This window comes from Pelobates fuscus, chromosome 8 (assembly GCF_036172605.1).
Source record: "Pelobates fuscus isolate aPelFus1 chromosome 8, aPelFus1.pri, whole genome shotgun sequence".
Lineage (NCBI taxonomy): Eukaryota > Metazoa > Chordata > Amphibia > Anura > Pelobatidae > Pelobates > Pelobates fuscus.
Genome location: NC_086324.1, coordinates 175463509 through 175526897, shown reverse-complemented (window position 1 = coordinate 175526897; position 63389 = coordinate 175463509). Strand labels below are relative to the sequence as shown.

The window sequence follows — 63389 nt, the reverse complement described above, 5'->3', positions numbered from 1 at the left end:
GCAGAGGAGGAGAGAGCTGACAGGAGCTGCAGGAAAGGTAAGTACAGCTCTGCCAGCCCCCCTCTCCCCCCAGTCTGTATTATGGCAATGCAAATTGCCATAATACAGACTCTGACTCGAGTATAAGCCGAGTTGGGGTTTTTCAGCCCAAAAAATGGGCTGAAAAACTCGGCTTATACTCGAGTATATACGGTACCTTGTTACGCAGGTCTTTTGACAGTTCTTTTCTTCTCCCCATGGCATCCATGTGAGAGCTAACAAACCCATTGACTATTCACAGACACTAATTGCAATTTAAAAAGCCACAGGTGTGGGAAATTGAATTGCCATTTTAACCTGTGTGTGGCACCTTGTGTGTCTGTAACAAGGCAGAACATTCAAGGCGATGTACATTTTTGGTCCATTTGGGTAATTTCTGTTATCATTCTGATTTTAAAAGGAGACAAACAACTGTGATAACAAGTGACTTCACATGATCACTATCCTTCAATAAAAGACATTTTATGGATCAGTCATATTTTCAAAATCAATGCCAACATTTCACAATTTCTACCAGGGTATGTAACTTTTGAGCACAACTGTATTAGCCAACTTAATAGTATTTATTGCTTATCGGATGTAATTAATAGCCAACTTAATAGTTTTTTTTTTAATTATAGTAATTATTAGCCAACTGTTAAGTTGGCTAATAATTACATCTGGTCAGCCATAAATACTATTAAAAGGGCCAATAATGACATCCAATAAGTCTCTTAAAGGGACACTATAGTCACCCAGACCATTTCAGCTCAATGAAGTGGTCTGGGTGCAATGTCCCTCAGGTTTTAACCCTTCAGATGCAAACATAGCAGTTTCATAGCAACTGCTATGTTTACATTTAGGGTTAAGCCAGCCTCTAGTGGCTCTCTTCCTGGCAGCCACTAGAGGCACATCTGCGACGCTGGAGGCATATTATGCCTCCATCGCACAGAGCGTCCATAGGAAAGCATTGAGAAATGCTTTCCTATTGACAGCTTGAATGCGCTTTCGGATCCTGTGACGTCGGAAGGCTCCGCTGACGTCAGCGGGGGAGGAGAGGTCACCAGAGCCGAGGGAGCCCGGCGCTGGATTAAGGTAAGTGGCTGAAGGGGTTTAACCCCTTCAGCGCCACGGGAGGGGGATCCTGAGGGTGCAGAGTGCAAATATCCAGTTGACCGGCAGGAGAGAAGTGCACAGCACTCCTCTCCTGCCTGTCATTTCCTGTAGCGTGGCCGAGCGCCAGTACCTCCACTGTCTCCACAGCCCAGTGCGGCGCAGAAGGAGAGGGCGCGCGAGGGAACTGATCAAGTTCCGCATCTCCTGTATGTATAGCTCCCTCGCGCGCCCTGTAGAGGTCCTGGGAGCTGAAATGTGACGTCATATTCCAGCTCCCAGGACCTCTACAGGAAATGCAGATCTGGAACGGATCTCCCTCCTCGGAGCAGTGCAGCAGCCCAGTGGACCCCAGAAGGTAGGGATTGTGTGTGTGTTTATTTAGGAATTTCGTTACTTTATTTCTGTGTGTCCCCCAATCCCTCTCATGATGATCGTTTGTTGTTTTCTGTATGGAGATGTTTCACTTAACAGCCACTGTTGATCCATCCATTCTTGCAAATGAAAGGGGACTTCTACTGATACTGGATGGAAGGAATTTGGTGAATGTGATGAAGTCGGGGAGACTGAGTTTTTTTGTTCATAGAGTTGTGTTTTTTATAGGCCTTTTACTCTTTTTCTTTAATTAAGATCCAAAGGTTTTGTGTTTTTTTTTATTTTTTATGTCAGGTTAAATTTTATTCTTAAGAGATGGGAAGTCAGAGAAGGACTTTTTGGAGAGGTGTTGAGTCCTGGGAGCAGCAATGCACAGCTGTAAAAGCAAACACAGTCCCAAAATTGGAGAAATATACATGGGTAATGAGCAATGGGATTAAGGCATCAGAAGAGAAGTACGAAGAGCATGAGACAGTAGTGTGGTCAACAATTCCGAAGGTCCAGCACAGATTCGGGCAGGCAGTAAAAATCGGACATCAAACCCAAACTTCAGCAAACCATAAACACTATAGTCGTGAATAGTAAGAGTGCAGCAGGATAAATAATGGTTACTTTGTAACAATGGAGTACTTGGCACATTATACTCTATAAATATTTTATATAGCAATGGATATGACCCCTATGTTATGTATGCAGTGTTGAGTACTAATGCTTGGATTTACATCAGCCCAGTAAATGCACATGTTCTGTTTCTTGTAGTGGCGTTGATAGTGTGTCATAAAAGAAGCAGAGTGACACTGCGTTTGATAAACATCGGTTTAGTTTATTGCTAAATGGATTGGGAATGAAAGAAAAACGGTTACCTTTTTTTTGCTATTAACAGAAAATAAAAGTTTACTTGTAATAATGGCTATTTAAGTATCATTTTTAATGTATAGATTTAAGCAACTGCAATATAAGGTACTTAACGATTTAACTGCAGTGCAAGAAATTTAACACATATATAAATATTGTGTGAACAATGAAACACATACATTTTTTTTTTTCTAAATGTCTTTATGACAGAAACTGAATAAAGTTTCCTAATTATAAACAGTATTTCGTTCACAGCCAGCTGTGTGTTGCATCTTACTGCATTTGTTACCTAGTGGTCTCCTTAACCAAATGTATATAATTACTATAACATAAATATTCTTTACATTCAACACACAAAAGATTGCCTGTACAAGAGATCAAAGACTCTCATAGGGTAGCTGTACATACTTTATGACATGCACTATGTGGAATAGTGTATAGTCTGCTTTGCATGATGTGTATGGAGGCTGCTGTGCACACTTTGCAATGTCATTCAGTGTATGCATGTGAATGTAGGATATATACAGTATATAGAATACTGTATTCTTTGCATGTTGTCAGCTGTACACACTTTGTTAGAGACACAGGGTGGGTGTAAGACACTAAAGGGGGTGTAACACACACAGGGATAACACATTCAAGAGGGGATACTAAAGGGAGTAAGAAAATAAAAAATAAAAAAGGAGTTACGAGGCACACAGGTGCAGATACATTTTTTTTTTAGGGGGTGAGGGGGAGAAGGGGAGGGCAAAATGCATATTCGCCTGTGTAGCCAAAAATCCTTGCACCGGCCCTGGGCACTATAGTGTCAGGAAAACGGGTTTGTTTTCCTGACACTATAGTGATCCTTTAAAGTGACACTCTGGGCACCGACATAAGTGGTTTGGGTCTCATATATTTATGCTGTGTTTTTCTTGTTTAAAATGTTTAGTTTTGCTGAAAGGGATCCTGTCAGACTCCCCTCACCATGTGCGCCATTATGTCCTCACAGAGGTGGGTGCTAATTATATAACACCCACCTCATGTCCCCAGTCTTCTTTGATTTCCCCTGTTTGGGGACACGTTCCCAAACATGGAAACCTTCTGTGTGACAAGAACACACACTGGGTTCGTTGCCAGCTAGCCTGTGTCAATCAGTTCTTTGGCATACAGTCTACCCAGAGGGAGAAAGTCCTAATTTTAAAATGATTTGCCGCCGCCACCCTTCCCCCCCCCTCCCCACCCAATCTATACATTTGCTAGCAAATCTCCTAACACAATGTATAAATAAAATTCAATGTTCTTATAAAATTTGTGCCTGGCACGACAGATACTATTTGTGGCAGAACCGCTGTTGTTAGTACATTTCCCCTCTGTGTGTGTTGCCCTTTGTGTAAGCATATTGTGCCTGCTCCCCGTTCGGGAGTGCTTCCACAAAGTGAACCCATTCACCTCCCGAACGGGGACCACCCCAATGGCCCATTTAGAAAGCTTGTTAGAACGTTCGCACCCTGACAGTGCTAAAACCGCAAGGGAAGCCTTGGCGCATGTCCTCCCCTGGGTGGCCGCCCTTTCGTATAGATGAACGCCATCCAGGGGGAGCATTCGTGAATTGCTTGCCTCTTTGTTCGGTTCCCGAACAAGGACCTCCCCGAGCCCCATCGGAATGTTCACACCAATCAATTAGAATGATAACACTCACAACATAAGTGTGAAACTGAAAGTGAAGTAATGAATGAGTGCTTCCCTGGGTGGCCGCCATTCGTGTAGACGAACATCAACCAGGTGGAGCATTCGTGTCCTGAATGGAGATGCTTCCCTTGCCTGGTTTCACACAGGGACCCCGCGAACGGAGGTTGTTTGAGCCAGGTACTGTTGTGGGGGTCGCTGAGGTTGGTGTGGGCACCGTTTTGGGGCACGGGCTAGTTTGGCGGGCTTTCTGTGTCTGGGAGACAAAGAGGCGGAAGCCTTTTCCCGCGCTTTGACTCCCAGGTACAGAGGCTCCTGGGATGAAGTGACAGGCCCTTTACACCTGGCAGTCAGCATAGAGAGAGCCACCTCCATCTTAGCTCCCTGTCAATCATTGTTATAAGCTCCGCCCTTTACACCTGGCAGCAGGGCCGGACTGGGGATACAAAGCAGCCCTGGAAAAAAATGTATGCCAGCCCCATAAGTCATTGTACCATGTAGAGTGTGAGAGTGTGTGTGTGTGTGTATATATATATATATATATATATATATATATATATATATATATATATATATACACACACACAGCTATATATATTCTACGTTTATAAATTAGTAACTGGAACAGGATAGTGGAGTGCAGGGAAATGTTGGTGTGTGAATGCAGATAAGAAGGGGTTGAATTGCCAGCCAGGTGTGAAATGTTATGAGCCACCTCAAATGCTTGTGCACAGTATTTGTTTTTTTAAATGGTTATATTTTTATTTTTTTTATTCGGGTATAAACACACACAACTTCAGTTTGTATGTATGCTGGGGTATATTTGTATGGATACAGGTGCACATATATGGAGCAGGTCAATGTGTTTGAATGTAGGGACATGTGTGTGGAGAGTCAGTGTGTGAATGCAGGGACGTGTCTGGATGTTTGATGTGCTTAAAGGTGCGTAGGTGTGTAGTAGGTCAAGGTGTTTTTGTGAATGCAGGGGTGTTTGTGTATGGTTTGCACTGTCTGGGTGAATGAAGTGGTGAATTTGTATCCCTTATTGTCTGTAGTCCATTCCCATCTCCAATAGCTAGTAGCCCATTACTGCCCCATAGCTTGTAGTCCATTTTTCTCCCCTATTTCTCATAGGTAGAAGCCCAGTCTCTGCTCTCTGTAGTTAGTTGCCTATCCCCCCATATTTAATAGCCTATGTTTCTCCTCTCCCCCATAGATAGTACCCAAACCCCCCTATAGTAGAAACACGCACTTCATCTCTCCCATTGATAGTACTACATTCTCCTCTTGGCCTTGATTTTTCTCCTCACCCAATTCTCCCCCCCATAGATAACACTCAAGTCCCATTCCCCCCTAGAGAGTACCCCAATCCTCCCCCATAGATAGTACCTCAATTCCCCTCCTCAGAGATAGTATCCCAATCCCTCTCCCCAATCTCTCTCCCTATATATAGAGTACCCCAATCCCTCTCCCCATATACAGTACCCCAATCTTTCTCCCCATATACAGTACCCCAATCTTTCTCCCCATATACAGCACCCCAATCTTTCTCCCTATATACAGTACCCCAATATTTCTCCCGATATACAGTACCCCAATCTTTCTCCCTATATACAGTACCCCAATCCCTCTCCCTATATACAGTACCCCAATCCCTCTCCCTATATATACAGTACCCCAATCTCTCCCTATATATATATATATACACAGTACCCCAATCTTTCTCCCTATATACAGTACCCCAATCCCTCTCCCCATATACAGTACCCCAATATTTCTCCCTATATACAGTACCCCAATCCCTCTCCCCATATACAGTGCCCCAATCCCTCTCCCCATATACAGTACCCCAATCCCTCTCCCTATATATACAGTACCCTCTCCCTATATATACAGTACCACAATCTCTCTCCCTATATATACAGTACCACAATCTCTCTCCCTATATATACAGTACCACAATCTCTCTCCCTATATATACAGTACCCCAATCTTTCTCCCTATATACAGTACCCCAAACCCTCTCCCCAACCCTCCTATCATAGTTGGTACCCCAATCACACTATAATAGATCAAACCCTAATCCCTCTCCCCATAAATGGTACCCCAATCTCCTCTAAACCCACTCCTTTAGAGAGTTACAGATTCTAATGATTTCCCCCACTCCAGCCCTGTCCCAGTCATTGATAATGAGGACCTTACCTGTACCTCATGTAGAACTTCATAAAATCAGCGTGCTGCCTGTACTGCTTATCATAGCAGCTCCGCGCGGCTTGTGCTGCCCTTTCACTCGTGACGTCACTTCCCCCGGAACGAGCCGCACGGACCTGCTCTGATCAGTATAACAGGCAGCACGAGTGCAAGTCTGTGCAGCTGCGTTCCAACCCCCGACAGAGGCTCTGCTCATAGCGCCTCTGTCGGTTTTATTACAGGCAAGACCAATTTTTCAATGAGCTGTGTCGGCCGCTCATGGTGCATTGTGCGGCCGCACTGCTCTCCCCACACAATCCTAAGGCTGGCCGTGACTGCATGCCGGCCCCAGGTGCCGCGGCCCACCGGGAAATTTCCCGGTATCCCGGTGGGCCAGTCCGGCCCTGCCTGGCAGTCAGTATAGAGTGGGCCACCTCCATCTTAGCTCCCTGTCAATCATTGTTATAAGCTCCGCCCTTTACACCTGGCAGTCAGTATAGAGAGAGCCACCTCCATCTTAGCTCCCTGTCAATCATTGTTATAAGCTCCGCCCTTTACACCTGGCAGTCAGTATAGAGAGAGCCATCTCCACCTTAGCTCCCTGTCAATCATTGTTATAAGCTCCGCCCTTCACACCTGGCAGTCAGTATAGAGAGAGCCACCTTCATCTTAGCTCCCTGTCAATCATTGTTATAAGCTCCACCCTTTACACCTGGCAGTCAGTATAGAGAGAGCCACCTCCATCTTAGCTCCCTGTCAATCATTGTTATAAGCTCCGCCCTTTACACCTGGCAGTCAGTATAGAGTGGGCCACCTCCATCTTAGCTCCCTGTCAATCATTGTTATAAGCTCCGCCCTTTACACCTGGCAGTCAGTATAGAGAGAGCCCCCTCCATCTTAGCTCCCTGTCAATCATTGTTATAAGCTCCGCCCTTTACACCTGGAAGTCAATATAGAGAGAGCCATCTCCACCTTAGCTCCCTGTCAATCATTGTTATAAGCTCCGCCCTTCACACCTGGCAGTCAGTATAGAGAGAGCCACCTCCATCTTAGCTCCCTGTCAATCATTGTTATAAGCTCCGCCCTTTACACCTGGCAGTCAGTATAGAGAGAGCCACCTCCATCTTAGCTCCCTGTCAGTCATTGTTATAAGCTCCGCCCTTTACACCTGGCAGTCAGTATAGAGAGAGCCGCCTCCATCTTGGCTCCCTGTCAATCATTGTTATAAGCTCCGCCCTTTACACCTGGCAGTCAGTATAGAGAGAGCCACCTCCATCTTAGCTCCCTGTCAGTCATTGTTATAAGCTCCGCCCTTTACACCTGGCAGTCAGTATAGAGAGAGCCACCTCCATCTTAGCTCCCTGTCAGTCATTGTTATAAGCTCCGCCCTTTACACCTGGCAGTCAGTATAGAGAGAGCCACCTCCATCTTAGCTCCCTGTCAATCATTGTTATAAGCTCCGCCCTTTACACCTGGCAGTCAGTATAGAGAGAGCCGCCTCCATCTTGGCTCCCTGTCAATCATTGTTATAAGCTCCGCCCTTTACACCTGGCAGTCAGTATAGAGAGAGCCACCTCCATCTTAGCTCCCTGTCAGTCATTGTTATAAGCTCCGCCCTTTACACCTGGCAGTCAGTATAGAGAGAGCCACCTCCATCTTAGCTCCCTGTCAGTCATTGTTATAAGCTCCGCCCTTTACACCTGGCAGTCAGTATAGAGAGAGCCACCTCCATCTTGGCTCCCTGTCAATCATTGTTATAAGCTCCGCCCTTTACACCTGGCAGTCAGTATAGAGAGAGCCACCTCCATCTTAGCTCCCTGTCAGTCATTGTTATAAGCTCCGCCCTTTACACCTGGCAGTCAGTATAGAGAGAGCCGCCTCCATCTTAGCTCCCTGCCAATCATTGTTATAAGCTCCGCCCTTTACACCTGGCAGTCAGTATAGAGAGAGCCACCTCCATCTTAGCTCCCTGTCAATCATTGTTATAAGCTCCGCCCTTTACACCTGGCAGTCAGTATAGAGAGAGCCACCTCCATCTTAGCTCCCTGTCAGTCATTGTTATAAGCTTCGCCCTTTACACCTGGCAGTCAGTATAGAGAGAGCCACCTCCATCTTGGCTCCCTGTCAATCATTGTTATAAGCTCCGCCCTTTACACCTGGCAGTCAGTATAGAGAGAGCCACCTCCATCTTAGCTCCCTGTCAGTCATTGTTATAAGCTCCGCCCTTTACACCTGGCAGTCAGTATAGAGAGAGCCGCCTCCATCTTAGCTCCCTGCCAATCATTGTTATAAGCTCCGCCCTTTACACCTGGCAGTCAGTATAGAGAGAGCCACCTCCATCTTAGCTCCCTGTCAATCATTGTTATAAGCTCCGCCCTTTACACCTGGCAGTCAGTATAGAGAGAGCCACCTCCATCTTAGCTCCCTGTCAGTCATTGTTATAAGCTTCGCCCTTTACACCTGGCAGTCAGTATAGAGAGAGCCACCTCCATCTTAGCTCCCTGTCAGTCATTGTTATAAGCTCCGCCCTTTACACCTGGCAGTCAGTATAGAGAGAGCCACCTCCATCTTAGCTCCCTGTCAGTCATTGTTATAAGCTTCGCCCTTTACACCTGGCAGTCAGTATAGAGAGAGCCACCTCCATCTTAGCTCCCTGTCAGTCATTGTTATAAGCTCCGCCCTTTACACCTGGCAGTCAGTATATAGAGAGCCACCTCCATCTTAGCTCCCTGTCAGTCATTGTTATAAGCTCCGCCCTTTACACCTAGCAGTCAGTATAGAGACAGCCACCTCCATCTTAGCTCCCTGTCAATCATTGTTATAAGCTCCGCCCTTTACACCTAGCAGTCAGTATAGAGAGAGCATACAGAGTAGTGAAGAAATTAACAAAAACGTTTCTATTTCTCCTCCTTATTTGCATGGTGTGCAAATACGCCTGTCAGTCAGTGTTGCCATTTGATTATTAGGGTAGGATAACCGGGTATATAAGAATAAACTTCTATAAAGATGGAGAGAGAAATCACACAGGCACGTCTCTTACTTCTGAAGCCCGCGCCCAATATTTTATTAATAAACCAAGGCACGTTAAAGAGAGAAGGGAGGCTTGTGATTTCCTCAGAAATTTCAATATGCATCAATTAAAAAAAGGAGAGGCGGTGTATGTTAATATAAAGATATATGACAAGTAATTGCAGAGTTTCTTTAACAGTAAGTTTTAGATACTGTCCCTTTAAGAGCTTAGTAACAGTAACCACGAGTGGGCGTGGTTAGTGGAACCAGGAAGTGAATCCAGAAAGCTGCAGGTTGCTGGCTCTGCCTGAGGATCAGACATGGAGAACAGGGGGCTCTCTGCAGGGGCCAGTGGGTCCCACTGGGAAGGTGAGATTGGGGGGCACTAATTAACCCCTTCATGGCTCTCACTGAGACAGGCATACAGTGTGAACACTCACTGACACACACACACACACACACACACACACATACACACACGCACAATAATACATTCTGTACACACACACACACACACACACATTATAATACATTCTGTGTATAAACACACACACACTCTGTAATAAGAAATTCAGTGTGTATCCAATGTGCTCACACACACACACACAGACACACACACACACACTCTGTAATAAGAAATTCAGTGTGTATCCAATGTGCTCACACACACACACACACACACACTATATGAGGGCCAAGGTTTACCCATTGTATGTGTATATACATACATTACAATACATTCTTTGTACACACTATCGGTCCCATCCTCCGTGTGTGATTTGTGTTGCTAGCCCAGTCGTGATGTATTGCCGGTCTCGGATCTGTCTGTTATTCCTTCTTATAGATGAGGACGATGATGATGAAGAAGAGGAAGATGTGCTTCCAGTTCCCCCACCTCAAACAGAAACCAGTTCTGGCTGGAGGAATTTGTCAGCTTTCTGGTAAATATGTCGCAAAATGTCACTGCAGGCTGTCTCTCACTGTCTGGACGTGTCAGTGGCTGTCACACACTGTCTGGATGTGTCAGCGGCTGTCTCTCACTGTCTGGACGTGTCAGCGGCTGTCTCTCACTGTCTGGACGTGTCAGCGGCTGTCTCTCACTGTCTGGACGTGTCAGCGGCTGTCTCTCACTGTCTGGACGTGTCAGCGGCTGTCTCTCACTGTCTGGACGTGTCAGCGGCTGTCTCACACTGTCTGGATGTGTCAGCGGCTGTCTCACACTGTCTGGATGTGTCAGCGGCTGTCTCTCACTGTCTGGACGTGTCAGCGGCTGTCTCTCACTGTCTGGACGTGTCAGCGGCTGTCTCACTGTCTGGACGTGTCAGCGGCTGTCTCACACTGTCTGGACGTGTCAGAGGCTGTCTCTCACTGTCTGGATGTGTCAGCGGCTGTCTCACACTGTCTGGATGTGTCAGCGGCTGTCTCACACTGTCTGGATGTGTCAGCGGCTGTCTCACTGTCTGGATGTGTCAGCGGCTGTCTCACTGTCTGGACGTGTCAGCGGCTGTCTCTCACTGTCTGGACGTGTCAGCAGCTGTCTCTCACTGTCTGGACGTGTCAGCGGCTGTCTCTCACTGTCTGGACGTGTCAGCGGCTGTCTCACACTGTCTGGACGTGTCAGAGGCTGTCTCTCACTGTCTGGACGTGTCAGCGGCTGTCTCTCACTGTCTGGACGTGTCAGCGGCTGTCTCTCACTGTCTGGACGTGTCAGCGGCTGTCTCACACTGTCTGGATGTGTCAGCGGCTGTCTCACACTGTCTGGATGTGTCAGCGGCTGTCTCACACTGTCTGGATGTGTCAGCGGCTGTCTCACACTGTCTGGATGTGTCAGCGGCTGTCTCACACTGTCTGGATGTGTCAGCGGCTGTCTCACTGTCTGGATGTGTCAGCGGCTGTCTCTCACTGTCTGGACGTGTCAGCGGCTGTCTCTCACTGTCTGGACGTGTCAGCGGCTGTCTCTCACTGTCTGGACGTGTCAGCGGCTGTCTCTCACTGTCTGGACGTGTCAGCGGCTGTCTCTCACTGTCTGGACGTGTCAGCGGCTGTCTCTCACTGTCTGGACGTGTCAGCGGCTGTCTCTCACTGTCTGGACGTGTCAGCGGCTGTCTCTCACTGTCTGGACGTGTCAGCGGCTGTCTCACACTGTCTGGACGTGTCAGCGGCTGTCTCACACTGTCTGGACGTGTCAGAGGCTGTCTCTCACTGTCTGGACGTGTCAGCGGCTGTCTCTCACTGTCTGGACGTGTCAGCGGCTGTCTCACACTGTCTGGACGTGTCAGAGGCTGTCTCTCACTGTCTGGACGTGTCAGCGGCTGTCTCACACTGTCTGGATGTGTCAGCGGCTGTCTCACACTGTCTGGATGTGTCAGCGGCTGTCTCACACTGTCTGGATGTGTCAGCGGCTGTCTCACACTGTCTGGATGTGTCAGCGGCTGTCTCACACTGTCTGGATGTGTCAGCGGCTGTCTCACTGTCTGGATGTGTCAGCGGCTGTCTCACTGTCTGGACGTGTCAGCGGCTGTCTCTCACTGTCTGGACGTGTCAGCAGCTGTCTCTCACTGTCTGGACGTGTCAGCGGCTGTCTCTCACTGTCTGGACGTGTCAGCGGCTGTCTCACACTGTCTGGACGTGTCAGAGGCTGTCTCTCACTGTCTGGACGTGTCAGCGGCTGTCTCACACTGTCTGGACGTGTCAGAGGCTGTCTCTCACTGTCTGGACGTGTCAGCGGCTGTCTCACACTGTCTGGATGTGTCAGCGGCTGTCTCACACTGTCTGGATGTGTCAGCGGCTGTCTCACACTGTCTGGATGTGTCAGCGGCTGTCTCACTGTCTGGATGTGTCAGCGGCTGTCTCACTGTCTGGACGTGTCAGCGGCTGTCTCACTGTCTGGACGTGTCAGCGGCTGTCTCACTGTCTGGACGTGTCAGCGGCTGTCTCACTGTCTGGACGTGTCAGCGGCTGTCTCGCACTGTCTGGACGTGTCACGCTGTCAGCGGCTGTCTCGCATTGTCTGTATGTGTCACGCTCTCAGTGGCTGTCTCTCTCTTTTAGGTTACTCGGTTTGTGCAATAACTTTGCCTACGTGGTCATGCTCAGTGCGGCTCACGACATTCTCAGGACGGAGACCAATGAGACCTCCACGGTGAGTGTTCTCTTTGAGGAAACAAACGGCATGTTATCCCTGTAAGGCCACACCGAGCTTCCGTGGCAGGGTTGTGTGAGTATGGTGACTATGTAAGATGACACTGATAGTCCGTGGCAGGGTTGTGGTATAATAGTGAGTATGGTGACTATGTAAGATGACACTGATAGTCCGTGGCAGGGTTGTGGTATAATAGTGAGTATGGTGACTATGTAAGATGACACTGATAGTCTGTGGCAGGGTTGTGGTATAATAGTGAGTATGGTGACTATGTAAGATGACACTGAGAGTCTGTGGCAGGGTTGTGGTATAATAGTGAGTATGGTGACTATGTAAGATGACACTGATAGTCTGTGGCAGGGTTGTGGTATAATAGTGAGTATGGTGACTATGTAAGATGACACTGAGAGTCTGTGGCAGGGTTGTGGTATAATAGTGAGTATGGTGACTATGTAAGATGACACTGATAGTCCGTTGCAGGGTTGTGGTATAATAGTGAGTATGGTGACTATGTAAGATGACACTGATAGTCTGTGGCAGGGTTGTGGTATAATAGTGAGTATGGTGACTATGTAAGATGACACTGATAGTCCGTGGCAGGGTTGTGGTATAATAGTGAGTATGGTGACTATGTAAGATGACACTGATAGTCCGTTGCAGGGTTGTGGTATAATAGTGAGTATGGTGACTATGTAAGATGACACTGATAGTCTGTGGCAGGGTTGTGGTATAATAGTGAGTATGGTGACTATGTAAGATGACACTGATAGTCCGTGGCAGGGTTGTGGTATAATAGTGAGTATGGTGACTATGTAAGATGACACTGATAGTCCGTTGCAGGGTTGTGGTATAATAGTGAGTATGGTGACTATGTAAGATGACACTGATAGTCCGTTGCAGGGTTGTGGTATAATAGTGAGTATGGTGACTATGTAAGATGACACTGATAGTCCGTGGCAGGGTTGTGGTATAATAGTGAGTATGGTGACTATGTAAGATGACACTGATAGTCCGTTGCAGGGTTGTGGTATAATAGTGAGTATGGTGACTATGTAAGATGACACTGATAGTCCGTTGCAGGGTTGTGGTATAATAGTGAGTATGGTGACTATGTAAGATGACACTGATAGTCCGTGGCAGGGTTGTGGTATAATAGTAAGTTTAGTGACTATGTAAGATGACACTGATAGTCCGTGGCAGGGTTGTGGTATAATAGTAAGTATAGTGACTATGTAAGATGACACTGATAGTCCGTGGCAGGGTTGTGGTATAATAGTAAATATAGTGACTATGTAAGATGACACTGATAGTCCGTGGCAGGGTTGTGGTATAATAGTAAATATAGTGACTATGTAAGATGACACTGATAGTCCGTGGCAGGGTTGTGGTATAATAGTAAGTTTAGTGACTATGTAAGATGACACTGATAGTCCGTGGCAGGGTTGTGGTATAATAGTGAGTATGGTGACTATGTAAGATGACACTGATAGTCCGTGGCAGGGTTGTGGTATAATAGTGAGTATGGTGACTATGTAAGATGACACTGATAGTCCGTGGCAGGGTTGTGGTATAATAGTGAGTATGGTGACTATGTAAGATGACACTGATAGTCCGTTGCAGGGTTGTGGTATAATAGTGAGTATGGTGACTATGTAAGATGACACTGATAGTCCGTTGCAGGGTTGTGGTATAATAGTGAGTATGGTGACTATGTAAGATGACACTGATAGTCCGTGGCAGGGTTGTGGTATAATAGTGAGTATGGTGACTATGTAAGATGACACTGATAGTCCGTTGCAGGGTTGTGGTATAATAGTGAGTATGGTGACTATGTAAGATGACACTGATAGTCCGTTGCAGGGTTGTGGTATAATAGTGAGTATAGTGACTATGTAAGATGACACTGAGAGTCCTTGGCAGGGTTGTGGTATAATAGTGAGTATGGTGACTATGTAAGATGACACTGATAGTCCGTGGCAGGGTTGTGGTATAATAGTGAGTATGGTGACTATGTAAGATGACACTGATAGTCCGTTGCAGGGTTGTGGTATAATAGTGAGTATGGTGACTATGTAAGATGACACTGATAGTCCGTGGCAGGGTTGTGGTATAATAGTGAGTATGGTGACTATGTAAGATGACACTGATAGTCCGTGGCAGGGTTGTGGTATAATAGTAAGTTTAGTGACTATGTAAGATGACACTGATAGTCCGTGGCAGGGTTGTGGTATAATAGTAAGTATAGTGACTATGTAAGATGACACTGATAGTCCGTGGCAGGGTTGTGGTATAATAGTAAGTTTAGTGACTATGTAAGATGACACTGATAGTCCGTGGCAGGGTTGTGGTATAATAGTGAGTATGGTGACTATGTAAGATGACACTGATAGTCCGTGGCAGGGTTGTGGTATAATAGTGAGTATGGTGACTATGTAAGATGACACTGATAGTCCGTGGCAGGGTTGTGGTATAATAGTGAGTATGGTGACTATGTAAGATGACACTGATAGTCCGTGGCAGGGTTGTGGTATAATAGTGAGTATGGTGACTATGTAAGATGACACTGATAGTCCGTGGCAGGGTTGTGGTATAATAGTAAGTATAGTGACTATGTAAGATGACACTGATAGTCCGTGGCAGGGTTGTGGTATAATAGTGAGTATAGTGACTATGTAAGATGACACTGATAGTCCGTGGCAGGGTTGTGGTATAATAGTGAGTATGGTGACTATGTAAGATGACACTGATAGTCCGTGGCAGGGTTGTGGTATAATAGTGAGTATGGTGACTATGTAAGATGGCACTGATAGTCCGTGGCAGGGTTGTGGTATAATAGTGAGTATAGTGACTATGTAAGATGACACTGATAGTCCGTGGCAGGGTTGTGGTATAATAGTGAGTATGGTGACTATGTAAGATGACACTGATAGTCAGTGGCAGGGTTGTGGTATAATAGTAAGTATAGTGACTATGTAAGATGACACTGAGAGTCCGTGTCAGGATTGTGGTATAATAGTGAGTATAGTGACTATGTAAGATGACACTGATAGTCCGTGGCAGGGTTGTGGTATAATAGTAAGTATAGTGACTATGTAAGATGACACTGAGAGTCTGTGGCAGGGTTGTGGTATAATAGTAAGTATAGTGACTATGTAAGATGACACTGATAGTCCGTGGCAGGGTTGTGGTATAATAGTGAATATAGTGACTATGTAAGATGACACTGATAGTCCGTGGCAGGGTTGTGGTATAATAGTAAGTATAGTGACTATGTAAGATGACACTGAGAGTCCGTGGCAGGGTTGTGGTATAATAGTAAGTATAGTGACTATGTAAGATGACACTGAGAGTCCGTTGCAGGGTTGTGGTATAATAGTGAGTATGGTGACTATGTAAGATGACACTGAGAGTCCGTGGCAGGGTTGTGGTATAATAGTGAGTATGGTGACTATATAAGATGACACTGAGAGTCCGTTGCAGGGTTGTGGTATAATAGTAAGTATAGTGACTATGTAAGATGACACTGATAGTCCGTGGCAGGGTTGTGGTATAATAGTAAGTATAGTGACTATGTAAGATGACACTGAGAGTCTGTGGCAGGGTTGTGGTATAATAGTGAGTATGGTGACTATATAAGATGACAATGATAGTCCGTGGCAGGGTTGTGGTATAATAGTGAGTATGGTGACTATGTAAGATGACACTGAGAGTCTGTGGCAGGGTTGTGGTATAATAGTGAGTATGGTGACTATGTAAGATGACACTGATAGTCCGTTGCAGGGTTGTGGTATAATAGTGAGTATGGTGACTATGTAAGATGACACTGATAGTCCGTGGCAGGGTTGTGGTATAATAGTGAGTATGGTGACTATGTAAGATGACACTGATAGTCCGTTGCAGGGTTGTGGTATAATAGTGAGTATGGTGACTATGTAAGATGACACTGAGAGTCTGTGGCAGGGTTGTGGTATAATAGTGAGTATGGTGACTATGTAAGATGACACTGATAGTCCGTGGCAGGGTTGTGGTATAATAGTAAGTATAGTGACTATGTAAGATGACACTGAGAGTCCGTGGCAGGGTTGTGGTATAATAGTAAGTATAGTGACTATGTAAGATGACACTGAGAGTCCGTTGCAGGGTTGTGGTATAATAGTGAGTATGGTGACTATGTAAGATGACACTGAGAGTCCGTGGCAGGGTTGTGGTATAATAGTGAGTATGGTGACTATATAAGATGACACTGAGAGTCCGTTGCAGGGTTGTGGTATAATAGTAAGTATAGTGACTATGTAAGATGACACTGATAGTCCGTGGCAGGGTTGTGGTATAATAGTAAGTATAGTGACTATGTAAGATGACACTGAGAGTCTGTGGCAGGGTTGTGGTATACTAGTGACTATGTAAGATGACACTGAGAGTCCGTGGCAGGGTTGTGGTATAATAGTGAGTATAGTGACTATGTAAGATGACACTGAGAGTCTGTGGCAGGGTTGTGGTATAATAGTGAGTATAGTGACTATGTAAGATGACACTGAGAGTCCGTGGCAGGGTTGTGGTATAATAGTAAGTATAGTGACTATGTAAGATGACACTGAGAGTCTGTGGCAGGGTTGTGGTATAATAGTGACTATGTAAGATGACACTGAGAGTCTGTGGCAGGGTTGTGGTATAATAGTGACTATGTAAGATGACACTGAGAGTCCATGGCAGGGTTGTGGTATAATAGTGAGTATAGTGACTATGTAAGATGACACTGATAGTCTGTGGCAGGGTTGTGGTATAATAGTAAGTATAGTGACTATGTAAGATGACACTGAGAGTCTGTGGCAGGGTTGTGGTATACTAGTGACTATGTAAGATGACACTGAGAGTCCGTGGCAGGGTTGTGGTATAATAGTAAGTATAGTGACTATGTAAGATGACACTGATAGTCCGTGGCAGGGTTGTGGTATAATAGTAAGTATGGTGACTATGTAAGATGACACTGAGAGTCTGTGGCAGGGTTGTGGTATAATAGTGAGTATGGTGACTATGTAAGATGACACTGATAGTCCGTGGCAGGGTTGTGGTATAATAGTGAGTATGGTGACTATGTAAGATGACACTGATAGTCCGTTGCAGGGTTGTGGTATAATAGTGAGTATGGTGACTATGTAAGATGACACTGATAGTCCGTGGCAGGGTTGTGGTATAATAGTAAGTATAGTGACTATGTAAGATGACACTGATAGTCCGTGGCAGGGTTGTGGTATAATAGTAAGTTTAGTGACTATGTAAGATGACACTGATAGTCCGTGGCAGGGTTGTGGTATAATAGTGAGTATGGTGACTATGTAAGATGACACTGATAGTCCGTGGCAGGGTTGTGGTATAATAGTGAGTATGGTGACTATGTAAGATGACACTGATAGTCCGTGGCAGGGTTGTGGTATAATAGTGAGTATGGTGACTATGTAAGATGACACTGATAGTCCGTGGCAGGGTTGTGGTATAATAGTGAGTATGGTGACTATGTAAGATGACACTGATAGTCCGTGGCAGGGTTGTGGTATAATAGTAAGTATAGTGACTATGTAAGATGACACTGATAGTCCGTGGCAGGGTTGTGGTATAATAGTGAGTATAGTGACTATGTAAGATGACACTGATAGTCCGTGGCAGGGTTGTGGTATAATAGTGAGTATGGTGACTATGTAAGATGACACTGATAGTCCGTGGCAGGGTTGTGGTATAATAGTGAGTATGGTGACTATGTAAGATGGCACTGATAGTCCGTGGCAGGGTTGTGGTATAATAGTGAGTATAGTGACTATGTAAGATGACACTGATAGTCCGTGGCAGGGTTGTGGTATAATAGTGAGTATGGTGACTATGTAAGATGACACTGATAGTCAGTGGCAGGGTTGTGGTATAATAGTAAGTATAGTGACTATGTAAGATGACACTGAGAGTCCGTGTCAGGATTGTGGTATAATAGTGAGTATAGTGACTATGTAAGATGACACTGATAGTCCGTGGCAGGGTTGTGGTATAATAGTAAGTATAGTGACTATGTAAGATGACACTGAGAGTCTGTGGCAGGGTTGTGGTATAATAGTAAGTATAGTGACTATGTAAGATGACACTGATAGTCCGTGGCAGGGTTGTGGTATAATAGTGAATATAGTGACTATGTAAGATGACACTGATAGTCCGTGGCAGGGTTGTGGTATAATAGTAAGTATAGTGACTATGTAAGATGACACTGAGAGTCCGTGGCAGGGTTGTGGTATAATAGTAAGTATAGTGACTATGTAAGATGACACTGAGAGTCCGTTGCAGGGTTGTGGTATAATAGTGAGTATGGTGACTATGTAAGATGACACTGAGAGTCCGTGGCAGGGTTGTGGTATAATAGTGAGTATGGTGACTATATAAGATGACACTGAGAGTCCGTTGCAGGGTTGTGGTATAATAGTAAGTATAGTGACTATGTAAGATGACACTGATAGTCCGTGGCAGGGTTGTGGTATAATAGTAAGTATAGTGACTATGTAAGATGACACTGAGAGTCTGTGGCAGGGTTGTGGTATAATAGTGAGTATGGTGACTATATAAGATGACAATGATAGTCCGTGGCAGGGTTGTGGTATAATAGTGAGTATGGTGACTATGTAAGATGACACTGAGAGTCTGTGGCAGGGTTGTGGTATAATAGTGAGTATGGTGACTATGTAAGATGACACTGATAGTCCGTTGCAGGGTTGTGGTATAATAGTGAGTATGGTGACTATGTAAGATGACACTGATAGTCCGTGGCAGGGTTGTGGTATAATAGTGAGTATGGTGACTATGTAAGATGACACTGATAGTCCGTTGCAGGGTTGTGGTATAATAGTGAGTATGGTGACTATGTAAGATGACACTGAGAGTCTGTGGCAGGGTTGTGGTATAATAGTGAGTATGGTGACTATGTAAGATGACACTGATAGTCCGTGGCAGGGTTGTGGTATAATAGTGAGTATGGTGACTATGTAAGATGACACTGATAGTCCGTGGCAGGGTTGTGGTATAATAGTAAGTATAGTGACTATGTAAGATGACACTGAGAGTCCGTGGCAGGGTTGTGGTATAATAGTAAGTATAGTGACTATGTAAGATGACACTGAGAGTCCGTTGCAGGGTTGTGGTATAATAGTGAGTATGGTGACTATGTAAGATGACACTGAGAGTCCGTGGCAGGGTTGTGGTATAATAGTGAGTATGGTGACTATATAAGATGACACTGAGAGTCCGTTGCAGGGTTGTGGTATAATAGTAAGTATAGTGACTATGTAAGATGACACTGATAGTCCGTGGCAGGGTTGTGGTATAATAGTAAGTATAGTGACTATGTAAGATGACACTGAGAGTCTGTGGCAGGGTTGTGGTATACTAGTGACTATGTAAGATGACACTGAGAGTCCGTGGCAGGGTTGTGGTATAATAGTGAGTATAGTGACTATGTAAGATGACACTGAGAGTCTGTGGCAGGGTTGTGGTATAATAGTGAGTATAGTGACTATGTAAGATGACACTGAGAGTCCGTGGCAGGGTTGTGGTATAATAGTAAGTATAGTGACTATGTAAGATGACACTGAGAGTCTGTGGCAGGGTTGTGGTATAATAGTGACTATGTAAGATGACACTGAGAGTCCATGGCAGGGTTGTGGTATAATAGTGAGTATAGTGACTATGTAAGATGACACTGATAGTCTGTGGCAGGGTTGTGGTATAATAGTAAGTATAGTGACTATGTAAGATGACACTGAGAGTCTGTGGCAGGGTTGTGGTATACTAGTGACTATGTAAGATGACACTGAGAGTCCGTGGCAGGGTTGTGGTATAATAGTAAGTATAGTGACTATGTAAGATGACACTGATAGTCCGTGGCAGGGTTGTGGTATAATAGTAAGTATGGTGACTATGTAAGATGACACTGAGAGTCTGTGGCAGGGTTGTGGTATAATAGTGAGTATGGTGACTATGTAAGATTACACTGATAGTCCGTTGCAGGGTTGTGGTATAATAGTGAGTATGGTGACTATGTAAGATGACACTGAGAGTCCGTGGCAGGGTTGTGGTATAATAGTAAGTATAGTGACTATGTAAGATGACACTGAGAGTCCGTGGCAGGGTTGTGGTATAATAGTGAGTATGGTGACTATGTAAGATGACAATGATAGTCCGTGGCAGGGTTGTGGTATAATAGTGAGTATGGTGACTATATAAGATGACACTGAGAGTCCGTTGCAGGGTTGTGGTATAATAGTGAGTATGGTGACTATATAAGATGACACTGAGAGTCCGTTGCAGGGTTGTTGTATAATAGTGAGTATGGTGACTATGTAAGATGACACTGATAGTCCGTTGCAGGGTTGTGGTATAATAGTGAGTATGGTGACTATGTAAGATGACACTGATAGTCCGTGGCAGGGTTGTGGTATAATAGTGAGTATGGTGACTATGTAAGATGACACTGAGAGTCTGTGGCAGGGTTGTGGTATAATAGTGAGTATGGTGACTATGTAAGATGACACTGATAGTCCGTGGCAGGGTTGTGGTATAATAGTGAGTATGGTGACTATGTAAGATGACACTGAGAGTCTGTGGCAGGGTTGTGGTATAATAGTGAGTATGGTGACTATGTAAGATGACACTGATAGTCCGTGGCAGGGTTGTGGTATAATAGTGAGTATGGTGACTATGTAAGATGACACTGAGAGTCTGTGGCAGGGTTGTGGTATAATAGTGAGTATGGTGACTATGTAAGATGACACTGATAGTCCGTTGCAGGGTTGTGGTATAATAGTGAGTATGGTGACTATGTAAGATGACACTGATAGTCCGTGGCAGGATTGTGGTATAATAGTAAGTATAGTGACTATGTAAGATGACACTGAGAGTCCGTGGCAGGGTTGTGGTATAATAGTAAGTATAGTGACTATGTAAGATGACACTGAGAGTCTGTGGCAGGGTTGTGGTATAATAGTGAGTATGGTGACTATGTAAGATGACACTGAGAGTCTGTGGCAGGGTTGTGGTATAATAGTGAGTATGGTGACTATGTAAGATGACACTGATAGTCCGTGGCAGGGTTGTGGTATAATAGTGAGTATGGTGACTATGTAAGATGACACTGATAGTCCGTGGCAGGGTTGTGGTATAATAGTAAGTATAGTGACTATGTAAGATGACACTGAGAGTCTGTGGCAGGGTTGTGGTATAAAAGTGAGTATGGTGACTATGTAAGATGACACTGAGAGTCTGTGGCAGGGTTGTGGTATAATAGTGAGTATGGTGACTATGTAAGATGACACTGAGAGTCCGTGGCATGGTTGTGGTATAATAGTAAGTTTAGTGACTATGTAAGATGACACTGAGAGTCTGTGGCAGGGTTGTGGTATAATAGTGAGTATGGTGACTATGTAAGATGACACTGAGAGTCTGTGGCAGGGTTGTGGTATAATAGTGAGTATGGTGACTATGTAAGATGACACTGAGAGTCTGTGGCAGGGTTGTGGTATAATAGTGAGTATGGTGACTATGTAAGATGACACTGATAGTCCGTGGCAGGGTTGTGGTATAATAGTAAGTATAGTGACTATGTAAGATGACACTGAGAGTCTGTGGCAGGGTTGTGGTATAATAGTAAGTATAGTGACTATGTAAGATGACACTGAGAGTCTGTGGCAGGGTTGTGGTATAATAGTGAGTATGGTGACTATGTAAGATGACACTGAGAGTCTGTGGCAGGGTTGTGGTATAATAGTGAGTATGGTGACTATGTAAGATGACACTGATAGTCCGTGGCAGGGTTGTGGTATAATAGTGAGTATGGTGACTATGTAAGATGACACTGATAGTCCGTGGCAGGGTTGTGGTATAATAGTAAGTATAGTGACTATGTAAGATGACACTGAGAGTCTGTGGCAGGGTTGTGGTATAATAGTAAGTATAGTGACTATGTAAGATGACACTGAGAGTCCGTGGCAGGGTTGTGGTATAATAGTAAGTTTAGTGACTATGTAAGATGACACTGAGAGTCTGTGGCAGGGTTGTGTTATAATAGTGAGTATGGTGACTATGTAAGATGACACTGAGAGTCCGTGGCAGGGTTGTGGTATAATAGTGAGTATAGTGACTATGTAAGATGACACTGAGAGTCTGTGGCAGGGTTGTGGTATAATAGTGAGTATAGTGACTATGTAAGATGACACTGAGAGTCCGTGGCAGGGTTGTGGTATAATAGTAAGTATAGTGACTATGTAAGATGACACTGAGAGTCTGTGGCAGGGTTGTGGTATAATAGTGACTATGTAAGATGACACTGAGAGTCCATGGCAGGGTTGTGGTATAATAGTGAGTATAGTGACTATGTAAGATGACACTGATAGTCTGTGGCAGGGTTGTGGTATAATAGTAAGTATAGTGACTATGTAAGATGACACTGAGAGTCTGTGGCAGGGTTGTGGTATACTAGTGACTATGTAAGATGACACTGAGAGTCCGTGGCAGGGTTGTGGTATAATAGTAAGTATAGTGACTATGTAAGATGACACTGATAGTCCGTGGCAGGGTTGTGGTATAATAGTAAGTATGGTGACTATGTAAGATGACACTGAGAGTCTGTGGCAGGGTTGTGGTATAATAGTGAGTATGGTGACTATGTAAGATGACACTGATAGTCCGTGGCAGGGTTGTGGTATAATAGTGAGTATGGTGACTATGTAAGATGACACTGATAGTCCGTTGCAGGGTTGTGGTATAATAGTGAGTATGGTGACTATGTAAGATGACACTGATAGTCCGTGGCAGGGTTGTGGTATAATAGTAAGTTTAGTGACTATGTAAGATGACACTGATAGTCCGTGGCAGGGTTGTGGTATAATAGTAAGTATAGTGACTATGTAAGATGACACTGATAGTCCGTGGCAGGGTTGTGGTATAATAGTAAGTTTAGTGACTATGTAAGATGACACTGATAGTCCGTGGCAGGGTTGTGGTATAATAGTGAGTATGGTGACTATGTAAGATGACACTGATAGTCCGTGGCAGGGTTGTGGTATAATAGTGAGTATGGTGACTATGTAAGATGACACTGATAGTCCGTGGCAGGGTTGTGGTATAATAGTGAGTATGGTGACTATGTAAGATGACACTGATAGTCCGTGGCAGGGTTGTGGTATAATAGTGAGTATGGTGACTATGTAAGATGACACTGATAGTCCGTGGCAGGGTTGTGGTATAATAGTAAGTATAGTGACTATGTAAGATGACACTGATAGTCCGTGGCAGGGTTGTGGTATAATAGTGAGTATAGTGACTATGTAAGATGACACTGATAGTCCGTGGCAGGGTTGTGGTATAATAGTGAGTATGGTGACTATGTAAGATGACACTGATAGTCCGTGGCAGGGTTGTGGTATAATAGTGAGTATGGTGACTATGTAAGATGGCACTGATAGTCCGTGGCAGGGTTGTGGTATAATAGTGAGTATAGTGACTATGTAAGATGACACTGATAGTCCGTGGCAGGGTTGTGGTATAATAGTGAGTATGGTGACTATGTAAGATGACACTGATAGTCAGTGGCAGGGTTGTGGTATAATAGTAAGTATAGTGACTATGTAAGATGACACTGAGAGTCCGTGTCAGGATTGTGGTATAATAGTGAGTATAGTGACTATGTAAGATGACACTGATAGTCCGTGGCAGGGTTGTGGTATAATAGTAAGTATAGTGACTATGTAAGATGACACTGAGAGTCTGTGGCAGGGTTGTGGTATAATAGTAAGTATAGTGACTATGTAAGATGACACTGATAGTCCGTGGCAGGGTTGTGGTATAATAGTGAATATAGTGACTATGTAAGATGACACTGATAGTCCGTGGCAGGGTTGTGGTATAATAGTAAGTATAGTGACTATGTAAGATGACACTGAGAGTCCGTGGCAGGGTTGTGGTATAATAGTAAGTATAGTGACTATGTAAGATGACACTGAGAGTCCGTTGCAGGGTTGTGGTATAATAGTGAGTATGGTGACTATATAAGATGACACTGAGAGTCCGTTGCAGGGTTGTGGTATAATAGTAAGTATAGTGACTATGTAAGATGACACTGATAGTCCGTGGCAGGGTTGTGGTATAATAGTAAGTATAGTGACTATGTAAGATGACACTGAGAGTCTGTGGCAGGGTTGTGGTATAATAGTGAGTATGGTGACTATATAAGATGACAATGATAGTCCGTGGCAGGGTTGTGGTATAATAGTGAGTATGGTGACTATGTAAGATGACACTGAGAGTCTGTGGCAGGGTTGTGGTATAATAGTGAGTATGGTGACTATGTAAGATGACACTGATAGTCCGTGGCAGGGTTGTGGTATAATAGTGAGTATGGTGACTATGTAAGATGACACTGATAGTCCGTGGCAGGGTTGTGGTATAATAGTGAGTATGGTGACTATGTAAGATGACACTGATAGTCCGTTGCAGGGTTGTGGTATAATAGTGAGTATGGTGACTATGTAAGATGACACTGAGAGTCTGTGGCAGGGTTGTGGTATAATAGTGAGTATGGTGACTATGTAAGATGACACTGATAGTCCGTGGCAGGGTTGTGGTATAATAGTGAGTATGGTGACTATGTAAGATGACACTGATAGTCCGTGGCAGGGTTGTGGTATAATAGTAAGTATAGTGACTATGTAAGATGACACTGAGAGTCCGTGGCAGGGTTGTGGTATAATAGTAAGTATAGGGACTATGTAAGATGACACTGAGAGTCCGTTGCAGGGTTGTGGTATAATAGTGAGTATGGTGACTATGTAAGATGACACTGAGAGTCCGTGGCAGGGTTGTGGTATAATAGTGAGTATGGTGACTATATAAGATGACACTGAGAGTCCGTTGCAGGGTTGTGGTATAATAGTAAGTATAGTGACTATGTAAGATGACACTGATAGTCCGTGGCAGGGTTGTGGTATAATAGTAAGTATAGTGACTATGTAAGATGACACTGAGAGTCTGTGGCAGGGTTGTGGTATACTAGTGACTATGTAAGATGACACTGAGAGTCCGTGGCAGGGTTGTGGTATAATAGTGAGTATAGTGACTATGTAAGATGACACTGAGAGTCTGTGGCAGGGTTGTGGTATAATAGTGAGTATAGTGACTATGTAAGATGACACTGAGAGTCCGTGGCAGGGTTGTGGTATAATAGTAAGTATAGTGACTATGTAAGATGACACTGAGAGTCTGTGGCAGGGTTGTGGTATAATAGTGACTATGTAAGATGACACTGAGAGTCCATGGCAGGGTTGTGGTATAATAGTGAGTATAGTGACTATGTAAGATGACACTGATAGTCTGTGGCAGGGTTGTGGTATAATAGTAAGTATAGTGACTATGTAAGATGACACTGAGAGTCTGTGGCAGGGTTGTGGTATACTAGTGACTATGTAAGATGACACTGAGAGTCCGTGGCAGGGTTGTGGTATAATAGTAAGTATAGTGACTATGTAAGATGACACTGATAGTCCGTGGCAGGGTTGTGGTATAATAGTAAGTATGGTGACTATGTAAGATGACACTGAGAGTCTGTGGCAGGGTTGTGGTATAATAGTGAGTATGGTGACTATGTAAGATTACACTGATAGTCCGTTGCAGGGTTGTGGTATAATAGTGAGTATGGTGACTATGTAAGATGACACTGAGAGTCCGTGGCAGGGTTGTGGTATAATAGTAAGTATAGTGACTATGTAAGATGACACTGAGAGTCCGTGGCAGGGTTGTGGTATAATAGTGAGTATGGTGACTATGTAAGATGACAATGATAGTCCGTGGCAGGGTTGTGGTATAATAGTGAGTATGGTGACTATATAAGATGACACTGAGAGTCCGTTGCAGGGTTGTGGTATAATAGTGAGTATGGTGACTATATAAGATGACACTGAGAGTCCGTTGCAGGGTTGTTGTATAATAGTGAGTATGGTGACTATGTAAGATGACACTGATAGTCCGTTGCAGGGTTGTGGTATAATAGTGAGTATGGTGACTATGTAAGATGACACTGATAGTCCGTGGCAGGGTTGTGGTATAATAGTGAGTATGGTGACTATGTAAGATGACACTGAGAGTCTGTGGCAGGGTTGTGGTATAATAGTGAGTATGGTGACTATGTAAGATGACACTGATAGTCCGTGGCAGGGTTGTGGTATAATAGTGAGTATGGTGACTATGTAAGATGACACTGAGAGTCTGTGGCAGGGTTGTGGTATAATAGTGAGTATGGTGACTATGTAAGATGACACTGATAGTCCGTGGCAGGGTTGTGGTATAATAGTGAGTATGGTGACTATGTAAGATGACACTGAGAGTCTGTGGCAGGGTTGTGGTATAATAGTGAGTATGGTGACTATGTAAGATGACACTGATAGTCCGTTGCAGGGTTGTGGTATAATAGTGAGTATGGTGACTATGTAAGATGACACTGATAGTCCGTGGCAGGGTTGTGGTATAATAGTAAGTATAGTGACTATGTAAGATGACACTGAGAGTCCGTGGCAGGGTTGTGGTATAATAGTAAGTATAGTGACTATGTAAGATGACACTGAGAGTCTGTGGCAGGGTTGTGGTATAATAGTGAGTATGGTGACTATGTAAGATGACACTGAGAGTCTGTGGCAGGGTTGTGGTATAATAGTGAGTATGGTGACTATGTAAGATGACACTGATAGTCCGTGGCAGGGTTGTGGTATAATAGTGAGTATGGTGACTATGTAAGATGACACTGATAGTCCGTGGCAGGGTTGTGGTATAATAGTAAGTATAGTGACTATGTAAGATGACACTGAGAGTCTGTGGCAGGGTTGTGGTATAAAAGTGAGTATGGTGACTATGTAAGATGACACTGAGAGTCTGTGGCAGGGTTGTGGTATAATAGTGAGTATGGTGACTATGTAAGATGACACTGAGAGTCCGTGGCATGGTTGTGGTATAATAGTAAGTTTAGTGACTATGTAAGATGACACTGAGAGTCTGTGGCAGGGTTGTGGTATAATAGTGAGTATGGTGACTATGTAAGATGACACTGAGAGTCTGTGGCAGGGTTGTGGTATAATAGTGAGTATGGTGACTATGTAAGATGACACTGAGAGTCTGTGGCAGGGTTGTGGTATAATAGTGAGTATGGTGACTATGTAAGATGACACTGATAGTCCGTGGCAGGGTTGTGGTATAATAGTAAGTATAGTGACTATGTAAGATGACACTGAGAGTCTGTGGCAGGGTTGTGGTATAATAGTAAGTATAGTGACTATGTAAGATGACACTGAGAGTCTGTGGCAGGGTTGTGGTATAATAGTGAGTATGGTGACTATGTAAGATGACACTGATAGTCCGTGGCAGGGTTGTGGTATAATAGTAAGTATAGTGACTATGTAAGATGACACTGAGAGTCTGTGGCAGGGTTGTGGTATAATAGTAAGTATAGTGACTATGTAAGATGACACTGAGAGTCCGTGGCAGGGTTGTGGTATAATAGTAAGTTTAGTGACTATGTAAGATGACACTGAGAGTCTGTGGCAGGGTTGTGGTATAATAGTGAGTATGGTGACTATGTAAGATGACACTGAGAGTCTGTGGCAGGGTTGTGGTATAATAGTGAGTATGGTGACTATGTAAGATGACACTGAGAGTCTGTGGCAGGGTTGTGGTATAATAGTGAGTATGGTGACTATGTAAGATGACACTGATAGTCCGTGGCAGGGTTGTGGTATAATAGTAAGTATAGTGACTATGTAAGATGACACTGAGAGTCTGTGGCAGGGTTGTGGTATAATAGTGAGTATGGTGACTATGTAAGATGACACTGAGAGTCTGTGGCAGGGTTGTGGTATAATAGTGAGTATGGTGACTATGTAAGATGACACTGATAGTCCGTGGCAGGGTTGTGGTATAATAGTGAGTATGGTGACTATGTAAGATGACACTGATAGTCCGTGGCAGGGTTGTGGTATAATAGTAAGTATAGTGACTATGTAAGATGACACTGAGAGTCTGTGGCAGGGTTGTGGTATAAAAGTGAGTATGGTGACTATGTAAGATGACACTGAGAGTCTGTGGCAGGGTTGTGGTATAATAGTGAGTATGGTGACTATGTAAGATGACACTGATAGTCCGTGGCAGGGTTGTGGTATAATAGTGAGTATGGTGACTATGTAAGATGACACTGAGAGTCTGTGGCAGGGTTGTGGTATAATAGTGAGTATGGTGACTATGTAAGATGACACTGAGAGTCTGTGGCAGGGTTGTGGTATAATAGTGAGTATGGTGACTATGTAAGATGACACTGAGAGTCTGTGGCAGGGTTGTGGTATAATAGTGAGTATGGTGACTATGTAAGATGACACTGATAGTCCGTGGCAGGGTTGTGGTATAAAAGTGAGTATGGTGACTATGTAAGATGACACTGAGAGTCTGTGGCAGGGTTGTGGTATAATAGTGAGTATAGTGACTATGTAAGATGACACTGATAGTCTGTGGCAGGGTTGTGGTATAATAGTAAGTATAGTGACTATGTAAGATGACACTGAGAGTCTGTGGCAGGGTTGTGGTATACTAGTGACTATGTAAGATGACACTGAGAGTCCGTGGCAGGGTTGTGGTATAATAGTGAGTATGGTGACTATGTAAGATGACACTGATAGTCCGTGGCAGGGTTGTGGTATAATAGTGAGTATGGTGACTATGTAAGATGACACTGAGAGTCTGTGGCAGGGTTGTGGTATAATAGTGAGTATGGTGACTATGTAAGATGACACTGATAGTCCGTGGCAGGGTTGTGGTATAATAGTGAGTATGGTGACTATGTAAGATGACACTGAGAGTCTGTGGCAGGGTTGTGGTATAATAGTGAGTATGGTGACTATGTAAGATGACACTGATAGTCCGTTGCAGGGTTGTGGTATAATAGTGAGTATGGTGACTATGTAAGATGACACTGATAGTCCGTGGCAGGGTTGTGGTATAATAGTAAGTATAGTGACTATGTAAGATGACACTGAGAGTCCGTGGCAGGGTTGTGGTATAATAGTAAGTATAGTGACTATGTAAGATGACACTGAGAGTCTGTGGCAGGGTTGTGGTATAATAGTGAGTATGGTGACTATGTAAGATGACACTGAGAGTCTGTGGCAGGGTTGTGGTATAATAGTGAGTATGGTGACTATGTAAGATGACACTGATAGTCCGTGGCAGGGTTGTGGTATAATAGTGAGTATGGTGACTATGTAAGATGACACTGATAGTCCGTGGCAGGGTTGTGGTATAATAGTAAGTATAGTGACTATGTAAGATGACACTGAGAGTCTGTGGCAGGGTTGTGGTATAAAAGTGAGTATGGTGACTATGTAAGATGACACTGAGAGTCCGTGGCAGGGTTGTGGTATAATAGTGAGTATGGTGACTATGTAAGATGACACTGATAGTCCGTGGCAGGGTTGTGGTATAATAGTAAGTATAGTGACTATGTAAGATGACACTGAGAGTCTGTGGCAGGGTTGTGGTATAATAGTGAGTATGGTGACTATGTAAGATGACACTGATAGTCCGTGGCAGGGTTGTGGTATAATAGTGAGTATGGTGACTATGTAAGATGACACTGATAGTCCGTGGCAGGGTTGTGGTATAATAGTAAGTATAGTGACTATGTAAGATGACACTGAGAGTCTGTGGCAGGGTTGTGGTATAATAGTGAGTATGGTGACTATGTAAGATGACACTGAGAGTCCGTGGCAGGGTTGTGGTATAATAGTAAGTTTAGTGACTATGTAAGATGACACTGAGAGTCTGTGGCAGGGTTGTGGTATAATAGTGAGTATGGTGACTATGTAAGATGACACTGAGAGTCTGTGGCAGGGTTGTGGTATAATAGTGAGTATGGTGACTATGTAAGATGACACTGAGAGTCTGTGGCAGGGTTGTGGTATAATAGTGAGTATGGTGACTATGTAAGATGACACTGATAGTCCGTGGCAGGGTTGTGGTATAATAGTAAGTATAGTGACTATGTAAGATGACACTGAGAGTCTGTGGCAGGGTTGTGGTATAATAGTAAGTATAGTGACTATGTAAGATGACACTGAGAGTCTGTGGCAGGGTTGTGGTATAATAGTGAGTATGGTGACTATGTAAGATGACACTGAGAGTCTGTGGCAGGGTTGTGGTATAATAGTGAGTATGGTGACTATGTAAGATGACACTGATAGTCCGTGGCAGGGTTGTGGTATAATAGTGAGTATGGTGACTATGTAAGATGACACTGATAGTCCGTGGCAGGGTTGTGGTATAATAGTAAGTATAGTGACTATGTAAGATGACACTGAGAGTCTGTGGCAGGGTTGTGGTATAATAGTAAGTATAGTGACTATGTAAGATGACACTGAGAGTCCGTGGCAGGGTTGTGGTATAATAGTAAGTTTAGTGACTATGTAAGATGACACTGAGAGTCTGTGGCAGGGTTGTGGTATAATAGTGAGTATGGTGACTATGTAAGATGACACTGAGAGTCTGTGGCAGGGTTGTGGTATAATAGTGAGTATGGTGACTATGTAAGATGACACTGAGAGTCTGTGGCAGGGTTGTGGTATAATAGTGAGTATGGTGACTATGTAAGATGACACTGATAGTCCGTGGCAGGGTTGTGGTATAATAGTAAGTATAGTGACTATGTAAGATGACACTGAGAGTCTGTGGCAGGGTTGTGGTATAATAGTGAGTATGGTGACTATGTAAGATGACACTGAGAGTCTGTGGCAGGGTTGTGGTATAATAGTGAGTATGGTGACTATGTAAGATGACACTGATAGTCCGTGGCAGGGTTGTGGTATAATAGTGAGTATGGTGACTATGTAAGATGACACTGATAGTCCGTGGCAGGGTTGTGGTATAATAGTGAGTATGGTGACTATGTAAGATGACACTGAGAGTCTGTGGCAGGGTTGTGGTATAATAGTGTGTATGGTGACTATGTAAGATGACACTGAGAGTCTGTGGCAGGGTTGTGGTATAAAAGTGAGTATGCTGACTATGTAAGATGACACTGAGAGTCTGTGGCAGGGTTGTGGTATAATAGTGAGTATGGTGACTATGTAAGATGACACTGATAGTCCGTGGCAGGGTTGTGGTATAATAGTGAGTATGGTGACTATGTAAGATGACACTGAGAGTCTGTGGCAGGGTTGTGGTATAATAGTGAGTATGGTGACTATGTAAGATGACACTGAGAGTCTGTGGCAGGGTTGTGGTATAATAGTGAGTATGGTGACTATGTAAGATGACACTGAGAGTCTGTGGCAGGGTTGTGGTATAATAGTGAGTATGGTGACTATGTAAGATGACACTGATAGTCCGTGGCAGGGTTGTGGTATAAAAGTGAGTATGGTGACTATGTAAGATGACACTGAGAGTCTGTGGCAGGGTTGTGGTATAATAGTGAGTATAGTGACTATGTAAGATGACACTGAGAGTCTGTGGCAGGGTTGTGGTATACTAGTGACTATGTAAGATGACACTGAGAGTCCGTGGCAGGGTTGTGGTATAATAGTAAGTATAGTGACTATGTAAGATGACACTGATAGTCCGTGGCAGGGTTGTGGTATAATAGTAAGTATGGTGACTATGTAAGATGACACTGAGAGTCTGTGGCAGGGTTGTGGTATAATAGTGAGTATGGTGACTATGTAAGATTACACTGATAGTCCGTTGCAGGGTTGTGGTATAATAGTGAGTATGGTGACTATGTAAGATGACACTGAGAGTCCGTGGCAGGGTTGTGGTATAATAGTAAGTATAGTGACTATGTAAGATGACACTGAGAGTCCGTGGCAGGGTTGTGGTATAATAGTGAGTATGGTGACTATGTAAGATGACAATGATAGTCCGTGGCAGGGTTGTGGTATAATAGTGAGTATGGTGACTATATAAGATGACACTGAGAGTCCGTTGCAGGGTTGTGGTATAATAGTGAGTATGGTGACTATATAAGATGACACTGAGAGTCCGTTGCAGGGTTGTTGTATAATAGTGAGTATGGTGACTATGTAAGATGACACTGATAGTCCGTTGCAGGGTTGTGGTATAATAGTGAGTATGGTGACTATGTAAGATGACACTGATAGTCCGTGGCAGGGTTGTGGTATAATAGTGAGTATGGTGACTATGTAAGATGACACTGAGAGTCTGTGGCAGGGTTGTGGTATAATAGTGAGTATGGTGACTATGTAAGATGACACTGATAGTCCGTTGCAGGGTTGTGGTATAATAGTGAGTATGGTGACTATGTAAGATGACACTGATAGTCCGTGGCAGGGTTGTGGTATAATAGTGAGTATGGTGACTATGTAAGATGACACTGATAGTCCGTTGCAGGGTTGTGGTATAATAGTGAGTATGGTGACTATGTAAGATGACACTGAGAGTCTGTGGCAGGGTTGTGGTATAATAGTGAGTATGGTGACTATGTAAGATGACACTGATAGTCCGTGGCAGGGTTGTGGTATAATAGTGAGTATGGTGACTATGTAAGATGACACTGATAGTCCGTGGCAGGGTTGTGGTATAATAGTGAGTATGGTGACTATGTAAGATGACACTGAGAGTCTGTGGCAGGGTTGTGGTATAATAGTGAGTATGGTGACTATGTAAGATGACACTGATAGTCCGTGGCAGGGTTGTGGTATAATAGTGAGTATGGTGACTATGTAAGATGACACTGAGAGTCTGTGGCAGGGTTGTGGTATAATAGTGAGTATGGTGACTATGTAAGATGACACTGATAGTCCGTTGCAGGGTTGTGGTATAATAGTGAGTATGGTGACTATGTAAGATGACACTGATAGTCCGTGGCAGGGTTGTGGTATAATAGTAAGTATAGTGACTATGTAAGATGACACTGAGAGTCTGTGGCAGGGTTGTGGTATAATAGTGAGTATGGTGACTATGTAAGATGACACTGATAGTCCGTGGCAGGGTTGTGGTATAATAGTGAGTATGGTGACTATGTAAGATGACACTGATAGTCCGTGGCAGGGTTGTGGTATAATAGTAAGTATAGTGACTATGTAAGATGACACTGAGAGTCTGTGGCAGGGTTGTGGTATAAAAGTGAGTATGGTGACTATGTAAGATGACACTGAGAGTCTGTGGCAGGGTTGTGGTATAATAGTGAGTATGGTGACTATGTAAGATGACACTGATAGTCCGTGGCAGGGTTGTGGTATAATAGTGAGTATGGTGACTATGTAAGATGACACTGAGAGTCTGTGGCAGGGTTGTGGTATAATAGTGAGTATGGTGACTATGTAAGATGACACTGAGAGTCTGTGGCAGGGTTGTGGTATAATAGTGAGTATGGTGACTATGTAAGATGACACTGAGAGTCTGTGGCAGGGTTGTGGTATAATAGTGAGTATGGTGACTATGTAAGATGACACTGAGAGTCCGTGGCAGGGTTGTGGTATAATAGTAAGTTTAGTGACTATGTAAGATGACACTGAGAGTCTGTGGCAGGGTTGTGGTATAATAGTGAGTATGGTGACTATGTAAGATGACACTGAGAGTCTGTGGCAGGGTTGTGGTATAATAGTGAGTATGGTGACTATGTAAGATGACACTGAGAGTCTGTGGCAGGGTTGTGGTATAATAGTGAGTATGGTGACTATGTAAGATGACACTGATAGTCCGTGGCAGGGTTGTGGTATAATAGTAAGTATAGTGACTATGTAAGATGACACTGAGAGTCTGTGGCAGGGTTGTGGTATAATAGTAAGTATAGTGACTATGTAAGATGACACTGAGAGTCTGTGGCAGGGTTGTGGTATAATAGTGAGTATGGTGACTATGTAAGATGACACTGAGAGTCTGTGGCAGGGTTGTGGTATAATAGTGAGTATGGTGACTATGTAAGATGACACTGATAGTCCGTGGCAGGGTTGTGGTATAATAGTGAGTATGGTGACTATGTAAGATGACACTGATAGTCCGTGGCAGGGTTGTGGTATAATAGTAAGTATAGTGACTATGTAAGATGACACTGAGTCTGTGGCAGGGTTGTGGTATAATAGTAAGTATAGTGACTATGTAAGATGACACTGAGAGTCCGTGGCAGGGTTGTGGTATAATAGTAAGTTTAGTGACTATGTAAGATGACACTGAGAGTCTGTGGCAGGGTTGTGGTATAATAGTGAGTATGGTGACTATGTAAGATGACACTGAGAGTCTGTGGCAGGGTTGTGGTATAATAGTGAGTATGGTGACTATGTAAGATGACACTGAGAGTCTGTGGCAGGGTTGTGGTATAATAGTGAGTATGGTGACTATGTAAGATGACACTGATAGTCCGTGGCAGGGTTGTGGTATAATAGTAAGTATAGTGACTATGTAAGATGACACTGAGAGTCTGTGGCAGGGTTGTGGTATAATAGTGAGTATGGTGACTATGTAAGATGACACTGAGAGTCCGTGGCAGGGTTGTGGTATAATAGTGAGTATGGTGACTATGTAAGATGACACTGATAGTCCGTGGCAGGGTTGTGGTATAATAGTGAGTATGGTGACTATGTAAGATGACACTGATAGTCCGTGGCAGGGTTGTGGTATAATAGTGAGTATGGTGACTATGTAAGATGACACTGAGAGTCTGTGGCAGGGTTGTGGTATAAAAGTGAGTATGGTGACTATGTAAGATGACACTGATAGTCCGTGGCAGGGTTGTGGTATAATAGTGAGTATGGTGACTATGTAAGATGACACTGAGAGTCCGTGGCAGGGTTGTGGTATAATAGTGAGTATGGTGACTATGTAAGATGACACTGAGAGTCTGTGGCAGGGTTGTGGTATAATAGTGAGTATGGTGACTATGTAAGATGACACTGAGAGTCTGTGGCAGGGTTGTGGTATAATAGTGAGTATGGTGACTATGTAAGATGACACTGAGAGTCTGTGGCAGGGTTGTGGTATAATAGTGAGTATGGTGACTATTTAAGATGACACTGATAGTCCGTGGCAGGGTTGTGGTATAATAGTGAGTATGGTGACTATGTAAGATGACACTGATAGTCCGTGGCAGGGTTGTGGTATAATAGTAAGTATAGTGACTATGTAAGATGACTGAGAGTCTGTGGCAGGGTTGTGGTATAAAAGTGAGTATGGTGACTATGTAAGATGACACTGAGAGTCTGTGGCAGGGTTGTGGTATAATAGTGAGTATGGTGACTATGTAAGATGACACTGATAGTCCGTGGCAGGGTTGTGGTATAATAGTGAGTATGGTGACTATGTAAGATGACACTGAGAGTCTGTGGCAGGGTTGTGGTATAATAGTGAGTATGGTGACTATGTAAGATGACACTGAGAGTCTGTGGCAGGGTTGTGGTATAATAGTGAGTATGGTGACTATGTAAGATGACACTGAGAGTCTGTGGCAGGGTTGTGGTATAATAGTGAGTATGGTGACTATGTAAGATGACACTGAGAGTCCGTGGCAGGGTTGTGGTATAATAGTAAGTTTAGTGACTATGTAAGATGACACTGAGAGTCTGTGGCAGGGTTGTGGTATAATAGTGAGTATGGTGACTATGTAAGATGACACTGAGAGTCTGTGGCAGGGTTGTGGTATAATAGTGAGTATGGTGACTATGTAAGATGACACTGAGAGTCTGTGGCAGGGTTGTGGTATAATAGTGAGTATGGTGACTATGTAAGATGACACTGATAGTCCGTGGCAGGGTTGTGGTATAATAGTAAGTATAGTGACTATGTAAGATGACACTGAGAGTCTGTGGCAGGGTTGTGGTATAATAGTGAGTATGGTGACTATGTAAGATGACACTGAGAGTCTGTGGCAGGGTTGTGGTATAATAGTGAGTATGGTGACTATGTAAGATGACACTGATAGTCCGTGGCAGGGTTGTGGTATAATAGTGAGTATGGTGACTATGTAAGATGACACTGATAGTACGTGGCAGGGTTGTGGTATAATAGTAAGTATAGTGACTATGTAAGATGACACTGAGAGTCTGTGGCAGGGTTGTGGTATAAAAGTGAGTATGGTGACTATGTAAGATGACACTGAGAGTCTGTGGCAGGGTTGTGGTATAATAGTGAGTATGGTGACTATGTAAGATGACACTGAGAGTCTGTGGCAGGGTTGTGGTATAATAGTGAGTATGGTGACTATGTAAGATGACACTGAGAGTCTGTGGCAGGGTTGTGGTATAATAGTGAGTATGGTGACTATGTAAGATGACACTGATAGTCCGTGGCAGGGTTGTGGTATAAAAGTGAGTATGGTGACTATGTAAGATGACACTGAGAGTCTGTGGCAGGGTTGTGGTATAATAGTGAGTATGGTGACTATGTAAGATGACACTGAGAGTCTGTGGCAGGGTTGTGGTATAATAGTAAGTATAGTGACTATGTAAGATAACACTGATAGTCCGTGGCAGGGTTGTGGTATAATAGTGAGTATGGTGACTATGTAAGATGACACTGAGAGTCTGTGGCAGGGTTGTGGTATAATAGTGAGTATGGTGACTATGTAAGATGACACTGAGAGTCTGTGGCAGGGTTGTGGTATAATAGTGAGTATGGTGACTATGTAAGATGACACTGAGAGTCTGTGGCAGGGTTGTGGTATAATAGTGAGTATGGTGACTATGTAAGATGACACTGATAGTCCGTGGCAGGGTTGTGGTATAAAAGTGAATATGGTGACTATGTAAGATGACACTGAGAGTCTGTGGCAGGGTTGTGGTATAATAGTGAGTATGGTGACTATGTAAGATTACACTGATAGTCCGTGGCAGGGTTGTGGTATAATAGTGAGTATGGTGACTATGTAAGATAACACTGAGAGTCTGTGGCAGGGTTGTGGTATAATAGTGAGTATGGTGACTATGTAAGATGACACTGAGAGTCTGTGGCAGGGTTGTGGTATAATAGTAAGTATAGTGACTATGTAAGATAACACTGAGAGTCCGTGGCAGGGTTGTGGTATAATAGTGAGTATGGTGACTATGTAAGATGACACTGAGAGTCTGTGGCAGGGTTTTGGTATAATAGTGAGTATGGTGACTATGTAAGATGACACTGAGAGTCTGTGGCAGGGTTGTGGTATAATAGTGAGTATGGTGACTATGTAAGATGACACTGAGAGTACGTGGCAGGGTTGTGGTATACTAGTGAGTATGGTGCTTATGTAAGATGACACTAAGAGTCCGTTGCAGGGTTGTGGTATAATAGTGAGTATGGTGACTATGTAAGATGACACTGATAGTCCGTGTCAGGGTTGTGGTATAATAGTGAGTATGGTGACTATGTAAGATGACACTGATAGTCCGTTGCAGGGTTGTGGTATAATACAGAGCAGTGTTTTGATAATTCTCTCTGTCTTTCTCTCCCTCCAGCTCAATATTTCCAGATCTAACAACAGCCGGTATGACTGTAATGAAATCTCCACCGCGGTACGATCCGTCCTCTTCCTATTTCTGTTTCATTCACTGTTTGTGAAGTGTCTATGTTTGATAAATTCCCATGTAGTGCCACACAAGTTTTCCTTAAAGTTTACTATAATTTCTGACCTCTGTACTCCATCACAACGTCTCTCATTTAAATCCCTCTATTCTGATCTCTCTCACTCTCTTTACATATTTGAGTCTCTTTGTATTTCTCTGTCCATCACTATACGTGTCTGTCTTGCAGTCTATCTCACTGTTTAATTTCTGTGTCTATCCGTCCACCATTCAGTGCTTGTGTGACAGACCGCCTGGCACCCGACCAGGTGCCTCTGCCAATCGATGCTCCTTAGTGCTCACCGAGTACTCCAAGCACTCCACCAGACACCATCAGCCTTGTAGTCACCACTTCCAGCGTTAGAGCTTGGTTAGGGTCTTGCTGTCCTCTACCCACCCTGGACCCCAGACCAGAATCTAGCTTCCAGTGGGTAGACCTCTCCTCCAAGAGAGTGTAGCAATATGCTCTTAAAAGAGCAAATGATTATATCTCAGGGGAGTATCATGATATAGCAATCCCCAGAGCAGATACAGCTCTTCCCCCATGAGACATGGCTCTGTATTGAGGGTAGGCAGGAACTCGTTTAATGGTAGCCACAACTGGCCTTTTATGCAAGTCCCCATGCAAGGGGCACTCTTCCTGGACGTGAGAGTAAACAATTACACAACCACATTGGCGCTCAGATCCAGGACACTCCCATACATAATCAGGTAATCCCTCCTCTGTACCTGGGAGATAATTGAGTCATGGACTGTACTAACTCAATTATCTCCAGGCAGAAAAACACACATTTTATTAAAACCCCCAAAATACATACAAAGCCCCCCACAAAAGTTACATCCCCTGATAGCCCTGATCTGGGTGACCAACATATCCAAAAATCACCCAAATCAGTTCAGGAGTTTCCTGGAAGTCATTTATTTGACCGACCGCACGCATGGTCCCATGCCTAAAACAGTTCCATAGAATCAGGGCTTGCGGTCGGTCTAGTTCGGTAGTTTTGAAAACTAACGAACTACCGAACAGAGTCAATGTTCTTATCCTGGAGCTTGTTCCCCTCAACCAGACGAACGATTTCACCGAACAGTGCCCCTCTGAAGTGTATAGAAACTAAAGCAGGCGATGATAGAAGTCCAGCGGTGTTCGGGAGTTTCTGTATCCGATATTAGTTCCATGAGATTCATGCCCAAACACCGCTGCCTGCGTTCATTCGAACAAGATGGAAGCCACCTCGTGGTTGTCCATAGGAATTGCGGCCACCCAGACGAACAATTAGAACACTGCGCTGAGAAGCGTTCCAAGGTGTTAATAGGTGTTAACAAGCTCCAGGGTGGTCCCTGGTTCGTGCGGTTGTTTGGCAGTCGAACGGGACAGTGTTAGAATAGGAGGGGAATACAAACTACCGAACAGAATAGCAAAAAGGCACGAACAAGGTCTTTTATGAGGCTTTTTGCATTGCCCGTAGTCCTGAAGCAGGAGGCTGCAAACCGGCTTCTCCAAGAACATGTGGCGAGGTTACTTTCAACACAGCTCGTCTGAAACTCTTATAACTAGTGTGTGATATACCCATTACTGTAAGTTTTAACACTGCAGAGCTCTGTGATACTCGTACACAACGCACATTACTGTGAGTGCAGCTCTGAGAAACTGATATACACTGCCCATTACTGTGAGTTTTATTACTGTGGAGCTCTGTGATACTGTCATACACTGCACATCACTGGGAGCTTTATTGCTGTGGAGCTCTGTGATACCGTCATACACACTGCACATTACCTCTGAGCTTTATTGCCGTGGAGCTCTGTGATACCGTCATACACTGCACATCACTGTGAACTTTATTGCTGTGGAGCTCTGTGATACTGTCATACACTGCACCTCACTGTGAACTTTATTGCTGTGGAGCTCTATGATACTCATACACTGCACATTACTGTGGGTTTTATTGCTGTGGAGCTCTGTGATACTGTCATACACTGCACCTCACTGTGAACTTTATTGCTGTGGAGCTCTGTGATACCATCATACACACTGCACATTACTGGGAGTTTTATTACTGTGGAGCTCTGTGATACCGTCATACACACTGCACATTACTGTGAGTTTTATTGCTGTGGAGCTCTGTCATACCGTTATACACACTGCACATTACTGGGAGTTTTATTGCTGTGGAGCTCTGTCATACCGTTATACACACTGCACATTACTGGGAGTTTTATTGCTGTGGAGCTCTGTCATACCGTCATACACACTGCACATTACTGTGAGTGTTGTTGCTGTAGAGCTCTGTGATACTCATACACTGCACATCACTGAGCTTTATTGCTGTGGAGCTCTGTGATACCATCATACACTCACATTACTGTGAGCTTTATTGCTGTGGAGCTCTGTGATACCATCATACACTCACATTACTGTGTGTTTCATGCTAGATATCCTTTTAATACAAATGAGAGACTGTTATTTTGCTGGACTGTCCCTCCAATTATAGAGACATGTGCTAGTGTTTGTCTTTCGATGTCTGTATGTCTCGCCCGTTGATGATGCTCTCTGTAATTAATGTTTTCCTTTATATATCTGTATTCCAGGCCGTACTTCTAGCGGATATTTTACCCACATTGATTATCAAGTTCTCGGCTCCGCTGTACATCCACCGGATTCCGTACAAGTGAGACATACAGAAAGAGAGATTGTCTGCTCCCTGTTGCTGGGTATCTGAATTTTTGCTGTCATAGAGCGCCATTTACACTGTCTCAGAGTCACATATTGTCAGTCTGTGACAGTCACAGTGTTGCTATCTGTGTCCTCAGTTAAAATGTGTGTCTCTTACATTAGCATGATGTTTGTGTCTGTCTCCCACTTATAGGGTGTCTCTCATTTACTCCCAGTCACAGGCTGTCTGTCTCTTAGTCACATGCTCTTTGTCTTGATTTTCACTTCCACAGTGTCCATTTCGGACTCTCTGTTAACCGGTGTCTGTCTATAGACAGGGCTCCCTGACGGCGCCCCCGGCCACAGTTACAGGCTGTCTCTTGCTGTCTCTCTCTGTCTCACAGTTAAAGGGTGTCTCTCTCTGTCTCACAGTTACAGGGTGTCTCTGTGCATTCTCACAGCTGCAGCAAGTTTTCTCATTGTCTCCTATTCCACACAAATCTCTGTGAGCCTTCTCGGTGAGTCTCAAACCTGTACAAACATGTTTATATACCCTATGTGTCTCTATATACAGCTATTTGTACTCTGTGTGTGTCTCTATATACAGCTATGTGTACTGTGTGAATTTATATACAGCTCTACGTACTGTGTGTCTCTATATACAGCTATATGTACTCTGTGTGTGTCTATATACAGCTATATGTACTCTGTGTGTGTCTATATACAGCTATATGTACTTTTTGTCTCTATATACAGCTATATGTGCTCTGTGCGACTCTATATACAGCTATATGTACTCTGTGTGTGTCTATATACAGCTATATGTACTTTTTGTCTCTATATACAGCTATATGTGCTCTGTGCGACTCTATATACAGCTATATGTACTCTGTGTGTCTCTGTATACAGCTATATGTACTCTGTGTGTGTCTATATACAGCTATATGTACTCTGTGTGTCTCTGTATACAGCTATATGTACTCAGAGTACATATAGCTGTATATAGACACACAATATACATATAGCTGTATATAGAGACATACAGTGTGTCTATATACAGCTATATGTACTGTGTGTCTCTATATACAGCTATATGTGCTCTGAGTCTGTATACAGCTGTATGTGCTCTGTGTGTCTCTAATATACAGCTATATGTACTCTGACTCTATATACAGATATATGTGCTGTGTATGTCTGGAAATATTATGTACCTTGTGTAACGAACGCTGGTATAACAGCTACCTGTTCGTCTATTTTCTCCCGAACTGCCTAAGTGATTATAGCTCGCAGTTCAGGTGTTGGTTCGAACGATTCTCCATACGAATGACAGTCTCCCAAGTATATTCTCCCAGTAGACAGGTACCCAAACATCAGCCGAAACTAGATGAAGGGTGTAACAGGAATGATTTTAATGGGTGCCACACTGGCTTTTATGCAAGTCCCCATGCAAGGGGCACTCCCACATGGACCTTGTGGGTGACATGGACACAAAGGTTACAGCCAATAATAATAAAGTGACAAAGTGTGACACTCCCAATACAAACAGATAATGCCCTCCTCTCTGCCTGGAGATAATTGGGTCAGATAAAGTAATAACTCCATTATCTCCAGGCAGAAAAAAACAGATTTTTCACAATACTTGTAAAGTACCCCAAAACCCATGAAATCCCCACAATGATCTGATCACCAACATATCCAAAAATGTACCCAAATCACGGGTTTTGGAATTTTATGGAAGTCCAATTTTGACCGACCACACACGAGGCTCCTGCCCAGAAACAGTTCCATGAGTTTAGGCTGTGTGGCCGGTCTACTTCGAAAAGTCATAAAAACTGATAAATGCACGAACTGCACCCCCTGGCTTATAGTAGTGATTGTTCCCTTGGTTTGTGGGAACAAAACTACCGAACAGCGCTCTCCTGGCTGTTCGGGAAAAGGAAGCAGGCGTTCATACAGTTTGGAAAATGGAAAGAGAAAAAATCAGCGCTAGATTGCCACACAAGAAAATAATAATAGTAAGGCTGCAATCCTTAAAGGGGAGTCCCCTATAATCCCCTAATGATAAGAAATGATGCAAAATAGAACAAAAAAAGGTTGCGCCTAAAATATACAGTAAAACATATAAGAGTGTATATAATAAATAATATAAAATAATACAATTTAATATTAAATATTAAATGAAATATAAATGGATAATTGGCAATAGTCCAAAGCACTTATCATAAGTCCATAATGGTAGATGCCATGTATAAGAACAGGGATCCTGAGGCGTAAAATGGGGTGTGTCTTCACAAAGGTGTCCTTGAAATCCAGTGAAGTAATATGTGAAGAAAAAAGCAAGAGGAACTCCAATGGCACAGTATATAGATGAATAAAATGCTAAATAAAATAAAAGTAGTCTTACTCACACTTTTCAGAGCTAGAACCTAGCTCTGATATAACGCACGTGAAGTGGAATAATCCCCACTCAAGGATATGCGGAGTAATATTGATTGGCGAGTATCTGGCTCAGATTCAACGTCCAAGTTGGTATTATTCGACCCAGGGAAGAAAAATAAAGTATATAGTGCTCTCTGTATAGTAATTAAAAGGTATAAAAAGAGAATAAATATACTACTCACAGTATATAGAGCAGGCTTGTACTGCTCAATGTAGGCGCTCGGGTGGTATCATCCCCACCTAAGGATTCTTTAGGCTTCTCGTCATGTAGATAGTATATGTATAGTCCGGTGAAAAAGAAATCAAAATGGCTATAAAATGTTTTATGCCAAAGTATTTTCTTTATTGTAAAATAATAAAATTAATATCTAAACGCGTTTCGCCGCAAGGGCTTCTTCAAGTAGATAATAGTAAAAACAATTTTTTTTTATTATTTTACAATAAAGAAAATACTTTGGCATAAAACATTTTATAGCCATTTTGATTTCTTTTTCACCGGACTATACATATACTATCTACATGACGAGAAGCCTAAAGAATCCTTAGGTGGGGATGATACCACCCAAGCGCCTACATTGAGCAGTACAAGCCTGCTCTATATACTGTGAGTAGTATATTTATTCTCTTTTTATACCTTTTAATTACTATACAGAGAGCACTATATACTTTATTTTATCTCCCTGGGTCGAATAATACCAACTTGGACGTTGAATCTGAGCCAGATACTCGCCAATCAATATTACTCCGCATATCCTTGAGTGGGGATTATTCCACTTCACGTGCGTTATATCAAAGCTAGGTTCTAGCTCTGAAAAGTGTGAGTAAGACTACTTTTATTTTATTTACCATTTTATTCATCTATATACTGTGCCATTGGAGTTCCTCTTGCTTTTTTCTTCACATATTACTTCACTGGATTTCAAGGACACCTTTGTGAAGACACACCCCATTTTACGCCTCAGGATCCCTGTTCTTATACACGGCATCTACCATTATGGACTTGTGATAAGTGCTTTGGACTATTGCCAATTATCCATTTATATTTCATTTAATATTTAATATTAAATTGTATTATTTTATATTATTTATTATATACACTCTTATATGTTTTACTGTATATTTTAGGCGCAACCTTTTTTTGTTCTATTTTGCATCCGTTCATACAGTTTGACCGGTGTTCGGGAAGTAGAGTGTCCGATTTTAGTTCCAGACACTCCATGACCAGGTCCCACTGCCTCCTTTCGTGTGATCAAGATGGCAGCCGTTTTCTCCTGCACGTGGCGTTAGACTATACGAACGGCGGGCACACAGGGAGAACACTTAATTGCCTGTTCTCATTGAAGAAAATGAGCCAGGGGGTTGTTCAGTAGTTATAGCTACCGAATGCAAAAAAGTCAAATAACCAAAATAACACTGTAATTTCTTCACACCTTGTAATTAATTATTCTCCTTCTCCAGGTGTCGTTTTTGCCAGTGTATCTTCAGGATTGGGGGAGATAACTTTCCTCAGCCTCACTGCTTTCTTCCAAAGGTACCAGATATATTTGTATTTGTAAAGCACGCAAGGGGGGTTTACACAGCACAGCCTCCCTACACACATCCTTCCTTTATGTTTGTTTAATTTACAGTTTCTTATCTCCTGCTTTAATTGCCTGCTGCATTAAGCTTGTGTGTGAGATTAAAGTTTAATTAACAGAGCAGGAGATAAGAACTTCTAAAGGAAACACACTGTGCTGTAAGATCTGATTGAAAATTAAAACTCTTTTCATGTTAGTGGCATGAGTCACAACAAGGTCAGGTGTGGCTAGGGTTGTATAATCAAAGTGATGTTTTAACTCCGAAATAAAAGAGAATTGAGCAGAAAACCGATTTATTAAAGGAACACTTTAGTCCCCAAACCAATTGTATCTTATTAAAGCTGCCTTTGTGTATAATAAATAAAAAGAACTGGAATGATTGACATAGGGTTTGTGAGAACCGAGGTAAGTGGAAACAAAAAAAAAGAATAACTAATACCTTTTAAGATGTAACATTTATTTATATCATTAAAAAATATATAATTTAGTGCTATGGCTTAAGATCACATTTGGAATGTTTCTGTGGATTAAACTAATCTATTTTCTTTTTAGGTTTGGTTTTGTATAGATAATGCTCTGCAGTCTCACTGCTCCATTATCTGCCATTTAGGAATAAGGGAGAATGTATTCTCAGTACAATACACCGAGCGGGAATAACAGAATGTATTCTCAGTACAATATACCGAGCGGGAATAAGAGAATGTATTCTCAGTACAATACACCGAGTGGGAATAAGATAATGTATTCTCAGTACAATATACCGAGCGGGAATAAGATAATGTATTCTCAGTACAATACACCGAGCGGGAATAACAGAATGTATTCTCAGTACAATACACCGAGTGGGAATAACAGAATGTATTCTCAGTACAATACACCGAGCGGGAATAAGAGAATGTATTCTCAGTACAATACACCGAGTGGGAATAACAGAATGTATTCTCAGTACAATATACCGAGCGGGAATAACAGAATGTATTCTCAGTACAATACACCGAGTGGGAATAAGAGAATGTATTCTCAGTACAATATACCGAGCGGGAATAACAGAATGTATTCTCAGTACAATACACCGAGTGGGAATAAGAGAATGTATTCTCAGTACAATATACCGAGTGGGAATAAGAGAATGTATTCTCAGTACAATACACCGAGCGGGAATAACAGAATGTATTCTCAGTACAATACACCGAGCGGGAATAACAGAATGTATTCTCAGTACAATACACCGAGCGGGAATAAGAGAATGTATTCTCAGTACAATACACCGAGCGGGAATAAGAGAATGTATTCTCAGTACAATACACCGAGCGGGAATAAGAGAATGTATTCTCAGTACAATACACCGAGTGGGAATAAGAGAATGTATTCTCAGTACAATACACCGAGCGGGAATAACAGAATGTATTCTCAGTACAATACACCGAGCGGGAATAACAGAATGTATTCTCAGTACAATACACCGAGTGGGAATAAGAGAATGTATTCTCAGTACAATACACCGAGCGGGAATAACAGAATGTATTCTCAGTACAATACACCGAGCGGGAATAAGAGAATGTATTCTCAGTACAATATACCGAGCGGGAATAAGAGAATGTATTCTCAGTACAATACACCGAGTGGGAATAACAGAATGTATTCTCAGTACAATATACTGAGCGGGAATAACAGAATGTATTCTCAGTACAATACACCGAGTGGGAATAAGAGAATGTATTCTCAGTACAATACACCGAGCGGGAATAAGAGAATGTATTCTCAGTACAATACACCGAGCGGGAATAAGATAATGTATTCTCAGTACAATATACCGAGTGGGAATAAGATAATGTGTTCTCAGTACAATACACCGAGTGGGAATAAGAGAATGTATTCTCAGTACAATACACCGAGTGGGAATAAGAGAATGTATTCTCAGTACAATACACCGAGCGGGAATAAGAGAATGTATTCTCAGTACAATATGTGCAGAAAAAAAGTGCGCTGTGCCTTTAAGTGCTAATTTAACAATTTTAAATCAGTCTGTACATAAATTTAATAAAAGGATAATGAATAAAGTGCAAATGCAATAGGTTATATACTTAAAGTGCAAATATATTAATTCCAACGTTATATATTGAGTGAATTTGTGCTTTAGTGAAATATAACCAAAGGAACAACTTACTCCTCACAATATTGAAACAGCTGCAGATGAAGGAGTAATTTTTAAAACGCTCCACATATAAATAAAGGGAATAAAAAGACAATATAGTGTAAATCCATATGATGAATATAAATCAAAATAACAAATAGATTGGCAACTCACAATGGTAGAGCAGAAGAAAGTCTGCTCTAGCTTATGAAGCTTTGAAATCCTTTCTGTAGGATTCTGTAGAAGTCGGATGGTGTGCTTTAAAACAAGCAGGACGGCACCGGAATCAAAAAAAGCCCTTTATTGGTTCAAAACAATATAAAATTAATCACCCCTCTCCCTGGAAAGCTTCGATAGATCGCCACACACTTTGCACTTGCGGTCTTTCCAGTGTTAGAATGCTTCCGGGAATGGGAGGTGCTAGTAGCACGTACTGACGTCGTGCGTCCAAAAAACGTGATGACGCGTTTCGCCTTGGCGGCTTCCTCAGATCACGTTCAGGTGGTTGCCGTCACTCACATAATATACCCATCACTGTGGGCGTGGTTTCTTTTTAAATGCACATAATTAGTCCCAATAATAGAAACAAGTCCGTGAACTCAAGGGCATATCGCCTAAATGTCTCTTTATGCAAATGTCTCTTAATGCAAAAACGTCCACTATATGAAATGTAAACTGATAATATCATTGGATCAAAAGAAAATAATGGGTTCAAATATGCATATACAGATAAAAAAATCCTACTTCAAGAGGGATAAAAAAGAGAGATATAGATGTTACTTAATAGAGAATTACAAAACAAACACATAATAATATAGACCAAAAATAAAAAAAATTGTATTTAAAATCTATTTAAAAAACAGAAGAAACATTAGAATAGTACCAGACAGAAAGGACTCATCATAAGAAATTATATAAATCAAATTCTATGTTAAGTCCATTGGGCTCTAAGGTACCTAATTTATGCACCCATTTCATTTCTTCCTTCCCAATGTCTGCAATATAATCGCCACCTCTCCAAGATTTTTTAACTATCTGAATCCCTAGAAATGTTAAGCCACTAGGATCTTGTTTATGGTATCTTTTAAAATGAGCTGAAACGCTGTGTTGCTCAAAACCCCATTCAATTTAATCTCTTGAATGGGAAGGGAACTTTATGGAACGGAACTTTAAGTGATCTGAAATTTTTTTTTAATTAGTATTAATAATAACAACTGGGGTATTGAACTAAATAGCCAATTTAGTACTAAGAGTATTAATTTCTTAGATTTGGAGATATATACAGAAGGGGATACCCTTAAAACAAAACATTTCTTTAGAAAAGTGGACGCTAATAGCTATGTTTTATATAACAGCGGACACTATACGCCTTGGTTAGACAATATACCAAAAGGACAACTACAAAGGATCCGTAGAAATTGCACTGATGATAATATTTTTAAAGAACAAGCTAAGATAGTTTTAGACAAATTTGCACAAAAGAAATACCCTGACACATTACTCAAAAAAGCATTTGAAGAGACCAATACATTAAATCAGCATGAATTAATTTCCAAATGTAATACAAATAAAAGATCTGATAATTCAACTTTAATGCCTTTGGTCCTAGATTTTAATAATGATAATAAAAAAGTGAAATCTATTATAAACAGACACTGGCACCTTCTTAAAAAAGATAAAGAGCTATTAAAAGTGATCCCCGACAAACCTTTTATTACTTTTAGAGGAGCACCAAGTTTTAAACATATGCTAACTTTTAACCACCCTAAAGTTGAAGTAACTACTACTTTTTTTAAAAATAATAAAAATGGCTTTTATTCATGTGGGAAATGTGCGGGATGCAAATGCAGTAAAAATAGAACTATTAAAGGCATTAGCAAATTTAAAACAAAGCAAAAAGAAGAGGATTTCCAAATAAATGATTTCATAACTTGTTTTAGTAAAAATCTTATATATCTTTCAATTTGTCCGTGCGGATTGCAATATGTGGGCCGGACTATTCGCCCTTTACACAAAAGAGTGTATGAACATATATACAATATAAAAAGGGGTTTTGAACAACACAGCGTTTCAGCTCATTTTAAAAGATACCATAAACAAGATCCTAGTGGCTTAACATTTCTAGGGATTCAGATAGTTAAAAAATCTTGGAGAGGTGGCGATTATATTGCAGACATTGGGAAGGAAGAAATGAAATGGGTGCATAAATTAGGTACCTTAGAGCCCAATGGACTTAACATAGAATTTGATTTATATAATTTCTTATGATGAGTCCTTTCTGTCTGGTACTATTCTAATGTTTCTTCTGTTTTTTAAATAGATTTTAAATACAATTTTTTTTATTTTTGGTCTATATTATTATGTGTTTGTTTTGTAATTCTCTATTAAGTAACATCTATATCTCTCTTTTTTTATCCCTCTTGAAGTAGGATATTTTTATCTGTATATGCATATTTGAACCCATTATTTTCTTTTGATCCAATGATATTATCAGTTTACATTTCATATAGTGGACGTTTTTGCATTAAGAGACATTTGCATAAAGAGACATTTAGACGATATGCCCTTGAGTTCACGGACTTGTTTCTATTATTGGGACTAATTATGTGCATTTAAAAAGAAACCACGCCCACAGTGATGGGTATATTATGTGAGTGACGGCAACCACCTGAACGTGATCTGAGGAAGCCGCCAAGGCGAAACGCGTCATCACGTTTTTTGGACGCACGACGTCAGTACGTGCTACTAGCACCTCCCATTCCCGGAAGCATTCTAACACTGGAAAGACCGCAAGTGCATGCCGCGAGTCCAAAGTGTGTGGAGATCTATCGAAGCTTTCCAGGGAGAGGGGTGATTCATTTTATATTGTTTTTGAACCAATAAAGGGCTTTTTTTGATTTTGGTGCCGTCCTGCTTGTTTTAAAGCACACCATCCGACTTCTACAGAATCCTACAGAAAGGATTTCAAAGCATCATAAGCTAGAGCAGACTTTCTTCTGCTCTACCATTGTGAGTAGCCAATCTATTTGTTATTCTGATTTATATTCATCATATGGATTTACACTATATTGTCTTTTTATTCCCTTTATTTATATGTGGAGCGTTTTAAAAATTACTCCTTCATCTGCAGCTGTTTCAATATTGTGAGGAGTAAGTTGTTCCTTTGGTTATATTTCACTAAAGCACAAATTCACTCCATATATAACGTTGGAATTAATATATTTGCACTTTAAGTATATAACCTATTGCATTTGCACTTTATTCATTATCCTTTTATTAAATTTATGTACAGACTGATTTAAAATTGTTAAATTAGCACTTAAAGGCACAGCGCACTTTTTTTCTGCACATACTATTTGAGTGGTTTTAGAGTTATTTTCACTTCTATTAGTGCTTGCTAGCCTTTGTTGTGATATTTTAATTACTTTCATTAATTGTATAGCGCCATTTTTTTACTTGATTTTTTTGTACTGTTATTCTCAGTACAATACACCGAGTGGGAATAAGAGAATATATTCTCAGTACAATATACCGAGCGGGAATAAGAGAATATATTCTCAGTACAATACACCGAGCGGGAATAAGAGAATGTATTCTCAGTACAATATACCGAGCGGGAATAAGAGAATATATTCTCAGTACAATACACCGAGCGGGAATAACAGAATGTATTCTCAGTACAGTATACCGAGTGGGAATAAGAGAATATATTCTCAGTACAATACACCGAGCGGGAATAACAGAATGTATTCTCAGTACAGTATACCGAGCGGGAATAAGAGAATATATTCTCAGTACAATACACCGAGCGGGAATAACAGAATGTATTCTCAGTACAATATACCGAGTGGGAATAAGAGAATGTATTCTCAGTACAATATACCGAGCGGGAATAAGAGAATGTATTCTCAGTACAATACACCAAGCGGGAATAAAAGAATGTATTCTCAGTACAATATACCGAGCGGGAATAAGAGAATATATTCTCAGTACAATACACCGAGCGGGAATAACAGAATGTATTCTCAGTACAATATACCGAGCGGGAATAACAGAATGTATTCTCAGTACAGTATAACGAGTGGGAATAAGAGAATGTATTCTCAGTACAATATACCGAGCGGGAATAACAGAATGTATTCTCAGTACAATACACCGAGCGGGAATAAGATAATGTATTCTCAGTTCAATACACCGAGCGGGAATAAGAGAATGTATTCTCAGTACAATACACCGAGTGGGAATAAGAGAATGTATTCTCAGTACAATACACCGAGTGGGAATAACAGAATGTATTCTCAGTACAATATACCGAGTGGGAATAACAGAATGTATTCTCAGTACAGTATAACGAGTGGGAATAAGAGAATGTATTCTCAGTACAATATACCGAGCGGGAATAAGAGAATGTATTCTCAGTACAATATACCGAGCGGGAATAAGAGAATGTATTCTCAGTACAATACACCGAGCGGGAATAAGATAATGTATTCTCAGTACAATACACCGAGTGGGAATAAGAGAATGTATTCTCAGTACAATACACCGAGTGGGAATAAGAGAATGTATTCTCAGTACAATATACCGAGTGGGAATAACAGAATGTATTCTCAGTACAATGTATTCTCATTCCCAATGAGTGGGAATAACAGAATGTATTCTCAGTACAATACACCGAGTGGGAATAAGAGAGAAATGTATTCTCAGTACAATATACTGAGCGTGTATTCCATAAATTTGCAGAAGACTCTGGAAACGCAATGAATAGATGAAATTACATTGGTTTTTATGGTGTGTAAAGACATTATGTTGATTCCAGTCTCCATACAAAGCTCTACAATGTGATATCCGTGATCTGTCTGTATCCCATACCTGAATAAGCTATTTTACTCCCCAGTGATGTGGTCTCATACTGGTCCTCTGGCACTGGGGGAGCTGGCATCTTGGGTTCCCTCTCCTATTTGGGACTAACGTTGGCTGGTCTGTCTGCTCGGAACTCTCTCCTTGTTATGCTCGTGATACCAGCTTTACTCCTCATTAGGTGAGCTGCTGAGGATTGGCCAGGGTAAATCAGACGCATAGACCTGTTGGGCGGGGGGTGGGGGGGATGATAATTAGGATAGATGAGTGGGGACTAGGTAAAAATAAGTTGATCTGGTGGAATATATTAGGGGGAACTAGATAAGAGTGGGTAGATGTGGTGGGAGTAGAGGGTAGATATAATGGAATTATGATGGGAGTAGGAGAAGGAATAAACGGACTGGTATGATTGGAGTGGGGGTGGAATAAAGAAGTGGATTGGAAATGGTATGATGGTAGTGGTGGGAGATGGATAAAGGGGACTGGTATGATGGGAGTGGTGGGAGATGGATAAAGGGGACTGGTATGATGGTAGTGGTGGGAGATGGATAAAGGGGACTGGTATAATGGGAGTGGTGGGAGATGGATAAAGGGGACTGGTATGATGGGAGATGGATAAAGGGGACTGGTATGATGGGAGTGGTGGGAGATGGATGATGGGGACTGGTATGATGGGAGTGGTGGGAGATGGATAAAGGGGACTGATATGATGGGAGATGGATAAAGGGGACTGTTGTGATGGGAGTGGTGGGAGATGGATGATGGGAGTGGTGGGAGATGGATAAAGGGGACTGGTATGATGGGAGTGGTGGGAGATGGATAAAGGGGACTGGTATGATGGGAGTGGTGGGAGATGGATAAAGGGGACTGGTATGATGGGAGTGGTGGGAGATGGATGATGGGGACTGGTGTGATGGGAGTGGTGGGAGATGGATAAAAGGGACTGGTATGATGGGAGTGGTGGGAGATGGATAAAGGGGACTGGTATGATGGGAGTGGTGGGAGATGGATAAAGGGGACTGGTATGATGGGAGTGGTGGGAGATGGATAAAGGGGACTGGTATGATGGGAGTGGTGGGAGATGGATGATGGGAGTGGTGGGAGATGGATGATGGGAGTGGTGGGAGATGGATAAAGGGGACTGGTATGATGGGAGTGGTGGGAGATGGATGATGGGAGTGGTGGGAGATGGATGATGGGAGTGGTGGGAGATGGATGATGGGAGTGGTGGGAGATGGATAAAGGGGACTGGTATGATGGGAGTGGTGGGAGATGGATGATGGGAGTGGTGGGAGATGGATGATGGGAGTGGTGGGAGATGGATAAAGGGGACTGGTATGATGGGAGTGGTGGGAGATGGATGATGGGGACTGGTGTGATGGGAGTGGTGGGAGATGGATAAAGGGGACTGGTATGATGGGAGTGGTGGGAGATGGATGATGGGGACTGGTGTGATGGGAGTGGTGGGAGATGGATAAAAGGGACTGGTATGATGGGAGTGGTGGGAGATGGATAAAGGGGACTGGTATGATGGGAGTGGTGGGAGATGGATAAAGGGGACTGGTATGATGGGAGTGGTGGGAGATGGATAAAGGGGACTGGTATGATGGGAGTGGTGGGAGATGGATAAAGGGAACTGGTATGATGGGAGTGGTGGGAGATGGATAAAGGGGACTGGTATGATGGGAGATGGATAAAGGGGACTGGTATGATGGGAGTGGTGGGAGATGGATAAAGGGGACTGGTATGATGGGAGTGGTGGGAGATGGATAAAGGGGACTGGTATGATGGGAGTGGTGGGAGATGGATGATGGGAGTGGTGGGAGATGGATAAAGGGGACTGGTATGATGGGAGTGGTGGGAGATGGATGATGGGGACTGGTGTGGTGGGAGATGGATAAAGGGGACTGGTGTGATGGGAGTGGTGGGAGATGGATAAAAGGGACTGGTGTGATGGGAGTCGTGGGAGATGGATAAAGGGGACTGTTGTGATGGGAGTGGTGGGAGATGGATAAAGGGGACTGGTGTGATGGGAGTGGTGGGAGATGGATAAAAGGGACTGGTGTGATGGGAGTGGTGGGAGATGGATAAAAGGGACTGGTATGATGGGAGTGGGGGGAGATGGATAAAGGGGACCGGTATGATGGGAGTGGTGGGAGATGGATAAAGGGGACTGGTGTGATGGGAGTGGTGGGAGATGGATAAAAAGGACTGGTGTGATGGGAGTGGTGGGAGATGGATAAAAGGGACTGGTGTGATGGGAGTGGTGGGAGATGGATAAAAGGGACTGGTATGATGGGAGTGGGGGGAGATGGATAAAGGGGACCGGTATGATGGGAGTGGTGGGAGATGGATAAAGGGGACTGGTGTGATGGGAGTGGTGGGAGATGGATAAAAGGGACTGGTGTGATGGGAGTGGTGGGAGATGGATAAAGGGGACTGGTGTGATGGGAGTGGTGGGAGATGGATAAAAGGGGACTGGTATGATGGGAGTTGTGGGAGATGGATAAAGGGGACTGGTGTGATGGGAGTGGTAGAAAGGAGGAATTTATTAAATTAGTCTTTGGACGGTCAGTCTCCCTCATTCTAGTTGTTATTGACTAAAACTTCCAGAACGTTTAGAAATCTGATACCTGGCAGCTTAATCCCTGAGTGTGGCTACCATTTAATTTCTCCTCTTTTGTCTCCTGCTCCCCTCTTAATTCAGTTACTTTTTCCTGATGCGCCCCCCATCCTCGCTTCCCCGATGGATTTTCCCAAAAGCTGCAGAGACAAGTGTCACGGATCGACAGCCTCTTATACAGGCATCAGCCTCTACAGTGACAGGTACAGCCTCTAATACAGGACACAGTGACAGGTACAGCCTCTAATACAGGACACAGTGACAGGTACAGCCTCTAATACAGGAAACAGTGACAGGTACAGCCTCTAATACAGGACACAGTGACAGGTACAGCCTCTAATACAGGACACGGTGAGAGGTACAGCCTCTAATACAGGACACAGTGACAGGTACAGCCTCTAATACAGGAAACAGTGACAGGTACAGCCTCTAATACAGGACACAGTGACAGGTACAGCCTCTAATACAGGAAACAGTGACCGGTACAGCCTCTAATACAGGACACGGTGAGAGGTACAGCCTCTAATACAGGACACGGTGAGAGGTACAGCCTCTAATACAGGACACAGTGACAGGTACAGCCTCTAATACAGGACACGGTGACAGGTACAGCCTCTAATACAGGACACAGTGACAGGTACAGCCTCTAATACAGGACACAGTGACAGGTACAGCCTCTAATACAGGACACAGTGACAGGTACAGCCTCTAATACAGGACACAGTGACAGGTACAGCCTCTAATACAGGACACGGTGAGAGGTACAGCCTCTAATACAGGACACAGTGAGAGGTACAGCCTCTAATACAGGACACAGTGAGAGGTACAGCCTCTAATACAGCACACAGTGACAGGTACAGCCTCTAATACAGGACACGGTGACAGGTAGAGCCTCTAATACAGGTACAGCCTCTAATACAGAACACAGTGACAGGTACAGCCTCTAATACAGGACACGGTGAGAGGTACAGCCTCTAATACAGGACACGGTGAGAGGTACAGCCTCTAATACAGGACACGGTGACAGGTACAGCCTCTAATACAGGACACGGTGACAGGTACAGCCTCTAATACAGGACACATTGACAGGTACAGCCTCTAATACAGGACAAGGTGAGAGGTACAGCCTCTAATACAGGACACAGTGACAGGTACAGCCTCTAATACAGAACACAGTGACGGGTACGGCCTCTAATACAGAACACAGTGACGGGTACGGCCTCTAATACAGAACACAGTGACGGGTACGGCCTCTAATACAGAACACAGTGACGGGTACGGCCTCTAATACAGAACACGGTGACGGGTACGGCCTCTAATACAGGACACGGTGACGGGTACGGCCTCTAATACAGGACACGGTGACAGGTACAGCCTCTAATACAGGACACAGTGAGAGGTACAACCTCTAATACAGGACACGGTGAGAGGTACAGCCTCTAATACAGGACACAGTGACAGGTACAGCCTCTAATACAGGACACGGTGACAGGTAGAGCCTTGACATTATTTTTAATGCCTTAAAATTCTCTCTTTTAACATTCTTCTAATAAAGGAATCACTCTCTATAGTGACACATACAGTATTATACAGAGTGCGTCTTTAGTGTATTCTGGCTCACTGGGTTTTGCGTTTTATATTTTTGCTGTTCTTGTTTAGAGATCTGCATACATTACTTCCAATGCCTTCAGATTCTGACTCTATAGAGGGCTCTCTCTGTGCCAGGTTTATTATGAATATTCTGCTCTTTTCTTTCATTTATTGTAACCATTCACATGCTGCATTTTCTGTCTGATCAACCCTTCAGATCCTGATTTGACAACTTCACAGAAATGGAAGATTATACCAGTGAGAAACTCTTTACATCTCATATCCCACAGTCTGTCTCTATTCTTTCTCCCGCAGTCTGCCTGTCTCTATTCTTTCTCCCGCAGTCTGCCTGTCTCTATTCTTTCTCCCGCAGTCTGCCTGTCTCTATTCTTTCTCCCGCAGTCTGCCTGTCTCTATTCTTTCTCCCGCAGTCTGCCTGTCTCTATTCTTTCTCCCGCAGTCTGCCTGTCTCTATTCTTTCTCCCGCAGTCTGCCTGTCTCTATTCTTTCTCCCGCAGTCTGCCTGTGTTTAGTCTCTTACAATCTCTCTCTCTACAATGTTCTTTTATTATACATTACTGGCTCTGTGTAGTCTGTTACTGTCTGGATGTCCCCTCTTTGTGGTTAACCATTCCATGTTTAATTACAATAAGTGCTTGCCCTCATGCTGTCTGTCTCTCTGCAGTCTCTTACTACCTCTCCTTACTGTTTTGTTGACTTTATACTTGGCTGTCTCTCTCCCACTTTTCGTTCTCTCTCTATATTGTAACGAATGTTCCTTGTTTCCTCGTAGTCCCTGCTGAAATACATGATCCCGCTGGCGATTGTATACTTTGCTGAATATTTTATCAACCAGGGGCTGGTAAGTCTGGGGATGTATCGGAGGTTCTGGTGCTGCGAGAATGGAGATATCGTTGAGATCACCGAATGGGTTGTTCTGAGTATTTAAGGTCCAATTATTAAACAGAACAATGCCATCAATGTAGGTGTATAGGAAATAAAATACTGATATGATGGAGGTCATATGACAGTATAGAAAGGTAGTTACTGTTGGGTAGGATACGAGACAGGCTGATGAGGCCATGAGAATAGGGACATTAAGGTTCTCTATTGTATAGTACATTAGCTGGAATGATGTGACTAGGAGAATGCAGTGGTGGGTCGTACATGGTAGGATATTAGATTAGTTGATGGGACTTCTAGATTTGATAATGAGAATGTCAGGGTGGGATTAATATTTACCTTTCTTCCTCCCAGTATGAACTCATATATTTTCCAGACGTTTCCATGAGTCACTCTGAGCAGTATCGATGGTAAGTCTAATCCGCTCGCATGTTGTAAATAAAATAACTTCACCGTTGCAACCCCACATGGGCTCCCTCTCAACCCCTTCCTGCCATACGGGCTCCAGTCATCTATTCTCTTACTGCTGCTGTGTCTCTCCATTCCATCACTATTTTCAGAAATAAAGACGTTTGTTCTAAAGGGCTACCAGAAGCAATCTCTACCTCTTTATCTTTACGTCTTGTCCTTGTCTGTCCGCAGGTATCAGATGCTGTACCAGGCAGGAGTGTTTGTGTCTCGCTCGTCCCTTCGCTGTGTGACTATCAGAAGGATCTGGATTCTGTCCCTCCTCCAGGTATGTCTGTCTGTCTCTGCAATCTGGGTTTTAGCCCACAATCTCAGAGTCTCTCTGTAACGTTGTGTTTTTTCATTGTGTTTAGTGTGCGCTGGCTATTTTCCTGCTCTTTGGGATTGCGTACCTCTTCCTACCCAGCTTTGGGCTGCCCGTTATTTTCCTGATAATAATATTTGAAGGTTTGCTGGGGGGAGCTGCGTATGTTAACTCATTCAACAATATTGCGGTCAATGTAAGTAGACACTGCTTTTTAATATGACCTCCTACAGTCATTAATAGCTCAGGCAACCTCGACCTGCAGAACACTATAAACACAGGATTATGATTGAGTAAATTCATACACATGGTCCATACACAGCCCCAGTTAAAGAAATTGCTGTTAACACGCAGAGTTTAAGACTATATAATCTCCCAGGAAAGACTGAATGGGGCTATACATTTATTGGAAGATATGGGTAAACGATCTGAATTTACATTGTGTTACGAAAGCTGGGAGAATCATTTCTCCTTTGCACGTCTCCTATCACGCTGTATCCTGCACCTCTCTCCTACTCAGTAAATGTTCTTCAGAGATTGTGCAAAGGGAAATACCTTCCCCTGGCCATATGAAAGATGTCAGAATCCAAACATTCCCACCTTAGATGGGTGATATTAACGTTAAAGCTCACTCTTTCCATGATATTTAGATTTCTACATTAATGTAATTTTCCTCTGTGCGATGAGAATATGTTAATTAATGTTTCCTTCCCACAGAGCAAGCCTGAGCACAAAGAGTTTTCTATGGGTGTTGCCTGTGTGTCTGACACTCTGGGGATATCCCTGTCTGGGGCGATCGCCATCCCAGTCCATAACTACTTCTGCAGTCTGCCATGAGAAAAGGATTCTGGGTCCAAATTTCTATATTGCACGTCTACTCCAGGAGGAGAGCACAAATCATTGTATGAAGGAAATGGTCCGAGTACCTGGAAGCCATCTAAATTGACTTCACTTCCCATGCCTGCACTCAGATCAATAACTGATCAATTGATCAATCCAGAATAATGAGGATTTTCTATGTCGTCTTTTTTTTTTAATTTCACTAGAAATGTTACATTTTCTTATCAACATCTTGACCAACTCGGATTAAAAGCTGCAGTGCCTGATTGTAATAGATCTTCCCAATTCACAGATATCTGGATTTATTAGGTAATTGCTGAAAAAAGTATTTAAATGTATTCTGTTTAAAACACTACTTGTTGTTTTATTATTTGTTTGTATTGTACATTACTGCTGGATATATTGTATCTGTTTTGAGTGTATAGTATGGCATTCATTGTCAGAGTGTAGTAAAGCATGTGGCCTGCAGGGGTCACTAATGCACTATTCTAATAATAACAAAGCATTTAACCAGGAAAGGTACATTCAGATTACTCTGGGTCTCAAGTACGTCCTGGGACTGTTACTTTTGCCCAACATCCAGGGGCTGTTATTATTATCCAATTGAATGGTATTCCATTTATCTAACTCAGAAGGATGAATACACAAAATACTCTATTGTTGTGGCAAATTAGCTCACGCTAAGTACCATCACACAATTTAAGGTGTGACAATCTCTTAAAGCTGTCCGTTAGCCAGCTGAGAAGTTAATGGTTTCCTCTGTTTATTTTGTCCACATTCTGCATGTCTTTGCTCAATAATAGGTTTTAACCACCAGGAAGATTAATCAGTCCTGGCTTCCAAGGCTGAATGGAGGCTCATTGCTGACTTTCTCTATTAAACCTAGTATAAACCCTCAGATCCTGGTATCAATAACTTGCAAAAAGGGGTACAGCTTTCCATTGGATGTAACAAGATGTACAATCGAAGGAAGAAATGTTTGGAGAGAACACAGGAAACGTTTAGGGAGGGTTACATAGGACAAAAGGTGTTTTTTACTACACATAACAAAACTACAATTTGCATAGATTAAACATGGCTGTGAGATCCTGGCGCCCGACCTATTGGACACAATGTGCTGTCTTAACCAGGAGAGTCTAACTGAAATGTAAATCGAATCCATTCTTAAACAATATAGCTGCTTTAATTTCATTTTGTGAGATCCTATTGTTACTGCAGTAGCATACATATCCATAGATATCAGGGAGGTCCACTTCCATTACACCCTGAGCGACTGACATCCCTGTGCCATATAAACAAATGGGAGCAGATCTGGAGAGGAGCGGAGAGCTGGGATATACGGATATCAATCATTAAAGGCTCTACCATGTGTTATCCTTGGTGTACTGTTATGTTTTATCTAGAGACAGTTACTTTGTTTTTCAGTTTATATTTCTTTTTTTTCTATGGTTTATAAGTAAAGAAATTGTCCTTTGATTAATTAAGGGTGAGAGCTATATTCCATTCTTACACTGCTACACTTTTGGTTGTCATAGAGTCAAATTAAAGACACGCTCACATTTTCTGTCTCACTGCTATGTAAATGAATGGAGCCCCTGCAGTGAGGTGCATGCATACAGCATTATGGAAAAATCCCCTGTGCAGCATTTTTATGTAAATGCAAAAATGTGCATGAATGTGCCCATAGGGCAACAATTACAAGTTGAACACAGCAGTGCTGCGGTGGGTAACAGCATTTTTACGTACTTCCTCTGCAATGCTCACTTCGTGAACATGTCAATACCGTTTACTTGGTGAAGGAAAGGACAGCATTACTTTAACCCCTTAAGGACCAAACTTCTGGAATAAAAGGGAATCATGACGTGTCAGACATGTCATGTGTCCTTAAGGGGTTAAGGAAGTGTAGATATACGTTTAGACATGTGGGTATGCTATGCTAAGACAAACACCCAATGTCACAGTACTCGGGGACAATCCCTTGATGGACGCCATGGGCTGCTTGTTTGTGGTACCAAGGATAGCCATATCTTGACCCTGGGTGACCAACCATTGACAATGTCCCTCTTGCAGAGAACATCTACCAAGTGTTTCCAGCTCCAACTGCGCAGTTATTTTAATCAGGGGCTCGCTTCCAAGGACACCATTGGAAAAGCAACCATCACTACAGTGTAATAGTGACATTGAGAGGGCTCTGGTGGATGCCTAAGACTCCTCTGCCACAGTATGACCAGGACCAACACACAGAGCTTCGCTCACCAGTAGTGAAAGATAGAAATTGACGAGGTATTTTACTGGTACTTAGACTTGGCCAGGCTTTATGCTAATAGAAAATGAATGACGACCTGTGTAATAAGTTAGAGAATGGTTAGCAACTAGCTGAGCATAACAGACGGGAACAGTAACGGAGAGACAAGCCAGGATCAAGGATTAGAGAAGAGAATAGACAAGCGCAAACCGAATACTAGGAATAATACACTATAAAAATGCACTCTCGAATCACAAGGGAAACTAGCCCATGGCAAAGCTTTGCGTGCAGGGAGGGCTTAAATAGGGCTATGAAGCATGTGATTGGAACATGTCACTCCTGCCACTCCAAATGGTGCAAGAGAATTTCAATAGAAATTACGCAGGTAGGGGAGCATCAAAAATCATGCAAGGTGTGCTGATGTCATAAAATAATGCAATTTTAAGAGACCAGAATCCAAAATAACGCAGGTAGAGAGGAACATAGCTGACGGTGTTAAACTGCTGCAGAAGTGACGTGGGATCGCTAAGACACACTGATCTAGCATATACTGTGACCCACTTACAGCAGTGTGTGGAGGCTGCAGCAGAGATCTGTATATGCTCAGTGGCTAGCAGGGACATTATTGTGATGACTGTATAACCATAGGTCTAATTTCCAAACCTCATATACACATAAGCTGGTGTCTTGTAATATTCTGGATGGGCTGTAGCATTTTAGGTACAAACTCACGGGGGGGGGGGGGGGGGGGGGGGGGGGGGGGTTCCTTCTGTAACAGATCGCAGATCCACCACTTTTTTGCCCAGCACTATGTAACTTCTTTGTAAGTGGTGGATACTGGGCTCACAGAGAAGCAGTGAGGGCAAGCTCTGGTCCAAACCTTCTCACAGACCAGCATTGGACTGATAGGGTACAAAAGATAGAGCAGGTTTAGTGCTAATCAACCAGATAAGGCAGGGCAGCAAACCAAAAAAGGGGATCCCTCCGGCCCTTTTCAGAATCAACAGAAATAAACAAAAACAAAGAGATATCGCCACAAGAATACAATATAATACTGTAGTAAGTAACCAAATTAAATAGTCCAGAACAAAAAGAAATACCCCTTTAAATGCAATATAAGCCCTTGGGTAGATGGTAGATTATTCTACTGGAAAGTAGGTTCCTTGGTAAGATCCGTATAGATATGTAAAATAGAAAGAACAGGAAATCCAATAGTGCAATAAATCAATATGTGTGTTGTATATAATAAAACAGTGATATCTTGCTCACATTTAATGGAGCTATGACCAGCTCCAGTTGTAGTAGCGTACAGTGGTATAATCCCCACTTACGAGATATGTGGATAAGTGTCCGAAGGAGAGGTAGTTTTGTTGAACCCAAAATGACAAGAATATAAAAAGGCAGATAATAGTGCTCTCTGTTGCAATAAAAAAATTGCTCAAATTATAATTATGACAAAGTACCATAAAATGGCAATTTACAATACAAAAATAATAGAGACGGACATAGTGCAATAATGTTGCAGAATATAGGTTATAAATATACCGTATATACTCGAGTATAAGCCGAGTTTTTTAGCACATTTTTTGTGCTAAAAAAACCCAACTCGTTTTATACTCGAGTCAATAGTCTGTATTATGGCAATTTGCATTGCCATAATACAGACTGGGGGAGAGGGGGGCTGGCAGAGCTGTAACTTACCTGTCCTGCAGCTCCTGTCAGCTCCCTCCTCCTCCGCGCCGTCCGTTCAGCACCTCGGTCAGCTCCCAGTGTAAATCTCGCGAGAGCCGCGGCTCTCGCGAGACTTACACTGGGAGCTGACAGAGGGAGCTGCACGGACGGCGCGGAGGAGGAGAGAGCTGACAGGAGCTGCAGGACAGGTAAGTACAGCTCTGCCAGCCCCCCTCTCCCCCCACTGAACTACCAATGCCACTGGACCACCAGGGAAGGAGAGCCCCCCTCCCTGCCATGTATCAAGCAGGGAGGGGGGACAAAAAAAATAATTAGTAATAATAAAAAAATTATATTAATTAAAAAATAAATAATAATACAAAAATAATAATAATTAAATTAAATAAATAAAAATAACAAATAATAATAAAAAAAATTTAAAATAATAATAAAAAAAAAATTCCCACCCCCCACCAAGGCTCTGCAACACACACACACACACACCACTCATACACACACACTGCACTCATACACACACACACTGCACTCATATACACACACACTGCACTCATACACACACACTGCACTCATACACACGCTGCACTCATACCCACACGCTGCACTCATACACACGCTACATTCATACACTCACACTGCATTCATACACACACTGCACTCATGCACACGCTGCACTCATACACACACTGCATTCATACACTCACACTGCATTCATACACACACACTGCATTCATACACACACACTGCATTCATACACACACACTGCACTCATACACACACACTGCATTCATACACACGCTGCACTCATACCCACACGCTGCACTCATACACACGCTGCATTCATACACTCACACTGCATTCATACACTCACACTGCATTCATACACTCACACTGCATTCATACACACACACTGCACTCATACACACACTGCACTCATACACACACTGCATTCATACACACACGCTGCACTCATACACACACGCTGCACTCATACACACACGCTGCATTCATACACACACACTGCATTCATACACACACTGAATTCATACACACACTGTAAATAAATATTCAATTAATATATTTTTTTTAGGATCTAATT

General features: G+C 42.9%; 1 protein-coding gene across 1 annotated transcript; it reads left to right on the top strand.

Annotated features, from left to right (window-relative positions):
* Positions 1–9475: 9475 nt before the first annotated feature.
* Positions 9476–58711, top strand: CLN3 (CLN3 lysosomal/endosomal transmembrane protein, battenin). The gene is made up of 15 exons (XM_063430884.1): positions 9476–9597; positions 10073–10169; positions 12280–12370; positions 37861–37917; positions 40555–40634; positions 41051–41136; positions 44516–44588; positions 51666–51809; positions 54336–54454; positions 56059–56099; positions 56635–56703; positions 57099–57154; positions 57387–57480; positions 57566–57712; positions 58234–58711. The coding sequence occupies exons 1-15, from the start codon at positions 9549–9551 to the stop codon at positions 58351–58353; spliced, it is 1323 nt and encodes a 440-aa protein (XP_063286954.1). The 5' UTR covers positions 9476–9548; the 3' UTR covers positions 58354–58711.
* The last annotated feature ends 4678 nt before the right edge of the window (positions 58712–63389 follow it).

What these genes read in the sequence shown, in the direction of transcription:
- CLN3 (XM_063430884.1), top strand. Translation starts at nt 9,549, where the DNA reads ATGGAGAACAGGGGGCTCTCTGCAGGGGCCAGTGGGTCCCACTGGGAA. An exon ending in AGACCAATGAGACCTCCACG is followed by an intron (nt 12,371 to 37,860) that starts GTGAGTGTTCTC and finishes CTCTCCCTCCAG; the next exon opens with CTCAATATTTCCAGATCTAA. An exon ending in GGATTCTGTCCCTCCTCCAG is followed by an intron (nt 57,481 to 57,565) that starts GTATGTCTGTCT and finishes CATTGTGTTTAG; the next exon opens with TGTGCGCTGGCTATTTTCCT.